The 72,089-nt window shown below is 39.9% G+C and overlaps 1 protein-coding gene and 1 non-coding gene across 2 annotated transcripts; one reads left to right on the forward strand and one right to left on the reverse strand.

Moving 5' to 3' along the window:
- Positions 1–3,456: 3,456 nt before the first annotated feature.
- LOC141603557 (small nucleolar RNA R71) lies at positions 3,457–3,563 on the reverse strand. Its single transcript, XR_012525424.1, has one exon. It is a non-coding gene; the product is annotated as a small nucleolar RNA R71 (small nucleolar RNA).
- An 8,407-nt stretch (positions 3,564–11,970) lies between these two features.
- LOC141601785 (protein FAR1-RELATED SEQUENCE 5-like) lies at positions 11,971–35,103 on the forward strand. The gene is made up of 7 exons (XM_074422087.1): positions 11,971–11,977; positions 12,650–12,836; positions 32,607–32,901; positions 32,998–33,192; positions 33,379–33,913; positions 34,340–34,863; positions 35,083–35,103. Exons 1-7 carry the CDS (start codon positions 11,971–11,973, stop codon positions 35,101–35,103), a joined length of 1,764 nt encoding a protein of 587 aa, XP_074278188.1.
- Positions 35,104–72,089: the final 36,986 nt, after the last annotated feature.

The raw sequence follows: 72,089 nt of genomic DNA on the forward strand, positions 1-72,089 counted from the left end.
GAAACCCTAATTGGGTATTTTGGGGGTTTTAGGAGTATTACGATTGTTAGATAGTAATTGTATGATTGTGTGATTATAGGAGGTGATTTCGTAGAAGAACGATTTTGATTAGCTGGTTGTGACGATCTTGGTGATTGCCTTTCCAGGTAGGATTTCCCTACTTGGCTATTGATTACATTATATTTGATGGTTGATTGTTGTTGGTTGAGTACTATTGTTGATCTTTATCATATTGGAATTGGTGATTGGTAATTGTTGGTGTATAGCTGGTTGATTGTGTTTGTCTGTGGTTCGTGAGGTGCGTCCTCGGATGAGTTGAGTCACTTGCGAGAGGGGATTAACGCTCTTGATTCTCCCCTTGTGGTTCCCGTCACAAGGGGGATGTGCACATTAAGTAACTTGGGTTTTCGCTCGGAGTTGATGAGCGGGGCTTAGGTGGGAACGGCTGCGGCCCCCCACTGGCTGTGTGGAATATCTGTTACGATGGATATTCTGGCAGGGCTACACACTTTAGTGTGTAGTTAGATGTGTGGAGGTGTGATGGAGTTGGGTGATCGTATATATTGTTATCTTGCTTATCTTGTTGTATGTAATCAGTAACTGACCCCGTTAATTGTTTTAAAAATTGTGGTGATCCATTGTGTCGTTGGACTTATATTTCTTTTTAGTTGGTTTTGATATTTTGGAACTGATGTATTTCACTTTACGGTTTTGAGATTTTGGTTATGTAATCAGTTAAACTCATTTATTTAAATATGTTCTTTTATGGTTAGTTTGTTATACATTGCCTTGTGTAACCGAGATGGTAGCACTTTCATGCATTAGGTGGTCTTGGTAAGGCACTTGTAAATAATGAACCTAATGAATCTAGGGAGTCAAAATCAAATGAACCCGGGTAGGAGTTGTTAGGAGCTAATGCAAAGACCTGGGAGACGTTCTAAAGTTGCAAACTGGCCCTACAACTTTTAACCGGTCACTATGGGGTGTCATGGGATCGCAATGTGTTTACTAATTGATGTGAACATAATTAGAGCATATTTAGTCCCCGAATTATCCTTGTTCCCATGCTTTTTAGTGCATATTTGGGTCATTTATTGTCTTTAGTTCTTTGTTTTGCATATTCTTTGAGGTTTTGTGTCCTTGGTAGGAAAGGAGTGCAAACCTTGCATTTTCATGGCAAAACGAGACTAAATTGATTGAATCCAATGACCAAGCATCAAGGAGAGACAAGATTAGATGGCCTTTGTACATACTATAGTAGATGGGCAATGATGAGGAAAGATCCTTGCATCCCCGAGGAAATCCCCAAGGATTTTATGAAGAAAAGGGAAGAAAAGAAGAAGAAAGCACGCTGCATGACAATCCGTGCGTCTTCCCAAGAAGACGCCCGTCCACCAAGCCACAATCCGTGCGTCTTCCTTACAAGACGCCCGGGCAGCAGCAACCAGAAGACGCCCGTCTTCTCCCAAAGACGCCCGAGCAGCAACTCACGAATCCGGCCGTCCCGAGCCTAAGACGCACGGATTCCAAGGTAGCACAACTTCGTTTCTTCAAGCTTCAAGAAAGATGCCCATCCTTCCAAAAATACCGGCGTTTCCCTAAGTAGGGACTTAATCGTCATTTAAGCCCTTAGTTAACCCTAATTCCTACACCTAATCCCCACTATAAATACCCCATTAGTCTAATTAGAAGAGCATGTTCTTCTTATCAATCTCTAGTGTAGTTAATATCAATCAAATATCTCTTTAGTTTTGTAATCAACAATTAATCAAGTTCTAATACAAGTTTTATTTCCTTAATCTCTCTTTTGTTCCTCCTTTATTTTGGGTAATTGAAGATTATTTGGGTTATTATTGGGAGATTGACAACCTCACAATCAAGCATCAAGTACTTCTTTTATTCTTTGCTTTATTATTGGAATCATTAGTAGGTATAATTCTCTTAATCCCTTTTTAATTATTGCTAATTACTTTCATTTGTTTATCATGTTTCACTTTGTTGGTATGATTGACAACCTTGCTAGCATGTTCAACATGATAATGAGTGAGTAGTTCCATAGCTAGGGTTAATGGGTAATTAGGGGAAACCAACATGGGAAATGATTCATGCTTAAATTAATATGCTTTCATGGTTTATTTGCTTGCTTGTTATGATCTCAACTCATGCACATGTTATGTTTGATGAAATGCGAGCCTATGAATCCTTGCATTTTTTACCCATCACCTATCTTTTCAATGAGACTTGTAAGACATAAACCAACTCGAGTCTCATAAGACCATGCATGTTGTTGAGTAGGGAAGATTAAGTCGACTTGTAGGTGTTGTAAAATCTAATCCATTCGGCTCCGGGACCCAAACTTTCCTAGGATTGTAAGATATAACCCAACTCAATCCATCACAACAATAATTGCTTGCTTATAATTTGAGAACATGTTTGTATGATCAATTCCCATGAATCCCCTATGACCCCATGATACCCTAGTGCTTTTTATCAATTGTTTACAACACTTTTTAATTCATCTTGCTTGTTTAATTTTATTGCTATTTAGTTTAGTGACCTTCTACATCAACCCAAATTGTGACACCCCTAAGACACCACTAGTTGTAATAGAAATCTCATCTCAATTCCCGTCCCTTGGGATCCGATCTTTACTTGCCTCTTTACTAATTTTAGAGTTGTTTGTGAAGCTATAAATTGTGTTTTGGTCTAGGTGCTCCTAACGACAAGTTACCGAAAAGATTTAGTCCGACCAAAAATGGCGCCGTTGCCGGGGACGGTGTTAACTTGATTTAGATTTTCTTATATTGTTATTAGTTGTGTCTTTCTTTGCCTTGGGGAAGTAAAACTCCTCAAGGTTTATTCTAATTGTTTTCGAGTTGTTTGATATTTTGCTTGTCTAGAAGGTCACAAGGTGACTTGTTACCCTTTGATCGTGGAATTGAAAGAAGTTTGACAACCAATAGAAGACTTGCTAAGAGAAATTTGAGAGGTATTGGTGAGGTTGTAGATATTAAACCAACTATTGAGTTCATCAACCCTTTTGCAAGAGAAGGTGAGGAGAACACAACACAAAATACAACACAAAATCAACCCACAATGCCTAAGTTTTCATCACATTCCGTACCCACCGAGGAGAACCTACCCAATGGTACTCCCACACCACAACATCTAACCGGAAATTTCATTGCCAAATCCGCATTTCAACAATTCTGTACCCACCGAGGAGAACCTACCCAATGGTACTCTCATATGGAGGCTTTTTGTGACTATTGTGATGCGATTTCTCAAACCGGTGTAACTCAAGACCAAATTCGATGGGTCTTATTTCCTTTTTCTCTAATTGGCACCGCGAAACAATGGTTGAAGAGCCTTGATAAGGCCACTCTCGGAATTGATTCTTGGAAGAAATTGGCTCTAGCTTTCTACAAAAAGTTCTACCCACCGGAAAAGACTAACATGCTAAGAGCTCAAATTACGGGTTTTAAGGAAAGGGATGAGGAATCTTTGTATGAAGCTTGGGAGCGGTGCAAAGGAATTTGTCGCTCGTGTCCTCACCATGAACTTAGCGAGTGGTTCTTGGTACAACAATTTCGGAATGGACTATATGAAGATTCAAGGAACATTCTCAACATGGGATCAAATGGAATGTTCACCGAAGTTGATGACAATCAAACTTGGAACAAAATTGAGGAAATGGCGGTCCATAACTCACAATATAGTAGACCTAGCAAGGCTACTAGAGGAGGAAAGCATGAAGTGGACTCCGTTACTCAATTGGGTGCTCAACTTAGTGCTCACATTGATACCATCAATTTGAAGTTTGAAAAGGCTATGGCTAGACTTGAAGAAGTCTCAAAATCACCAAAGCACTTGAGAAGTGGTACAAGGTATGAAGCACCGAAGAAGCAATTTGAGGATAAGGTTGTGGAAGCTAGTGACAAGGAAGAAATTGTGCAAAACTCCAAAGATGGAGAATCATCAAAAGAAGAAATCTCAAAGAAAAATGAAGACAAGGTCAAGGAGAAGGAGCCCATTGTGATTAGACTTTCTTTTCCAAGTCGGCAAGCCAAGCCCAAATTTGATGTCCAACTTGGAAAATTTATGGAAATTGTGAAGAATTTGGAAGTCTCAATTCCTTTCACGGAATTAATCAATCACGTGCCGGCCTACGCGAAATACATGAAAGACATCCTCATAAAGAAGAAGTCGATCCGGAAGCTTGAGACTATCGCCTTCACTAAGGTGAGTAGTGCAATACTTCAAGGGAGTTCACCTCCAAAACTCAAGGATCCGGGAAGCTTCTCAATACCGTGTACCATTGGCGACACCATGATCAACAAAGCCTTATGTGATCTAGGGGCTAGTGTTATTGTTATGCCGTACTCGGTGAGTAAAAGGTTGGGAATGGGAGAGCTTAAATGCACCAATATCACACTCCAAATGGCCGATAGATCGACGAAGACACCATTAGGAATATGGGAAGATGTTCCCGTACGAATTGGGAAATTTTTCATCCCGGTGGACTTTGTCATTGTTGTAATGGAAGAAGATTCCAACATTCCAATCATTCTAGGAAGACCTTTCTTACACACCGCGGGTGCGGTGATTGATGTGAAACATGGAGAGCTTACTCTAGAAGTGGGAGATGAGAGTATAACTTTCAATCTTGACAAGACTATGAGAGCTCCCCGTTTGCATGAACCATGTTTTATGATTGATCATTATAGCCGGAAGGATGATAGGAAGAAGTCGAACTCCAATGGAAGAAGAAAATTGAAGATGCTCCATTCAAAGAGCAAGTGAATTATAACAAAGAGAGCATGAAAAGCTCACCAAAGTCAAGCAATGAAGAAGATGGCCTCATTGGCCAAGACAAGATAATGGGAGAATTGTCTCTATCAACTCAAGAGATCTTTAGTGATCAAGTAGATGAAGTGTGTGGTCTTTGGGACGATGAATTTGAAGGGATTTTCAATCCCTATATTGGTAATGCTATCGATCAAGACCGATAACAAGGGCAAAGATCTATTAAAGATCTTTATCACGACAATGAACAAGCTTTTGATTACTTCTTCAAGGTGTTGAGCAACATAAACAACACCTTGGACATGCCCCCATGACATCTCACTAAGGATGAGAGTTTGGTGGAGTCCTCCCTAAACCACCATTTGTAAATATTTCTAACTCCCTAACTCGCATTTTAATTCTCATATTGCATTTTTTGTCATTTTTGGATTTTTATGCCTTGATCAAGATAATTATCATGTTTGAGAGAAGTGAGGGAGGGACTAATGATTCAATTGATGTGTAGTGCTTTAGCTTAGTGTGGGGATAGCAATTGCCTAGGCTATTCATGCCTTAGTAGTGCCCCCTCAATGAAGAACACGAGATTTTGAAGAATGAAAAAATTACAAGGGATATGCTAATACACGGATGGAACTGAATCCGGGTAAAAGGGGAAGAATCCGAGCGTTTTCAAGGGAAGACGCCCGTCTTCAGGCAACCCGGGCGTCTTGGTCCCAATCCGCCCGTCCTTCATGAGCTGAATTTTTGAAATTTTGGGACTGTTAGCAAATCCGGGCGTCCTACAAATAATCCGCCCGTCCTCAGAAAGACGCCCGTCCTGCAAGAGAAGACGCCCGTCTTTTTGGCTGAGAAGAACAAGAAAAATCCCTGGAAAGGAATCCGCCCGTCCCGCAGTTACAAATCCATGCGTCTTTGCTATAATCCGCCCGTCTTTAGGCGAGAATTTCCCAACCCAGAACAGACAGAATCCGGGCGTCCCGAAGGAAATCCGCCCGTCTTCCCCCTGTATTTCAAATTTTTCGGGTCTTTTATAAACCTCCTCCCACATTCATTTCTTCATTCCTTTATTCATAACACTACCCATAAACCCCAAAACTCAAAACCCCCATCCTCTCCATCACAAAAACAAGATTTCCTCAACCACATTCATCAAAATCAAATCAAAACATCCTTCTAACAAAAATTAATCACTCCTCTTTCAACAAAAATCAAACCAAGCAACAAAATCTTCAACCTTTGAGTCGATTTTTGAATTTATAAAGGCAAAGCCTTTCATCTTTAAATCGATTTGGGTATACTTAGAAATTGAAGATTTTCACTCTTTTCTTGGTTCAAGCATCAATGGCAAGGACAAAAGGAGCAACAAAGGCACCAAAGGCAAAGGCACTCTCAACAAGACAAAAGAGTCTTCAAGCAAAGAAAGCCTCATTGGCTATGGTGGTAGCTAGCTCAAACTTGGAAGTACAACAAGAACAACCTCCCTTGGAAGCAACAACTTCAACTACTCCGGAATTTGCTCAACTTTCGAACTATCCGGAGGTAATTTTCATTTCCAAAACCCATAGGGACACTTTTGCCAAGTATGCTAGAAAATCATTTCTATCCACCAAGTTTATTTGTGAAGATGCCTTAGATAAGTTGGGTGTCCTTGAGCAAACTAGAGCCTTCTTTAAAGCCATGGGGTTAGAAAAATTGTTTACAACAAAAGCATTGACATACCCCTCCCTTACCTTAGAATTCTTGAGTTCTTTGAAAATCAATAAGGTAGAGACCATGGAAGACATCGAGTTCCGCCTAGCTAATGTTAGTAGGCGCATCTCCTTTGAGGAAATGGGTAAACCATTGGGTCTTGATGATTCACATAGTTATTTCAAGAATGTTGGCAAGTATAACCCTGCTCCTCTTTGGGAGGCGATTTCCGGAAGGAAATTTGAGAACTATCATGCTAGTCGCGCTCTATTAGTCCACCATCCGGGCATTAGAGTGTGGTACAAGGTCATAGGGAACACCATCATTGCAAGAAAAGACACCAACCACTTTACCAAGCTCGATTTTGTTCTTCTTGAGTCGGCCTTGAACACTGGAAGGGAATTCACCAAGCCTTTCAACTCTCTAAGGCTTTTGGTGGATAGATGGCTAAATGTTGATTGTGGGAATCAAGGCACTACCGTTATTGTGAATGGAGGTCTAGTCACTCTTTTGGCTAAATACTTTGATCCGAACTTCAACAAGGATAGCAAGTATGTGGCGAAAAAGGGTGGTCATCTCATTGATATTGATACTATGATAAACAAGTACAAGTGGGTCTCTCATAACCCTCTTGACACCAAGTATGGGTGGCTCACTAGTGAGGCTAGATCTTTTACTTTGCCTTCGAAGATTTGTCGTTTAAGTGTCCACCGGACCAACTATCTCCTTCCCCTTTCAAAAGAGGCCGAGTACATCATCAAACAACAAAAGGGTGAAATTGAAATGCCCGCCTCTTCCATTGTCACACCACCCTATCCTTTCAAGTACCAAGAGTTCAAATCGGAAGGTGTTGAAGCAAGCAAAGATTATATGACTCTTCTTATGCAAGAGATGCACAAGCAAGCCTTCAAGGATCGGGAAGATGCTTACTTAGCCCAATATCCACCCCTCCTTCATTTAGCTAGGCAAGGACTACTTGATCCTTCATGTCCTTTGCCTAGTTGGGCGGATAGGAAAGTCTTCTTTCCGAGTGCATCTAGGGATGCGAGTCCGGGTGACGATGAGGTTGTTGGTGATGCGGTTGATGAGGATGATGATGATGAAGAGGCTAGTGAAGAAGAAGAAGAGGATGATGAACAAAGTGAACAACAAAGTGAAGAAGGAAGTGGTGATGAGTCCCCTTCTATTGAGGAAGATGATGATAGTGATGATATGATGGAGGATTAGTAAGCTTTGGAGGCTCCTACCCTCTTGAGGTTTGTCTATCTCTCTCTTTGTTTTATTTATTTAATCTTGATCATGATTGGAGTAGTCGTAGCAACATAGAGGACTAACACCTCGGCCCTATTGAGGTGTTCTTATTTTATTGTTCCCACTTTTGAAAATCCATAATGACATATTTAGTTTCATGGACATTAGAAATAATGTCTAACTCGGTTTGGGGAAGTACATACATACACAACGGGAGGTAATCTAAATTATCCTCTCCTTCATAAACAAAAACCCGTGCATCATGTAGTGTAAATTAGTGTAGCTTGCATTTAGTGTAGAATTCATGCATCATGCTTGCATGATTTCCCATCATTTTGGCCATTGAGGACAATGCCCATATTAGTGTGGGGATGGGGAATTCTAACTTAACTTCTATTCAAAAATCTAAAAAAATTGAAAATTTCAAAAAACCATAAAAATGTGAAAAATTGAAAAACCAAAAACAAGTTCATTTCCTTTGTAGTGTAGTCATGTATATATTATTGTATATATTGTGTTTGTTTTACCCTTGTTCACATCAATCGACTACGCCACATCCGAGACATGAGGATATTGAAGACCGCATGGTATGATCTTTCCAATCTCCTTTTTCCTCTTTATGTTAATGACTATGTGTCTTTATTTTGATTGATGCGGTACAACAATGTGAACTTAGGACTTGCATTTAGTTTATATGGCATATTAGTTGGTAGAATCATTTGCATTAGGATGTTTATATGTTAGTTGCATCATGGCATGTAGTTGCATGTTAGAAAATTTTTGCAAAACCGTCTACTTGGGAAGCTTGACAAGTTTATATAGGCCCTAGTAGATGCTTTTTCTTCTTAAGACTTTGCTTGTTAGAATACTTGTAAAACACCCTAGGATGTGTCATGCTAGTATCCTTTGACCCATGGATTAAGGCCTAGTCAAGAGTACCTTGTGGTGTGATAACTCCTTGGCTACCGTTTATTCCAAGGTGACCCTTGAAACCATGCATCCATCCATCCATCATCCATGTTCTACCATATTTTTGTCATCAAAGGGAGTGGGCACAAAAAGAAATCAATTTGAGTTCAATGAAATGAAAAGTGAAAGAAAGTTTGCAAAAAAATGCATCAAATGAAAAGAGGAGCAAAAATAGAACTCCTAAAGCTTCAAATATAAGCCACCCTCACTACATATGGGGTGACTTTGAAAATTTTCAAATGAAATGCAAAGAAAGTTGTCAAGTGTTGAAATGCCAAAAATCAAAAAGAAATGGTAAGAAAGTGTTCTCAAATGTTATATGCCACATGAAATTGGGGGGAAAAACAAAAATGAAAGCAAACTCCCAAAGTGAAACTCAAATATCTATTGATCCCTTTATCCATCTTATCCATTTTTGTGCATGGTAGAGAGGGGACGACCCTTCTTCTTGTCTAGGCAAGAGGGGGAATTCCGCGATCCTCCAGTGTTTCTAACACCATAGGGAGTCTACTCTTGACAAAAGCATTTAACGATTGAGGACAAAGGTACCCTAGCTTGACACAACTTGGAGGTGATTTATTGGTATCCTTCTAGGCTTTGTAGTTTGAACAAATTGCATCTATGAAGGAGTGCGTACCCTTGAATTGCTTCCCTTGTAGATAATTTCCGCCACTTAGATGAGGAAAGTGGCTATTCGTTTGTAGATGCATCCATAATTTATTTTTGTGTGCTTAATGTTTGGATGTGTCGTTATTTTGGCAAGACCCGCCTTGCCTTGCAAGAAGGCATCCTACCCGCTAATTGTCTCATATCGGCTATGTTATTAGGTTAGGTTTAAATAATGGTTCTAGTCTTTGTCACCTCTTTACTCGGGACGAGCAAAGGTTCGGTTTGGGGATATTTGATGTGACCATAATTAGAGCATATTTAGTCCCTAAATTAGCCTTGTTCCCATGCTTTTTAGTGCATATTTGGGTCATTTATTGTCTTTAGTTCTTTATTTTGCATATTCTTTGAGGTTTTGTGTCCTTGGTAGGAAAGGAGTGCAAACCTTGCATTTTCATGGCAAAACGAGACTAAATTGATTGAATCCAATGACCAAGCATCAAGGAGAGACAAGATTATAAGGCCTTTGTACATACTATAGTATATGGGCAATGATGAGGAAAGATCCTTGCATCCCTGAGGAAATCCCCAAGGATTTTATGAAGAAAAGGGAAGAAAAGAAGAATAAAGCACGCTGCATGACAATCCGTGCGTCTTCCCAAGAAGACGCCCGTCCACCAAGCCACAATCCGTGCGTCTTCCTTACAAGACGCCCGGGCAGCAGCAACCAGAAGATGCCCGTCTTCTCCCAATGATGCTCAGGCAGCAACTCACGAATCCGGCCGTCCCGAGCCTAAGACGCACGGATTCCAAGGCAGCACAACTTCGTTTCTTCAAGCTTCAAGAAAGATGCCCATCCTTCCAAAAATACCGGCGTTTCACTAAGTAGGGACTTAATCGTCATTTAAGCCCTTAGTTAACCCTAATTCCTACACCTAATCCCCAATATAAATACCCCATTAGTCTAATTAGAAGAGCATGTTATTCTTATCAATCTCTAGTGTAGTTAATATCAATCAAATCTCTCTTTAGTTTTGTAATCAACAATTAATCAACTTCTAATACAAGTTTTATTTCCTTAATCTCTCTTTTGTTCATCCTTTATTTTGGGTAATTGAAGATTATTTGGGTTATTATTGGGAGATTGACAACCTCTCAATCAAGCATCAAGTACTTCTTTTATTCTTTGCTTTATTATTGGAATCATTATTAGGTATAATTCTCTTAATCCCTTTCTAATTATTGCTAATTACTTTCATTTGTTCATCATGTTTCACTTTGTTGGTATGATTGACAACCTTGCTAGCATGTTCAACATGATAATGAGTGAGTAGTTTCATAGCTAGGGTTAATGGGTAATTAGGGGAAACCAACATGGGGAATGATTCATGCTTAAATTAATATGCTTTCATGGTTTATTTGCTTGCTGGTTATGATCTCAACTCATGCACATGTTATGTTTGATGAAATGCGAGCCTATGAATTCTTGCATTTTTTACCCATCACCTATCTTTTCAATGAGACTTGTAAGACATAAACCAACTCGAGTCTCATTAGACCATGCATGTTGTTGAGTAGGGAAGACTAAGTCGACTTGTAGGTGTTGTACAATCTAATCGATTCGGCTCCGGGACCCAAACTTTCCTAGGATCGTAAGATATAACCCAACTCAATCCATAACAACAATAATTGCTTGCTTATAATTTGAGAACATGTTTGTATGATCAATTCCCATGAATCCCCTATGACCCCATGATACCATAGTGCTTTTTATCAATTGTTTACAACACTTTTTAATTCATCTTGCTTGTTTACTTCTATTGCTATTTAGTTTAGTGACCTTCTACATCAACCCAAATTATGACACCCCTAAGACACCACTAGTTTCAATAGAAATCTCATCTCAATTCCCGTCCCTTGGGATCCGACCTTTACTTGCCTCTTTACTAATTGTAGAGTTGTTTGTGAAGATATAAATTGTGTTTTGCTCTAGGTGCTCCTAACGACAAGTTACCGAAAAGATTTAGTCCGACCACTAATGTTCTATTGCAAATGTTGGATGATACGTTGTATGGAATTGTTGGATAAATGATTGTGGAGGGATGGAGGATGTGGTGGAAAAAGGTAAAGTAGTTCATATGATAATATGTTGCGAATAATGATGTTGCATGATGGATGATTTATAATGTGGCATTATAGTAACATGTGAATAGGGTGTTGCGTTTTATGTATATATATATATATATATATATATATATATATATATATATATATATATATATAGAGAGAGAGAGAGAGAGAGAGAGAGAGAGAGAGAGAATTAGGATCATATGAGTATAAATCATATATTTAGGGATTGAGGATCAATCTAAGCCATATAAAGTAATAGATCCTACGTCTTATATTTAACACGTAGAATTAAGGGTAGTTTGGTAATTTTGTTTCTTTGTATATATACCCCTGCTTCCCTAATTTTACTCAGCTTTTTCAGTTGCCTAAATTTAATCATCAATTTCTTTCTCTCTCTAAATTCATCTTCCTCGACCTAGCTTTATCCATGGATTCCTTCTTTCTGCTGCTTATTTCTTGCGCGATTTGTTGATTACTATTTCTTATCAAGGATTACACTTGTCTTCAATCTAAATCGCTATGTCAGGTACATCTTCTTTCTGCTGCTGCTGATTTTTCCTTGATTTGTTAATTTCCAGCTTTATTTTGCTGTTGTTGTTGTTTTTTTCCACATATTCGCTACGTTTATTATGAATTCATGTTTAGATTTATAATTTTCAGCTTTATTTTTATGTAATTGTTGTTTTTGTTACACATATTTGAATTACTCTTCTTCTTACTGCTTTGTTTCGATTTTATGTCTGTCTTCGTCATATGCAGCTTTATTTTTATTTACTTGTTGTTTTTGCTACATATATTTTCAATTGCTAGTGTTGTTACTTCGTTTCTTATGAATTTGTCTATATTTTAAATTTTCATACAGTTTTATTGGTGTACGAATGAAATTTCAAGTTTCATACTGTTTTTGCTACCTATATTTTCAATTTTCTCTTGATTTTGCCGTCATTGTAACTTATTGTTGACTTTACATCTGTTATCAGCTGTTGTAATGCATTCTCGTACTATATTCGTTTGCAGACCTTGAAACTGCTTTCACAATATTACAATAATAACAGATGTCCAATATAATATCACACCATATTCAATACAATATCACAACTATTACAATACCAAATTTTGTCATTAGTCTTGTCCCCCCTACTGTTTGCTTAATACCTGTTATGTTTTTAATTGCTTCTTATATTGCATTCTTTTCCAGATGCTGATAGTTGTGTACCTTTTTCTGGATTCATCTCTCACGATACTAGTGTGTCTCAAATTACTTCTATTCCACGCATTGAAATTCCTTCCCCACCTACGTCTAATGATAAACATTTTACTGAAATTACTTCTACTTCCTGCATTGAACAACCTCCTGTTTCTTATGTGGACATGGGCCCACCTGCGTATGCCCAGCCGATCTGTGGACAATGGCAGCGGTCTTCTTGAAAGCCACGCTCGGCGGCGTAAAGGTGCTTTCGACCGGATCGTTTTAGATCGGTCGGTTTCGTCTCGGTAAGGGTCTCGAAACGATTAGAGATGTTCGGAGTCGCCACCAAGCATTTGTGGGATGCGTGGAACCCGTTCAAATTCCACTTTATACCTCGGTCAAATCGAAGCACAAAGCATCGTTTTGAAATAGGTACTAAAGATAAGGAAATCGTCCCTCTTTAGCATCCTATCTCTAGAATGACTCTCGTACGCCCTGGATAAGGTCGTCCACTATCCAAAGTTTCTGAGTAAGAGGTGAAGGTACGTATTGGGAAGCCCTTTAATCAGACACCCAATCCCGTCCGCGTTTAGCGGCCTCTACCGATCGATCTTGGTTGGTTGAATGCAAAAGTTGATAAAACGGTTTAAATGCATGAATGCGCATCCAATGATTTAAACCTAACATGTGAGAGCTTTTTAAGTCGGTTTGATTTAATCCAAGTATCAAGTATAAGATGTCGAGTTGGATTAATGATTGATTTGCATGCAAGACGGAAATTAAACATCCATTTACCGTATTAGGTTTAGGGTGCATAACATGATCCATTTGTCTTAGTAAGGCATTTGGCAAATATGGTTTGAATAGTCATCTGATCCGTCCTATATCCGGGTTGACCGGAGTCGGGATTGTCCTAGACTAATGCTGGAAGGGAACAGGCCCTGTACCAGACGGCTATAAGAGGCGCGAGCCAGCCGGCGGTGTAAGGGGCCTCCCTCTGGTTTTGAAAATGAGAAAGAAAAGGCCTGCTTGAGGCGCGGGTTAGCCAACGGCTGTATGCCGTGTTCTGATTGTTTAGAAAACGTTGTAAAACGTGTTAAAAGTGGGTATTTGAACCCGGTTTGATTTTGAAAGGGTCGTTTAGACCGCATTTGTTGATTTGAAGAACTAGACTCGAATAATCATCATTGTTTGATAATATTCGGTGTCGGGTTCGGTTTTGACAAGATTAACATGAATAGTTTTGAAAAATGGTTATGGACTAATTGTTTTAAGTCCATTTTAAATGTGATTAGTCGGTACTCATCATCGTACCCGGGTTAAAATCCGGCATGGTATATAGAACCAAGGATGATTTCGTGTTGGTGACTAATATGTTTGTTTTGAAAATGTGAAGAAATGAAATAAAAGGCTTTAAAATACCTTTTAAATGTCATTAACCAAATATTATCACCGAAACACGGATTTAACCGTCATGGTATAAAGAACCAAGGGTGAAGAATGCTTTATAGTTAAAACATGTAAAATGAAACAAAAAGGTTTCGAAAATACTTGAAATGGTAAAAACAGATTAAAAATATGAAAAATGGATTAAGGGAAATGACGAGAACAAACACGGTTGATCTCTGGTCTGAGTACCCCATTTAGGCGCGAGCCAGATGGCGGCCTAAGGGGCTTATGGCTCAGACCAAAAATCAGTTTTGGCTCGTTTATTCCATGTTTTGGTTCATGTTATGCATGTTTTAGCATGTTAAAGTCATGAAACAAATGAAAACATAATAAAAGAGGATTTTTACACCCTCATACTTACATGTTTGGTTATGGCGAGTGACCGACGTAAGTGGAACAACTTGTTTGATCGGAGAAAACTCGGTTTAAAACCGTTTTGGTAAGTAAAAGAGTGTTTTAAAAGTTTAGTGATGGTGTAGTGGTCAAAGTGGTCGGACAAGTGGTTTAATGCACGATGATGGTACCAAACAATGTGTAAGGCTCGTGTTTACGATCGGTAGGTCGTAAACACGCGTCGGATTGTGACTTTAGAAGTCGAGTCGAGAATTTTAAGGGAGAAAAGAGGGGGCGGACACTCGCGTAAATCTCAAATGGGCGACATTTGAGGGGTATTTATAGGAGAATGAGTGGTTGTGTGAGTTTTGAGCAACGTGGCCACCTGGGCTGCTCAAAGAGGCGCGAGCCACGTCGCGGCACTTCGTGTTGTGTTGTCACTATCACAACAAACGCAATCATGATTTGTTCTATCCTAGGTTTTGTAGGCACATGTTTGGTACTTGACCATTCATGAATCCGGGAAAACTTAGTATAGAAGGCTTGAGATATTTTGTTTTTGTGGTTGACTCGGTTTGACTCGTTGTTGGAGTCGGGATTTTGAATTTTCGAGTCGGTTTTTGGCTCGGTGTCGGTTTTGACTCTAGTTAGTGTCATCGCGACCCCGTCGTTGTGCATTAAACACTCCAGGAATTTTTGAAATGTTTTGAAATGTTTTGTTTTCGAAATCGTTTTAATTTTTCCGACGTAAAGTTGTACACAAACTGTCGATCAAACGCTGCGATCCCAAAACATGTTGTAGTCCGATAATCATCGGGTGTTTGTTGGAGTCTCAGCAGATACTGGGTATCTACAGAGCCCCCACTTTGACTGAGGCTTGGACAGGGCGAAAGTCAAAGTAGAGTCCCCAGGTCAATCGAAGATTACAACCTAAAGACCCAAGCGACGTCGAGGTGGCTCGAAAAGATTCGGGCCAAGGACCTGCCGTCGGGAAGGGCGACGCCGAGGCGACTCGAGGGTACGAGTCCAGGACCTGTCATCGGGAATAGTTTAGAGTCTGTCGACTGTCCGTGCGGGTCGTTTAAAGTCCGTTAGACTACGTACAAAGGCTCGCCAGCCATAAGAAGGAGTCATACCTGAGGCATCTTCGGATATGTCCTTGCATGGTTGCGGATAAATGCTCGCCAGCTGTGGTGCGTATATAAGGAGGGCTCGCCAGCCGCGGTGCGTTGTAAGGCTCGCCAGCCGCGGTGCGTTGTAAGGCTCGCCAGCCGCGGTGCATTGTAAGGCTCGCCAGCCGCGGTGCGTTGTAAGGCGCGCCAGCCGCGGTGCGTTGTAAGGCTCGCCAGCCATGGTGCGTATGTGAGGAGGGCTCGCCAGCAGCGGTGCGTTGTAAAGCTCGCCAGCCGCAGTGCGTTGTAAGGCTCGCCAGCCGCGGTGCGTTGTAAGGCTCGCCAGCCGTGGTGCGTTGTAAGGCTCGCCAGCCGCGGTGCGTTGTAAGGCTCGCCAGCCGAGATAAGGAAATGTACCCGAGGCATCTTCGGGATGTGTCCTTGAAAAGGCAAGGAAATGTACCCGAGGCATCTTCGGGATGTGTCCTTGAAAAGGTAAGGAAATGTATCCGAGGCATCTTCGGGATGTATCCCTGAAAAGGTTGCGGACAAATGCTCGCCAGCTGCGGTGCGTTGTAAGGCCCGCTAGCCGAGACAAGGAAATGTACCCGAGGCATCTTCGGGATGTATCCTTGAAAAGGTTGCGGACAAATGCTCGCTAGCTGTGGTAGAGGTTGGTTAATAGACCCTGGGAATAGCCGCGTCGAGTGGGCTTGCTTTGAAAGTAGCGAACTCATGATGTCGCTGCGGAAATAGTGAGTATGGATTCTCACCATTACTGTTTTTGGAATGAGCGGGTTCCGCGAGGAAGCCCCCTGCTGGCATTCGAAGGGATAGTGAATTTGGAATTTTCACTATTCGATTTGAATTTGCAGTGGCGGTTTTGATCGCCGTTTGTTCTAATTTTGAAGGAAAATAGCAAATTTGAGTTTGCTATAGCGTTTGAAGTGACGGTTTATGTGCCGCCGTTGACATTTGATGGAAATAGTGAATTTGGAATCTTCACTATCGATTGAAGTGACGGTTTATGTGCCGCCGTTGACATGTTGAAAGAAATAGTGAATTTGGAATCTTCACTATCGATTGAAGTGACGGTTTATTTGCCGCCGTTGACATTTGAAAGAAATAGTGAATTTGGAATCTTCACTATTGATTGAAGTGACGGTTTATGTGCCGCCGTTGACATTTGAAAGAAATAGTGAATTTGGAATTTTCACTGTTGATTGAAGTGACGGTTTATGTGCCGTCGTTGCTTGAAATAGCGATTTTGAATTTTCGCCATTATTTTGAAATTGGCGGTTTTGATCGCCGTTTGCTTGAAAATTGCGAGTTTAAAATTTTCACTATTTGTTTTTGTTTGTTTTCGAAGAAATGAAAATATTTAATATTGTCAACGAAAATTTTGAAGTCTGTTGTGGGAAATTGGGCCAAAGCCGAAATTTCGCTGAAAAAGAAAGGGGAGGCCTGGTTTAGGCGCGAGCCACCTGGCGATACAAGCCGGCTTCCCTATTCTTTGTTAAAAAGACGCGAGGTGGAGTTGCGGATGAACATTCATCTTCAACCTCGAAAATTCGCCCAAAATCGCCATTGACGAACCTTCAAGCTTGCTTTCATCCGTGCCATTGTCAACAAATGTCATCTCAAGGTAAGTATTTCCTCTTGAATCCTTTCAAATTTTTCCATTGTTAGCTAGATTGAATTAGGGCGGATTTTGCCCTAAAAATCGAATTGGGCGTTTTTGCTTGAGCCAATTTCGAGTAAAATTTATGTTTGCATTAGGTTAGAAACCTGTTTAGGAGTATAGGGGTGCTTTTAGTTTGCATTTTGGTCCCCGTTCCCGCTCCCTAGGCTCGAAAAACGTGATTGAGGCGAGAAACCGTATCATTTCACAATGCAAAGTTTATTTGTTTGGCTAGTGGGTCCCACTAGGTTGCATTGTAGTTGGGAAAACCCGTGTTTGCCATTTAAGGACCTTCATTGGATGTTTGTGGGCAAAATTGGATTTTTGCCTTTTGCGACGGTCTTACGTCTGACAAAATAAGCGCTTGTTTGGGCTTGAATTGAGTCAGTCTGCCTTGAAATGGACCTTATTGGTATTTTTAGGTCACCTTGAGGCGTGATGAAATCACGTTTGACTTTTTGCGGTCGTTTTTGAATTTTTGACCGGCCTGGGCTCAAATTAGCGTATGAATTGCCTTTTTGAACCGTAGAAAAATCCCCATTGTGTCGGGAGTGTGTTTTGGGTTGTTGGCAGACCTTGTATGGGTCTTGAAATGCCGTTTTTGTGGTTTTGACTCGTCTTTTGCTTGAAAAGAGGGGCGAGTCGTTTTTGTGTTGTTTTTTTTTTGTGAATGGTTTTTGGCGGGATTGCTCCTTGTTTTTTCTATTGCAGGTTGTTTTTTGTTGTTTTTTTTTTTGATTCGTCCATTTCATGTCGTCGTAATGCCGAAATTTCGGCTGACGTTTTTTTGTTGTTTTGTTGTTTTTTTTATTGCAGGATATCATTTGGGACCGATGGGGTCCGTTGTTGAGGCTTTGGAGGAGGAAGTCGATCCCGGAGGGGAAGAGTCGATCGTTTTTATTACTGAGCTTGGTTGTGTTTCTCCCTGGCGGCCTTTGTCCGGCCAACGATCGGGTATCGATCGTTGGTCGTTGTCTGTAGAGGTTCGGATAGGCGGCCAATATGGCTGGTTTGTCCTTTTCGTCGTGGCTCATGGATAGGATGACTGATGATTGGGGGTCAGTACGAGTGTGTTATCCCTTGTTGTTGACCTTGATCGCAGTTAAGTTCAGCTGAGTGGGGTCCAACATCGGGTAGCATGCTAAGTTACGGTCCCCGGTTGTCGTGTCGTCCGAAATCTGCAAGACATTGTCTTCCTTTTTGTCATGGAGCAGGAGTGAGGGGTTATCGCCATGGTAACCTCCTCTTCTTTCACTATTGCTCCTCTGTTTCCCGTTGCTCCCTTTCTTTTCTGATCAGAAGGGTAGGGAGTGCTTAGTTCGGTAGGTGGCGGATAGCCCCCAGTTCGTTGTCTTAGGCCAGTGTCTGTATGATAGACGCTTGTTTTAGGCCAGTGACTGTATGATAGACGCTTGTTTTAGGCCAGTGTCTGTATGATAGACATTTGTTTTAGGCCAGTGTCTGTATGATAGACGTTTGTTGATGTATTTTGCGTAAGGCGGTTTGTATATATGTGTTTTTGGACTGTGGTTTATTTTGTGATTTTGGCTTTTTTGTGTTATGTTTCGGAGGAGCGTTGTTGGCTGTTGACTCTCCTTTTGCTTTGCACCAGTTCCTGCATCGTTAGTGTAGAAAACAGGCAACAGATAGCATGTAAACACGTAGAAGCATTTGATCACGTAAAGCATTTGTTTGAAAAATCAAAATTAACCAAGATGACTTGAAGTTAAAATTGAAATTTTGAAAATGAATTTTTGAAAATTCCGTGGCAAAATCGCCACGTTTGGAATTCAAAAGGAATTGTTGAAAATTTGAGCAATTAACTCGTGTCGTGAATTAAATTGCATCGAAAATTCGAAAATGACTCGAAAAATTCAAACTCAGACCGTCAGGAAAGAATTTTTAGAAAAGGATTTTTGCGAGTGTATTTGGCTTTTGAGGCCAAGACTCGGATTTGTGAGTGCTTGAATTTTGAGGAAAATTGATGTCGTGTTATCAATTTTTGATTTTGATATTTGTTTTGCGAAAAAGCGAAAAATTTTCGGAATTTCGACTGACATGGAAACGATCCGTCGCGGATCGGGGCGACTAGCCCTCCCCCCCTTAAAAAAAGAAAGAAAAATCCGTATGTTTAAAGCTGCGCCATGGAAACCGTGTCAGATTTCGTAAAACGCGAAAACAAGGAAATGTGAGTGTGAAGAAACACAAAATTTCCCGGATCATCCCGAAGAGGCGCGAGGTTCCTGGCGGGAGGTTTGAGGTGTCAGGAGAAAACACATGTTGAAAGAGACAAGTCAACAGCGGGAATCCTGGGGAAGCCTCAAAGAGGCGCGAGCGTCTTGGCGATGGAAGCCGGCTCTCCCCTTTTTCTGAAAAGTGCGCTGATCATTTTGTATAAATAGGGACGTTTGCGCTTCATTGTTTTAGCATCCGAAACACGAAAACATCTCTACAAAACCTCTTCTTCTTCCACAAAAATATTTCATGGATGCTTTTGAGAATGCATTGCGACAATGGTGCCGGGATTTGTCGCCTCCCGAGAAGTATCAACTCGATTTCATGAGAGTTGGTCAATTGTTGGTGCTTCGTCAAGTCAAGGTTCAACCTTCATTTCTCGAAGCATGTTCTCGGTTTTGGGATTCGAAACATCATGTTTTCGTTTTCCCGAAGGGCGAGATTTGTCCTCTTGCCGAAGAAGTTGGAGCCATTGGTGGGTGACCGGGTTGTACTCCGGTGCTTCCTCTGACTCGGTTGTGCTACAAGGAGAAATTCCGTTCCATGTTGGGCTTATCAACAAGCCAAGTCAACTTTCTTCTTGCTCCACATGATGTGGATATGTTGGCTCTTATTAACATCTTCTCGAATCGGTTAGATGTTAATGTCTCGGAGGTGGCTAGGAGAAGGGCTCTTGCATTTTGCCTTGTCTATGTGAACCTCTTTGTTGATGTCTTGAAGAAGGAGGGGCCGAGATGCCATGGTAGCATGACCCTTATCCATGTGATTGAGCAAATGGAGCATGTTAGAGATCCATCATGGTTGGTGCTTGGAGAGATTATCCAAGCTTTGGACAAGGAAGGCTCTTGTGGAGAAGCTCCCTCTTTTGGATCGCCGAGGATCCTCCAAGTGTGGCTATTAGAGAGGCTAAGGTATGTAGAGCCTCCGGTTAATCCTTCTTCTTACTCCTTCCGTCATCTTACCATGAGGAAGAAGTTGTACCCGGATAGTTTTGCTTCCACCGAGGCCTATTGGGCCGCAAGGTTGGCGGAGGAGGGTGATCCTCATATCCGTTGGGTGGTGCCGTGGTGGCACTTGAGGTCCTTCACGGGGTTGCCCGCTTCGGGTGTTAGTCCTCGTTCTTTGATGGTGGTGGGTTTGAAGGTTGTTTCCTTCATTTATCCCGAAAGGCTCATGAGGCAAATGGGGCGTCAACAAAAGGTGCCCGCTCAAGATACTCTTGTCCAAGAGAATGTTTTCCGAAACTCCGAGCTTGTGGAATTCTTTGAAAGGTGGTGGGCCACTCGGCCGCTTTGGGAGGTACCAAAGCCCGTTGCCGCGACATGGGTGACTACCGCTTATGTGAAGTGGTCACGTGCTCCGTCCTTGTAAGAGAGATCCAAATTCCGTAAGGACGAGGTTGTCGACTTGAAGTACCGAGAGGTTGGCAAGGCCAACCGTGCCTTCTTTGAGGAGTATGTTGAGGGAGCTACTCCCGATGTGATGAGACCACCGAAGAGGAGAAGTTCCGGCCCCAAGAGTATGGTGAGCCGTGCATTGGCTCGTCTTGGGTCAAACATGGGGTCTTGTGCTAGACCGGAGGCCGTCGCCGTCTTAGATCCGTTTAGGATCCGTTCCAAGGAGGAAGTCCATGCTAGGCGGGCCAACAAGAAGAACAAGGGGAAGATATACCCCGAGGGAAAAGGCAAGGGTAGAATGGAAGAGTGAAGACCTCCATTACCTGCTTTATTATTATGTTGTATTATTGTTGTGAGTTTGTATTATGTTGTACTAGCTAGTTGTTGTGTGTTTTGTGCTAGTTTTACTATGTGAGGTGTGTTAGTTGACACCTTAGCTTTGACAAGTTGTAGACTCGTCGAGCTCTATTTGTTGTTGAGATTGTAATCCCTCCCATTATTAATTAAATAAGAGGATTGCTCGTGTCGAAAGTTGTGAACGCTTGTTTCTTCCATCCATTTGTAAAGGCAATTCGATTTGAATCGTCCTAAACGTTTGCACTTGGGAAAGTGGTATTTTGTGGAAAGGGAGCAAGGCTCATTTTGTATTTTTGTGGGGAAAGGGAATGGTTTTCCCTTTTCTCCTTGTTTGATGGGGATGTTTTTTTTTGATTGTGGGAATGGTTGTATCCTTCTTGAATAAGAAAGGACTGCCTACGTATTCACCTGAAGAGGTGAAATCAAACCATGATCGTAGTTCGAAATGTTTTGTGAATTTGAATTGGGTTTTGTGATTGTATCCCTCAAGCGTAAGAGGGACTGCCTACGTATTCACCTGAAGAGGTGAAATCAAACCATGCTCGTAGTTCAGGGGTTTGGTTTTTGTAGTGCAAATGGACGTTGCCTTTAACGGATCAAAGGACATGCGAAACAGGCAAGGTGCCTCATCTTAGACTCGATAAAACATGCAATTTCAAATCAGAACGTATTGAGGAACTTGACTTGAAAAGGGTTGAGGTTGGTGCTAGTTGCGAAACTAGGCTAGGTTGTTCGTTGATAGGGTTCAAGGGTAGTATTTCTTGAGTTGGTCTAGGTTGGTCGGGTTTGTAAAGTCCTCCCCATCTAGGTCACTCAGTCTCACTGCGCCCCCCGAAAGTATTTTCTTGACCAGGTATGGCCCGGCCCAGTTGGGTTTGAATTTTCCCCTCGGATCGACGGGTAATGGTGCTCGAACTGACTTGAGGACCAAGTCGCCCTCCCGGATGTTTCTGGGTTTGACCTTCTTGTTAAATGCCCGTTGTATACGTCGTTGGTATAGCTGGACGTTGTGCAAGGCGTTGAGTCGCCGTTCATCTAGAAGAGTGAGTTGTTCGTACCTCCGACGGGTCCATTCCGCCTCAGGGACTTGACTTTCTAGCAGGATGCGTAGAGAAGGGACCTCTAACTCTACCGGTTGAACCGACTCCATACCGTATGCTAGGTAGAAGGGTGTGGCGCCTGTCGGTGTTCGAATGGAGGTTCGGTATCCCCAGAGTGCGAATGGGAGTTTGTTCGGCCAATCGAGGTAGTTGTCTTGCATTTTCTTGATGATGGTAACAAGAGTTTTGTTCGCTGCCTCCACCGCTCCGTTGGTTTTGGGACGGTAGGGGGATAATCGATGTCGTTTGATCTTTTATTTGTCCAGCAAAGCTTGAGTTTCCGCCCGGAAGTGAGAGCCTTGATCGCTGATGATTTCATGGGGTACCCCATATCGGCAGATGAGGTTGTTTTGGATGAACTTGGCCACTTGCTTGGCGGTCAAGACTGCAAATGACTGCGCTTCCACCCATTTGGTGAAGTAGTCGATGGCGATGAGGACGAAGCAATGCCCCTTGGTACCTATCGGGCTGACTTTCCCGATGATGGTGTATAAAAGGGATGGTGGTATATGTTGTATGTTGGCGAAGATTTGGCAATTGTGGCAATGTTTGACGTAGTTACGGCAATCGGCTTCCATGGTTGTCCAGTAGTAACCTAGCCGCATGATTTTCCGTGTAAGCATCATTGCACTCATGTGAGGGCCACATTCTCCGTCGTGAACTTCTCCCATGACTTTCTTGGCCTTGTGATGGTCAATGCAAAGGAGGAGAATTCCTTGGGGTGTTCTTTTGTAGAGTTGATTTTGGTTTATCACGAATTGTGATGCAAGTAAACGGATGGCTCTTTGTCCTCTTTGATCAGAGTTGGGAGGGAATTCGTTTTTGGTTTTGTAATTGAGGATGGCTTGGTACCAAGGTTCATCATGGCTTTCCTCGTCGTCGATAATAGCACAAATGTGAGCTGGCCCGCTCCGTCTTTCGACACATAGGGGCATCGATGTCATGTCGTCAGGTATGTTGACGAGCGCGGCAAGTTTTGCTAGGGCATCAGCAAATTGATTTTCCTCTCGCGGCAAGTGGAAGTAGTCGATTTGGTCGAAGAACTCGGCCTCTTGATTGATCTTTGCTCGGTAGGGAGCTAAGCTGTCAGATCGGATTTTCCATGATCCGGATACCTGATTGATCATGAGTGAGGAATCGCCATGGACCCTCAGTCTCTTGATGCCAAGTGTGATGGCCGCTTGCAGGCCGATGAGACATGCTTCATATTCAGCGGCGTTTTTCGTGACGGCGAAGTTTAGCTTGACCGAGATCGGAACATGTTCTCCTTCCGGTGATATTAGAAGGATTCCTACCCCGAAACCTCTCAGATTAGATGCGCCATCAAAGTATAGGTCCCATGCGTCGGAGTCGGCACAAAGGATGTCTTCGTCAGGAAGTGACCATGTGTCGGTCATTGGATCCTCGTTCACGGGATTTTCTGCTAGGAAATCAGCAACTGCTCTTCCCTTGATAACCTTGAGGGGTACAAACTTGAGATCAAACTCGGACAGCATGAGTGTCCACCTACACAGCCTTCCGTTTAGTACGGGTTTTTCGAAGATGTATTTGACTGGGTCCATCTTGGAGTAGATGTGGACCGAGTAGCTGAGCATGTAATTCCGCAGCTTCTTTGTTGACCATACTAGGGCAAGGCATGTCTTTTGCGATTGGGTATACCTCGTCTCGTACTCAATGAACTTTTTCTTTGATGTAGTAGATGGCTCGCTCCTCGTTGCCAACTGTTTGTGCTAGCATTGCTCCCATGGCCGTGTCGATGAACGGTCGACAGGGGACAGAGAGAATCCCGGTTGAGGTGGCATGAGAACAGGAGGTTTGGATAGGATTTCCTTTATCCTGTCGAACGCCTTCTGACAGTCGTCGTCCCAATCGGTGTGATCGGTGGCGCGAAGCTTCTTGAATATCGGTTCACAAATCATAGTGAGCTTGGCGATGAACCGGTTGATGTACTGGACCTGACCGAGAAATCCCCGAATCTTCTTCTCGTTCTTAGGCCGAGGCATTTGTTGAAGGGCTTTGATTTTGGTTGGATCAATCTCAATACCTCTTTTGCTGACGACATGTCCCAAGAGTTTTCCGGAGGTGACCCCGAATGCACACTTCTGAGGATTTAGTCTCATGTTATATTTCCGCAGACGAGCGAAGAATTTCCGGAGGGCATTGATGTGGTCGTCCCATTCTTTTGATTTGATGATCATGTCATCGACATATATCTCTACCTCCTTGTGCATCATATCATGTAGGAGAGTGGTAGCGGTTCTTTGATAGGTCGCCCCGGTGTTGATGAGGCCGAAAGGCATGACCGTGTAGCAATATGTACGCCACTGTGTAGTGAACGCAGTCTTGTGCATGTCTTCCTCAGCCATTTTAATCTCGTTGTACCCGGCATACCCGTCCATGAATGATAGGAGAGCCTGTTCGACGGTGTTGTCTACCATAATGTCAACATGTGGCAAAGGGAAGTCGTCCTTTGGACTTGCCTTGTTCAGATCCCTGAAGTCGACGCAAACTCAAATTCGTCCGTCTTTCTTTGGTACCGGCACAATGTTGGCCACCCAATCCGAGTATTCAGATACTTTGATGAACCCAGCCTTGAACTGTTTGTCCACCTCTTCTTTGATTTTTAAGGCCCACTCAAAACGCATCCGGCGTAGCTTCTGTTTCACAGGTTGAACCCCGGGTTTGATGGGTATCCGGTGCTCTGCAATTTCTCTGTCAATCCCAGGCATGTCTCTGTAAGACCAGGCGAACACGTCCTTGTATTCGTGGAGGAGGTCGATGAACTGTTGTCTTTCCGAGGGGTTCAGGGTTGTCCCTATCCTAAGTTCTTGAGGTGTATTGTCGGTTCCTACGTTAATAGGCTTGGTTTCCTCAATGATGGGGGTTCTGGTTTCCCGTTTGTCGAGTTCTTTGGCTAAGTGAGGTGGGTAGTTACTCAAGTCAAATTCCTCATGATCATTCAGAATTGCATTGCAGTTAAAATGAGATGAGGCATAAGCAAACTTAGCGTTCATTAAGTTGACACGAGCGAAAAGCTCGGAAAGGACAGACATCTCGTTGTCAGTCAGAGGTGACACGACAGAGGAAGTGGCCCCTGGAACAGGCTCCAGGTTGTCACCTTTCATTGGAGTGGGGGTGACCTTAGCAGACTCAGCCTCTGAATCAGCCACAACTTTGTGATAAAATAGTGGGAAGGGACCTTGACTGGGACTTCCGGAGTGTTAGGAGCTATAACGACTCGACTCCGACTCCGACTCGGACTCGAGATCCTTCTTCACTTTCCTTCTTGAACATAGGGCCTTCTCCGATTGCGATCTTGAGAATGCGGCCTTGCGATCGGTCCACTTGATGGTTTTCCTCCACCACAGGTGGCTTTCTCCGGTCGATATCGGAGATCAAGGCGATTGGATCAAACGATTGTCTTTCGGGCGATGTTGATGATGTCCTCATAGTCGAGGCGTTTGATTTTATCTTCCCCAAAGAGTAGTGTGACAGCTTGTCCGTCGAGGCATGGTGACGGTTTGGACTCAGTTGATGCAGCTTCGGTGTTGTCGGGAATAAAGTAGCAGTCCTGGAAGACTTCCACTCCAGGGTATCTAGCCTTCGCCACAGAGTCATAGATAGGCTCCGGAAAGCCGTGGTGGAGTTCAGACTCTCCCTCGGGGATAAAGTATCCGTTGAGAGTCAGGTGGTAGGGACGGAGTATGACTTCGTGCTTCTTGCGTTTTCGGATTAGGAGGTTCATCTCCTGGATGTCTTTGTCAGTAGGCTCGTATCCCAGTCCAAAGGAAATGTTGGGGACCTTGGTCTTCTTCAAGGGAGGCAATGGGTCCTTTAGCGGATTGAGCGGCAAACCCGGGAACTAACCCTGACGCATCATGATACGGTTGATCGTGAGGCTGGCGAACGGGTCACATTCAGAGGTTATTAGTTCATCAGTTATGGCGTTCACGGCTTGGAAACCCCACATTTCATTGTCGTCCTCCTCAATGGCTTGGGAGGCTACCCCTCTTCTCATGACTGCTTTGATTGGGGAAGCGGGGATCATGATCGTTTTCCCGTTGAAGGGGACCCTGATCTTTTGGTGAAGCGTTGAGGTGACCGCCTTGACGGCGTGAATCCAGGAACGTCCCAGGAGCATGTTGAAGGATGCGTCGATGTCGACCACTTGGAAACTGGTTTGTCTTTCTAGTGGCCTGGTTGCGACGGCTAGAGTGATAAGCCCTTTGACCTTACGACGAGTGCCGTCGTAGGCGCGTACTCCTTGATTTGTTGGGATTAAATCAGATTCCTTAATACCCAGCCTGTGGGCAGTTTTGAGAGGAATGACATTCACGGCGGAACCATCATCCACGAGGACCATTGGTGTGTTCTTTTGGAGGCATTGCACAGTGATGTATAGGGCCAGGTTATGGTTGGCTCTGAACAGGGGGATATCCTCGTTAGAGAAGATGACCAGATTGTTCAGATTAGGGGCGTCTTTTGTCATATGTGCCACTATTTCTTCTGGGGAAGAGGTGGAGGGCACGGTTAATTTTCCCAAGGCCTGCAAAAAGGCCTGTCGATGCTCAAAAGACGTTGCGATCAGTTGCCAGATAGAGATCTCGGCCTTTGCTTTCTGGAGCTGTTTCAGGATTGAGTTCTCGGGAGCCTTTAGTTGAGTGTCCACCTCTGGGACGACTTGGTCATTCGTCGTTGGAACGACCAGTGGGTTGCTCGGATTCTGATAGGGACGTCCGGACCGGGTGAGATGTCCGATTTCCTTCGTCCGCTTCTCCTTTCCTGGGACGACATAGACATCCTCAACATCATCCCGCCATATGCCGTTAATTTCAGGGTCTCGAGGATACCTTGGAGGGGTATTCCTCGGTGGGTAGTTCTTGTGGGGAATATTTTTGTGAGGGCGATTTTTGTGGGGGTAGTTATTTTGAGGGTAATTCTCATGAAGGTGGTTATTTTGAAGGTGATTTTCGTGGGGTCTATGCCAGAATGGTCGCGGGAACAATCCATCCTGGGGTGGGTAGTTTTGAATGCTAGGGGAATTCTCCCGCGGACGTGGTGACGGGGGGTTGAAGATGAGTCGACGGTAGGCGTCGTCGAGTCGGGTGATTCTCTCAGAAAGGCTGGCAATGGCCTCCTCAACTTGCTGAAACATAGTGAGCATAGTGGCAGCACTGAATACGAACACTCTATCTGAAGGATTCTTTTCCAGAACATTCACCTCGTCGTTAATTGGCAGGATTAGATGAGAGCAGTCTAGGGTCGGCTCATCGTCAGAGATGGCGTGAATTCCCAGAGGATTCGTCTTGTTGTTTGGCTTAGTTGGTGGGGGTATAGGCAAATCTCCCTTCTCAATTAGTCTTGAATGAGGTGCTTGAGTTTGAAGCAATTTTCGGTATCATGCCCTTTCCCTCGATGATACTGGCGGTAGGCATTGGGGTTCCAAAATCGGGATTTCTTGGCGTCGGCCGGGTCCGGGGTGGGCCCGATCGGTTGTAGCTTCCCTTGGTCCATGAGCCTTTTCAGGGCACTTGCATAAGTTGACCCTATGTTGGTAAACACTCTATGGGGGCGTTAAATTTTCTTGGCAGATGGTTCGACGAGGATGACCTCATCAATCTTGTTTCTCTGACCGTAAGGGCGAGATCCGGTTGAGGTGGATCCTTGATAACCCCTGCCTGTGGTCTTTGCTAAGACACCCTTTCGAAGATCGTCTTCAATACGTGTCCCCAGAATTTGCAGATCTTGAAAAGTTTTGATATTCTGATACCTCAGCTGGTTGGCATAAACCGGGCGGAGATTGTTTACAAATGTTTCAACCAGAGTTGATTCACTCAGCTTACTAACCAAGTGAGTACTCACCCTCCTCCAACGGGTTAGAAACTCAGTGAATCCTTCCTTGTCGTTTTGGGTTAACACCTCGAGAGTACGGGTGTTGGCCTGGATCTCGACATTGTCGGCATTTTGTATGGCAAACTCAAGTGCGATCTCATCCCAGGTGGTAAGGTTTTTCGGGTCCAAGGAGTAATACCATTGGCGAGGAATTGGCTCCAAAGAGGATGGGAAGATCCTGGTAAAAAGTTCCTGTTTGACCCCCTTAATGGCCATGTAGTCTTTGCAAGCACGGATGTGGTTGAGTGGGTCCTCCACTCCCTTGAACTTGGGCACATCATTCAGGGTGAAGTTGTCGATGCTTGGTCCCCAACGAGTTCGAACCTTCGGTTATTTTCAAGGTGGATGTTGTTACCCCGGGCTAGGAGTTGTTCTTCCAAGAGTTTCACCTCTTCTCGGTCTCGATCGAGGTGGGGTATTATGTTCCCCAACTTCCTTGTTTTCCAGGGCGTCGATACGGGTCTCGACGCGATCTAGGGTGACCTTAAGAGCGGTAAGTAGGCTGGCTAGCTGATCAGTTGTGACATCTCTGTTGTTATCATTGTTGTTGTTGGACGAAGCTGAAGACGGGGCCATGGCTCTGAGGCAGAAAAACGGCTCACATTACAACTCAATACGACACGGTTCTAAGACTGAACGCAGACAACACAGAGGACGAGACCAAGATCGACTCAACAAGACGGGGTGACCGTTTGTGGTCCCTCGGTGCTGACTCGATTTATAACGTGACAGTGTTTGACCGAACTTTTGACATGAGTCCAACATAACGGCGTGACGCCATTGGACGGGTCTCGTGGCGAGACGACTCATAAGTAAAGACCCATAAGTATGTTTGCTTTGACTCGATAGACACGAGGCGGAATTGGAATGGTGGACTGAAGTTTTTGAAAATAGGAATTTTCAAAAGATTCATTTGTCGCTTTAATGGGCGGCTTCCGAAGATAGAAATCTCCGCAAGTCGATCAGTTAAAAAGGGTTGTCTTAAGTTTATTTGCAAAAGACGGTTTGAGTTTGAGTCGGCTCGGAAAACGGTGTGCTGCTTCCCAAGACGGTTTTGAAATTCAAAATTGCACGTTTTGAAAATTGAGTTTGAAATGTTTGAAGAGGTCTCGGGGACGGTGCATGGTCCTCGGGATCCCGGAAGTGTCTCGAGAAAAGAGTGTGTGCTTTTCTCGGGTTTTGAAAGAGCCATTGTCGGCGCGAAACGGGTTAAAATCCGTGTCTAGACGCGGCGATTATAACGGCGTAAAAAAAGAGTGATTTGAAATGGTTATACAAAACCGAGTTTGAAAATCCCCATTACGACGGCCGAGAAAGGCGTGTTGAAATGGTTATACAAAACCGAGTTTGAAAATCATCATTACGACGGCCTAGAAAGGCGTGATGAAATGGTTATATAAAACCGGGTTTGAAAATCGTTATTACGATGGCCTAGAAAGGCGTGCAACAGTCGGCGAAAGACCGAGGTTTGAAATGGCCATTATAACGGCGCAAAAGGTGATTTTGAAAGTTTGCAAAATGACACGGAAGGACTTATGATCAAGTAGCACATAAGCACTCACAGTTTCATAATATTATGCATCATGCTGACACGAGTTTTGGCTTAAAAGGGTGGGTTACACACCAAGCAATCAAACCCCGATTTGCGAGAGGGATACCAATCCAAACAAAATGTGTAAGGAGGGTGCCCTAGCCTCGTGCTCGAAAGTGATGAAAGCTCTTTGACGAAACAGAAATGTGTAACGTCAATGGTATGCTTGACTCAATCAGGATTCGAACCGCAGGGATGAGAAAACTCACGCCGACGAGACGAGCCAATTGGTCGATAAAGGTTAGGTTGTGGGCCCGGACAAGGAACCCGACCGTGACCGTAATACCAATTAATGCATTCCAACCAAGACCTCGTTCGAGTCTCACCATCTAGGGACCACAAAGACGTAAGTGTCCTAGTATTCCCCAGCGGAGTCGCCAATCTGTGGACATGGGCCCACCTGCGTATGCCCAGCCGATATGTGAACAATGGCAGCGGTCTTCTTGAAAGCCACGCTCGGCGGCGTAAAGGTGCTTTCGACCGGATCGTTTTAGATCGGTCGGTTTCGTCTCGGTAAGGGTCTCGAAACGATTAGAGATGTTCGGAGTCGCCACCAAGCATTTGTGGGATGCCTGGAACCCGTTCGAATTTCACTTTATACCTCGATCAAATTGAAGCACAAAGCAGCGTTTTGACATAGGTACGAAAGATAAGGAAATCGTCCCTCTTTAGCATCCTATCTCTAAAATGACTCTCGTACGCCCTGGATAAGGTCGTCCACTATCCAAAGTTTCTGAGTAAGTGGTGAAGGTACGTATTGGGAAGCCCTTTAATCAGACACCCAATCCCGCCCGCGTTTAGCGGCCTCTACTGATCGATCTTGGTTGGTTGAATGCAAAAGTTGATAAAACGGTTTAAATTCATGAATGCGCATCCAATGATTTAAACCTAACATGTGAGAGCTTTCTAAGCCGGTTTGATTTAATCCAAGTATCAAGTATAAGATGTCGAGTTGGATTAATGATTGATTTGCATGCAAGACGGAAATTAAACATCCATTTACCGTATTAGGTTTAGGGTGCATAACATGATCCATTTGTCTTAGTAAGGCATTTGGCAAATATGGTTTGAATAGTCATCTTATCCGTCCTATATCCGGGTTGACCAGAGTCGGGATCGTCCTAGACTAATGCTGGAAGGGAACAAGCCCTGTACCAGACGGCTATAAGAGGCGCGAGCCAGCCGGCGGTGTAAGGGGCCTCCCTCTGGTTTTGAAAATGAGAAAGAAAAGGCCTGCTTGAGGCGCGGGTTAGCCAACGGCTGTATGCCGTGTTCTGGTTGTTTAGAAAATGTTGTAAAACGTGTTAAAAGTGGGTATTTGAACCCGGTTTGATTTTGAAAGGGTCGTTTAACCCGCATTTGTTGATTTGAAGAACTAGACTCGAATAATCATCATTGTTTGATAATATTCGGTGTCGGGTTCGGTTTTGACAAGCTTGACATTAATAGTTTTGAAAAATGGTTATGGACTAATTGTTTTATGTCCATTTTGAATGTGATTAGTCGGTTCTCATCATCGTACCCGAGTTAAAATCCGGCATGGTATATAGAACCAAGGATGATTTCGTGTTGGTGACTAATATGTTTGTTTTGAAAATGTGAAGAAATGAAATAAAAGGCTTTAAAATACCTTTTAAATGTCATTAACCAAATATTATCACCGAAACACGGATTTAACCGTCATGGTATAAAGAACCAAGGGTGAAGAATGCTTTATGGTTAAAACATGTAAAATGAAACAAAAAGGTTTCGAAAATACTTGAAATGGTAAAAACCGATTACAAATATGAAAAATAGATTAAGGGAAATGACGAGAACAAACACGGTTGATCTCTGGTCTGAGCACCGCATTTAGGCGCGAACCAGTTGGCGGCCTAAGGGGCTTCTGCCTCAGACCAAAAATCAGTTTTGGCTCGTTTATTCCATGTTTTGGTTCATGTTATGCATGTTTTAGCATGTTAAAGTCATGAAACAAATGAAAACATAATAAAAGAGGATTTTTACACCCTCATACTTACATGTTTGGTTATGGCGAGTGACCGACGTAAGTGTAACAACTTGTTTGATCGGAGAAAACTCGGTTTAAAACCGTTTTGGTAAGTAAAAGAGTGTTTTAAAAGTTTTGTGATGGTGTAGTGGTAAAAGTGGTCGGACAAGTGGTTTAATGCACGATGACGGTACCAAACAATGTGTAAGGCTCGTGTTTACGATCGGTAGGTCATAAACACGCGTCGGATTGTGACTTTAGAAGTCGAGTCGAGAATTTTAAGGGAGAAAAGTGGGGGCGGACACTCGCGTAAATCTCAAATGGGCGACATTTGAGGGGTATTTATAGGAGAATGAGTGGTTGTGTGAGTTTTGAGCGACGTGGCCATCTGGGCTGCTCAAAGAGGCGCGAGCCACGTCGCGGCACTTCGAGTTGTGTTGTCACTATCACAACAAACGCAATCATGATTTGTTCTATCCTAGGTTTTGTAGTCACATGTTTGGTACTTGTCCATTCATGAATCCGGGAAAACTTAGTATAGAAGGCTTGAGATATTTTGTTTTTGTGGTTGACTCGGTTTGACTCGTTGTTGGAGTCGGGATTTTGAATTTTCGAGTCGGTTTTTGGCTCGGTCTCGGTTTTGACTCTAGTTAGTGTCATCGCGACCCCGTCGTTGTGCATTAAACACTCCAGGTATTTTTGAAATGTTTTGTTTTCGAAATCGTTTTAAGTTTTCCGACGTAAAGTTGTACACAAACTGTCGATCAAACGCTGCGATCCCAAAACATGTTGTAGTCCGATAATCATCGGGTGTTTGTTGGAGTCTCAGCAGATACTGGGTATCTACATCTTATCATGAACATCAACTGTTTTTGGAATCCACACCTGGTGGTACTGAATTGTGGACAAGAAATGTCGCAATTCAGTCTAAACCTCAACTTGGTCAGATTTTTGCAAAATTGGAAGGCGCTATCAGTTTTTATAATGTGTATGCAGAAGCATGTGGTTTTGAACCTAGGAAGTCCTCTAAAAAAAATGCTGATGGTGCTATCTTTTATAAACTTGTTGTCTGTAATCATGAAGGGTTTAGAGATGGTAAGAAAAGGAAATCTATTGTTCATGATAGTGTAGTGGAGTAGCCACTTATAAAGCCGTTTGATATTAAGAACAATAAACTAACTAGGATTGGTTGTGATGCTATGATTGAATTTCGCCTTATCAAGGATGTTTATGTTGTAACTCAGTTTCGTGAATGGTATAATCATCGTCTTTGTTCCCTCACAAATCAAGAATTTCAAAGAAAAAAGAGACACCTTCATCTTTTTCATAAAAAGGCAATTATTGATCATTCAAAAGTTAATTTAGGTCCTACATCGGCATATAGATATTCTAAGGAACATGCAGGTGGTTATGAGAATGTTGGTGCTCAATTGATTGATTTTAAGAACTTTGGAAGGGATATCAAATGTTTCATATGAGATAAAGATGCTCAATTGTTTATCAATCATTTCGAGGACCTCCGTGAAAACAATGCAGGTTTCTACTTTGCTTATGAAGTGGATTCTTTCAAATGTTTTGTTCGTGTGTTTTGGTGTGACGCATAGGCACGTCGAAATTACTCTTCCTTTGGTGATTTGGTCACTTTTGATCCAACTTACGGTACAAATAAATATTCTATGATTTTCACTCCTTTTATTGGGGTAGACCACCACAAAAGATCTGTGACTTTTGCTGCTGCATTGTTGTTTCATGAGGATGAAGATTCATTTAAGTGGGTTTTTGAGAAGTTCTTAGACGCTATGGGTCAGCGAGAGCCGCAATGTATAATCACTGACCAATGTGCGGGAATAAAGATGGTTGTACCCAAAGTTTTCAAGAAGGCTAAGCATAGATATTGCATGTGGTATATTATGCAAAAGGTCCCTGACAAGATTGAAATTACAATATCCAAGGAGACTGATTTTGTGAGTCGTTTGAATTCTGTTGTTTGGGACTCTGACTTGGAACTTGTAGAATTTGAACGGAAGTGGTCTGACTTAATTGCTGAACATAACTTGCAAGCAAATTCATGGTTGTCAAACATGTATAAAAAAAGAAGGAGATGGATTACGGCTTATTATCGTGATATTCCTATGGGATGTATTCTCCGAACAACTCAACGATCGGAGAGCCAGAATAGCTTTTCAAGCGTTTTGAAAATACACATGATACACTTGTTGAGTTTTGGATGCGTTTTCAAAGCGCCATGGATCAACAACGCCATACTCAAAAGCAACATGATCGAGACAGTGATTATACGTTACCCCAATTAGCTACGTCTCTACACTTGGAAGCTCATGCATCCAAGGTTTATACCCATGCTATTTTTAAATATTTTCAACAAGAGGCTACTGCCTCCATGTGTTCTCTTAGTGTTGGTGGCTTCACACCACCTGTCGACAGTACAGAGGTCATTGTTGTTACTGACGCTAGAATGCAGAAGACTTATCAAGTAGTGTTCAATTCTACAAGCACCGATACAGAATGTTCTTGTAAGTTGTTTAATAGGAAGGGTATTATTTGCAGACACATTATTTGGGTTTTCTCTCGGGAAACAAGTTAGGACTTTGCACGATAAGTACATACTTATGCGCTGGACAAAGAATGCACAAAAGATCCCTCTGTATGGTTCACATGGTGAGTTACTTGACGACTTTGATGCCACTGATGCAAGGAAGCTGGAGATGTGCAAATTATGGTCAGAGTTCTACTCAACTATCAGTTTGCTGAGAACTATGCGTAACAATCAGATCACTGATCTTGCTGACACATTGAAGCAATTTCGGGTCAAACTCAATCCACAAGCACAGTCAATGACAAAAGAGCAGGAGTTGGAAATGCTTCTTGGATGTAGTTCCTCAACTGAGGTGAGGATTCTACCGCCTCGTCAGGCAAAGAACAAGGGTAGTGGGAAGAGAATGATATCGACAAAGCAACAATGCATTGCCAAAGCAGAGAAGCCAAAAAAGCTTTGCAAAAATTGCAAAAAATTGGCTCACCATGATAAGCGTAACTGCCCTCATCCTTTTGTACCTGACATCGAGAATCAGGTATGCTACCTAAATAAATATATTCCATTACATTCTTTCTATAAGTAAGATGCCATACGATTCTGTTTATGAGTTTAATTTTTGGAATTGTATACACTTTTGATATTGAGCGCTGACGACTACTCGCTGTGCTGTTTATGATCTTAATTTCAAAAACTGTATCAACTGTGCTTGTTCATTTGCTGACAACTACTTGTTGTGCTGTTTTGTATTTTTCAGGGGAGTTTAGATGATGATTGACTGCTATACTGATTCATGTCCATCAAGGCCATCCAAAACATTTTTTTTGTCGTCGTCTCTTGGTTGGAGGATTCTTTGTTGATGAAGCTCAATATATATAGGATATACATCTCATAGTTTCATTACTATTATAGCAATTACACTCCATGCGTTAGGATTTACGTAGTGATATAAGTGTGATATTTCATAGTTAGACGTCTGATATTTCATAGTTAGACGTGTGATATTTCTTCCATAGTGTTTTAAAATAGTATTATCAGATGTCTGATATTTTACAGTACATGTCGTGATATTGCATTGTTAGACGTGTGGTATTTCTTAAATAAAGATTCCAAAAAGTATTATCAGAAGTCTGATATTTCAATGTACATGTTCTGAAATTGCAGATTAAAATGGATGTGGTGGAATATTGATGACGATGTGTTTTTTAATGTACATATTGTGATATTTCATAGTTAGAACTATGATATTGCATTTGAAGTATAATGTGATATCACATTATACCGAATACAATATCACACTTGTATCAAATAAACACCACACGTACCACAATAATTTCAGTATTCTTTACAGTATCACAGTCTGTTCAATACAATACCACGCAATATTCAATTCAAAATTTTACTGTTTGGGGAATAATTATTATCCTCGCAGTTTTTACAATATCACATGATATCGAATACAATATCATACATGTCTTAAATAAATATCACAAGTGGGAATAATTATTATCCTCACAGTTTTTTGCCATACAATTTCACAAGATAGCGAATACAATATCATACTTGTCTTAAATAAATACCACAACTGTCACATTAATTACAGTATTCTTTACAATATCACAACGTATTCAATACAATACCACATAACTAGACGTGTCATGTGATACAATATCACAACTTATTCAATACAATATCAGCTGTTCTTCTATACAATATCACGGTTTCTAATAAAGAGATTTCTCAGTCAAGTGTGAACAATGTTTGTTTAATAAGAGTTACTATATCACATGTTTTGCCTTTTCCAAATAATATATGTCATTTTGAATGCTGTTAAAGTACCAATTTCACCTAATGTTCGATTTAAAGTTTAAATACCATGAATTGCATAATACAATCTCACAATGCATTCATTCCAATATCACACCTGTAAGATAAACTAATTGCTCAACAAATAGATGCATGAACCCTTTTAAAATAGCACATTAACACTAATTTGATATATCTTCATTACAAAACCTTATCAAACGATCTAGATTGTACCATTTTTGTCTACCTATTACAAATCAAACTTCAAACCCATTTTCCTAAGTCAGATTACACACTTTCTATTTTCCTACATTGCTGCCTCTACCTCGACCTTTATCTCGACCTCTTGCTCTTGCATATTGTGCAACTGTTTTGATCCTCTGACCACCACTTGTGTTTTGCCCATTGACAATACCACTGCAATCCCAAATATGTGCACCGATTAATATATCTCCATAGTCAAATAAAACAAAAACGAATATCTTTACAAAGTAATGACATTACTATATCCGATTAGCCATTTTTTTATTTTTTTTATTTACCTTTTATGAGAACTACGAAGAACAGGCATTTCAGTATTCACCGGCTTTTGCACATCTTCACCCTTGCCTCCATTTACAGGTTTTTTGTTCATTGATGCATCTCTTTTCAGTTTCAGTTGAGGCCAGACTTCTTCCTTTATTGCTGTGAACTCTGCTACTCTTTGAATGAGTTGATCCCGAATTCCATTTCTGTCAGCCAAGAGTAATGCTGCTGCCATTTCTGCCCAATAGTATATGCGGCCAACCTTTCCATCAAGATCTACTTCAAATACTTCTCGCTCATACCTTATCATGTGCAGCATTAGAAAAGTTCCGGATTCATTGTTCTTTAGTTCCGGTTTTTGCCATTTTAAGCATACGTTAACAACGTTAAAACCTATTATTTCTTCAGCTTTCGGCCTTTTCTTTGCTTCCAGATAGTCACTCATGCATGAAGCGTGACACATTTCAAGAAAACCATCGGAATAAAACACACATATATTATCCAACAATTTCTCAGATTTCCATTATCAACTAAAGCATTTAACTTACCACAATATCTGCCAGTTTGTAAACACTTGTATTTTCCCATTTATCATAGGATGTATTGTCTAGCACTTCAACCTTTTCTTTGTTAAAGTTTATACAACCACAAAAGTAATGGTCTTCAAATACCATTGGTACGAAAACAATCTCAGCTGTCAAGTTGCATATACCGTTCTTTGCGGTAATAAAAGTATCCCAAGCTTCAAAAATCCTCAATTTATGAGTTTCATCCTGACTTTCATCACCTCCTTGTTGATATAATGCGTGAACAGCATCCTGTTTGCAAAATAGTTGTTTATCAATAACAACACATATTCATTGTAATAATATTAAATTTACAATATTTACAATATTTACAATCAAATATCTAAACTACTTGTAAATAATATTGCATACCATGTGGCGAAGTCCGAGAAACAGTAAAGTTGTTGTGCTGTGGTCCTTGTACTCAATGTCATTCAGTAGGTGTGCCCAACATTCAATCATTTTGCTCGTGACATACACGGTCTGTTGTATTGATAGTATATCTTCTCTGAGGAGTTTTGCTTCTTCGCCATAGGCAGCAACACATTCACTACAAGCAATTATATATGATGGGCATTAGTTGAAATATTCTTTTTATATGCTACTAAATAAATGATGGACATCAGTTAAAATATTTGAGGATATCATAATAGTTTTCAATCTTACTCTATAGAGAATGTGTGGTCGTCCAATAAGCAGTAGTCAAGTACTTCTTTTCTTACTTCAACAAGCTTGCTAAAAGTGCTTGATTGTTCCTCATAAATTTGGATACAACCAGCATATAACCAGCTTTGCCACAGTTGTATGTGCACCCAAGACCATCTGAATTTCCTTTTCGACGGCTACCCAAGACACTAGTATTGCAATCATTGTCGTCTAGTCTTTTCAACACTAAAGAACAGTTCAGGTGATGCAGCTATTTTAGTACCAAATACAACTATGTTGTTTAAGAAAAAAATGAGCGCTTAAGTAAAAGTAATTAACCTTTGATTTTTGACTTTGGTGTACAAACTTTCTTAAGACTGTCTGCTTTTGCTTTTTCTTCCTCTTCTCTTTTCAGCCTCCTTTTTTCCAACAGGATTGATTCCAACGATTCCTTTACTGTGTTGAAGTTTGCAACACTATCCATTGTTTCAGTCCTGGTATGGTTATAATCACTGAAAACCAATGCTGTTGTTATCTCAGCTCGATGTAATTTCCTCTTCATTTCATCATTCAAATCACAATCAAATATTTCCCCATTGTAAAACATCATGTGCAGCATCATAAATACCCCACAGTCTAAGTTAAAATCCTTTGATTGCCACATGAATTTCTTATTAACTAAGGGAAACATTTGCACTTTTTCTCCTTGCTTTAAACCTTTGCTGCACATGTAACTCCCAAATGTCTTTGCCTATAGATTTTTGACAATAATTAAGAATCTCATTAATGTAAAGAAAATTCCTCCAATTTAATAAAACACATCAATTGTGGTTTTGCAGTAAAGTTTGAGTTTAAGACTTACAGCCAACTCAGCGAGGTAAAAAAACTCTGATTCTTCGAAGTTGTCATAGAGCCTATTGTCTAAGTAGCCCACTGTCTCGTTTTCAAAGTTGATGCATATGCAGAAATAATGTTCGCTTATCAGCAAAGGCAGAAACACTTAATAAAGTTTGCATGAAAAAATTTATCAGTTTAGTCAGTAAAAAAATTGGCATAACACAAATAATTTTGACAATGCTAGTGTCTTACCAGATCTGAATTTAAGTTTAGTGGCTGGCTGCATACATTTTGCCACGTATCCCATGCTCCAGCTATTTCTTCAGTAAGTGTTTCCGTCTTCTCAAAGTCTTCTCCATTTAGCATTAATATTTGTTCTAGACGTGTCTGTAACATTACAATAACACAATAGGTTCCTTTCAATATAATCAATATTACAATAATAACTGTCTTACACTACAATAACACAAACTCTTCAATAAAATATCATACTAATTGAAATTGTTTTCCATGAATACAAATACAATATCACAATATATCCAATACAATATCACAACATATCCATGTTCACAACTAGTTTTATATTTCAGCCAATACATTATACAATATCACAATGTAATACAATATCACAGCTACTTGTAATATCACAACATTTACAATACAATATCACACTAATTGAAATAACACAAACTCTTCAATACAATATTAATCAATATTACAATAACAACTGTCATACAGTACAATAACACAAACTCTTCAATACAATATCATACTAATTGAAGAAAAAATTGACTTAAATTACAATAACACAAACATTGCATTACAATATCACATATTTTTGAAACAATTTTATCAGTCATGGTTTAAATTTCTTTTGCAGTCCTGAATTAATTTTTTTTACAATGATACACACTTTTCAATAAAATATCACACTTTTAAGAATTAGAACTTACTGCATGTGCAAGCCCAAAAAAAATCCTTTTTGGTACTGGTGCTTCTTGTTCCTTTTTTGACAACTCATTCATCAAAATTGACCACGATTCAATCACAAACGACTCAATCTTCACATTAGGCAATAATGATTCTATATCTGATCTTGAAAATAGATGGTAAGTCCCATATGTTGCAAGTTTTTCTCTGTCGTACATTATCAACCAAATTAAAAATCAGTTTACTAATATGCTTAATATAGCAGTAAGCCTTTTAAATTTTTTAATGTTTGAAATGGACTTACGTTTTCTCAATTGTATGATCGTGAATGAAACAATAATCCATGACCTCTTTCCGTTTCTTCAAAACCGGTTCAAACAACTGTCTATTTCCCACCAAGAATTCTGATAGTAGCCTCATTTGCTTATCTGGTTGTCCACATTGTACGGTACAACCTAAGTTCTGAGATACCAAGAATGCACATTCTGGTATAGTCTTTGAGTGGAGCAAATACTCACTAAGTAAACTCCTTGATTCACTTGTTCCTCCTTTTTGAACAGTTGTTGTTTTGCTTTTTTCATTGTTTTCACTTGCATGTGCATCTCTTCTACGGGAATATACGACTTCCTCACTAATTTCTTCATTTTGTACATTCACATCAGCTAATATCTCATCCAAATTAGGGCACTGTTTCATATCCCCATAAATCATGTCATCAATGATTACTTGAGAATCCGTTTGGAGTTCTTTATCAGTACAACCACCGTAGGACTTGTCCAATTCTTTATACTGAGCTTTCAACATATCAGTCCATACGTCGAATAATGGTATCCCTTGTGAATAATCATACATTTCTTTTTCCCTCAGTACCAAACCGTCAATAAAGCTATGGTAGAATGGATCTTTCATAAAATGTAGTGTTTGAGGAATTTGGCTGCCAAATTGACCTTTTTCAGTTGTATTTTCTTCTACCTTATCATCATTGCCATCAACAGTTTTTTCACCAGTCTCTTCTACATTATCTTCCTTGGGAGGACATTCAGCTGCTTCGGTTTTATCACTACTCAGTTCATCTGATTTTGTATCATTTCCAACAGGTTCAGCTATCTTTGAGTTGAACTCTTTCATATTATCAGTGTATCTTTTGTAAAACAATGCTGAATCCCTAGTCATTCTCAAAAAAAATTCATGAATTTCCTAGCATTTTTAAAAAATCATAATGCAATATCAAGGTCACATCTATAAATTAATATTGTAATACTAGTAATACTAATAAGGTTTAAGAATATCATAAAATTATCTGAAAAGGTAACACAGTTATAAAGTTTGTCTTACATCTAATGCGCTTCCTCTTATTTCTTCGTCACTTTTTATCCCAGGAGGCAATTTGATCGACATGTATCCCTTTGGTATTTCAGTTTCAGTCTGAGGTTGAGTTTGAGGTCGCTGATCTTCTTGATAACCTGGCTGCTCACAGATAGGGTAAACAATTTTAGACGGGACAACATTCCCCAATGCACCTGTCGCCAACTCGCTTTTAGCTCTTTTTGTCAACTCTTTATGATACCGGTGTCGAATAAGCGGTAGGTTGTGGGCTAACACATTCCCTTTAAAATTCACCCTATGGAAATATCATATCATTAACACAAGTATGCATCCAGTAATATTACTTGTCTTTTTGGTCCCCTCCTTAAAATTACCAACAGCCTCTACCAACTGCTCAAAAACATACAAACTCCAGTCACTATTTTTTATGTTTGGCACATCTTCAACAGCCCTAAGCAGTTTGAAATCCAGTGTGTAATTTTTTGTAGGTGCCAAGAAAATAGACATGCTATATAAAACAAACAACTTCTTGAAATCATCACCCAACTCATTGCAACTCATTAATCTATCATGCACAATGTTAAACTTAAAAGGGTCTGCCTTACTCTCTAATCCAAATTTTCTTCGCCACTCAACTTTCAGTTCATCATCAGCAGTAACTTTGCAATTACAAGTCATAGTTTTCTGCACCCTAGCACCAACCCTAGGAAGCAGGAATACATCATGCACATCATCTTTCCTTAACAAAAACTCGAACTTTTTCGCCCTAAACATGTATCTGGTATGCTTGAAAGATTTTATAAGCAATTCCACAATCCCTCTAGGAATATCCTTAATAAGTTTTAAATGTAACAAGCCTCCAACCAATTTCTTCCACTGCCTTCTTTTGCTCATCATTAAGCTCACAAATAAGCTCAAACAGCTTCTTTGGCCTAAACTTTGTTACAAATTTGTGCTCACTTTCATGTCGACCAGTTCCTTTTTTCCTTTGCTCAATCACGTCCATAATTTCTAAACCATCCTCATTTTCATTTTGCACAATCATTTTGTTATGATCAGAGGTATCTCCTGTCACCACATTTGGAGCTCCCTTTGTTGGTTTGTTTTTTTTTTGTGGAGTTTTTTTTGGGACTTATTATCATTTATAGCTTTTCTCTTTTTGCAAGGTTTTTCTGTTGGAGTTTCTGTGAGTGCCAGCGTGTTCATGACTGTATTTGTTCAAAAACCTGAGACAAATTACATCAGTAGAAATATCACAGTACTACTGTTAGGGAAGCTAGGTAGAACAATTTTTGCATAACACAAATAATTCAATACAACATGAATTTTTTTTCCATGTCTACAAATACAATATCACAATATATCCAATACAATATCACAACATATCCATTACAATTTCACAACTAGTTTTATATTTCATCCAATACATTATACAATATCAGAATGTGATACAATATCACAGCTAGTTGCAATATCACAACATTTACAATACAATATCACAACTAGTTATAGTATTAGACAGTATACATATAAAATCTCACAACATTTACAATACAATAATATCACAAGATTTACAATACATTATACAATATCAGAATATAATACAATACGTTTTTCTCGTGTTCTTCATCTATTATCTGTGATTTACATATAAACGCAAATTAAATGAATTAGAGAAATTTTGCGAAGCAGTAAGACACACAAACACGATCAATAATATGAAAGTAGATGAAAAATAATCGATTTTATCAATTAGTTCATGCGAATATTTTTGCATGAAAATGTTAAAATAATTGCACAACATTTCTGAAACCCTAGAATGAACATTTTTCGGATTTTACCCAAATTATATGCATGTCTATGTTATGAAAACATCCGACCAAAGATTCAGAGCAAATATATTGAATACTTAAACCAATTGATCAATTATTTCTGTAAAATATACCTAAAATGGAAAATCGGAAGAATTTAGATCAAAAATTGTACCTGAATTCAAAGAAAAATGCGATGATATGCAGCAATGATTCGTATTCCTTCGTAATCTTGATTGATTCAACAATTTATCAGTATTTTCTTCGATTTTTTCCAATTTTTAGAGAGAGAAAGTTGTAGTAGAATATGAAATATCAATCGACTAATTTTATGTTTGATTTTTTTTTCGCGTTTTTGTGTTTTGTGGTTTGATTTTTTGCGCGTGGTATTGTATTGAATAAAGTGTGTTATTTCATACCGTCCTCAATCCTCAAATATTTAACCGTCCTCACCGGATCTCGCCTATATATATATATATATATATATATATATATATATATATATATATATATATATATATATATATATTTTGTTGCGAAAAGTTGTTAAGTTAAAGTATGCGGGTAGCTAGAGAGTCAGCATGACTCGATCAAGTGGGGGATACTCGATTGAGTAGGTTGGACTCGATCGAGTGGGCTGAGCTCGGTCGAGTGGGTATATGACAATGTTGGGCAGTAGCTGCTGTTTTGGGGAACTCGATCGAGTAAGTGGAGTACTCGATCGAGTGAGGGCTACTCGTTCGAGTACGTTTGGGGCTCGATCGAGTGTGTTTTGTTGTACGTTCTGGTCAGGTTCTGAAGTCGAGGTAATCGATCGAGTAAGTGGGAAACTCGATCGAGTGGCATTACTCGATCGAGTGGGTGTAGTTACCCGATCGAGTGTGGACTGTGCATGTGGTACATGCTTTGAGCCGTAGGCTATGTGCTTACGTTTGTCTCTCCTCTTATTACTCAAAGATATGCCGCCAAAGAGATCTGCTTTATACACTAGGGCGCAGAAGATGAGTGTAGATGATATAGCCAAGATGCTTGAGCATTAAGATACGCTTACCGAGGCCCTAAAGAAGTTTTGTTAAGACAAAGATGCCGGGGTGGACTTTGCCAAGATGAGCACTATGATAGCCCGCTTCAACCCAAAAGAGTATATGGGTACCGGTGCGCCAATTTTGCTCGACAATTGGCATAGGGAGATGGAGAACATCTTAAATGTGGTTCATTGTCCCGAGGACTTCAAAGTGGAAGAAGTCGCGTTCTACTTGAGAGATGCTGCGGGAGAGTGGTGGGACAAGGTAAGGGAGAGTGCCCTAGATTTGTATCTGAAGCCGGGGAAGTCAGTTATACCATGGAGTGACTTTAAGAGAGCTATGCGTCGGGAGTTTATACCTGAACATGTTTGTAGTAAGCTGAGGGAGGAGTTTGATGCTTTCAAGATGACTCCGGATATGACTGTGGCCGATTACTATCATAAGTTTAATGAGAAGTCAAGATATACAGAGGACATAGGGCTGAATCAGGAGAACTTGGCACTGAGGTTTGAGAAGGGCTTGACTTACCAGATAATGGAGAAGCTACCAGTTGGGGTCCTCACAAATGTTAAGGAAGTTTATGAGCCAGCAGGGAGAGCTGAGAGATTGGTCGAGATGTCCAAAGAGAACAAGAAGAGGGGTCCTGAGGAGAGAAAGGCTGAGAGTGAGGGTGGTGGTCAGTCTAGTTACAAGAGGGGTAACCATAACTAAGCGAGGGCTTACTCATCGGGATCGGGTTTTAGTAGTGGAGCTTCGTATAGGCGTGGTCGTTGTGGTAGTGGTAGTAGCTGGAATATCTCTTGTTACAACTGTGGCGGTATGGGCCACAAGAGATATGAGTGTACCATTGCCGTGGGGAGATCATTTCAGAGGCCATCACTGGGGAGCTTTTTGCAGGGTCCGTCTCAGAGTTATGCTAGCAACCGACCGACAGGGTCATGGAATAACCAAGGAGGTAAGAGTAACAACAACGGTGGATCTAATTGCAATGTCGGTAACTCTTATCAGAAGCCGACAGCTAACAACAATCAGGGGTAGGCTGTGAAGCCATGTACTTCAGCTAGTACAGTCCAGGGAGGTGGACAAAAGACCAGTGGCAAGTTATTCATGATGGACAAGAAAGCTACTGAGGTAGGTGACCTCGACCTCTCCAATAAACGCCCCCTCATAGTATGGCTTCAATCTTTGACCATTGACCTTGAATTTGCTCCCATCTTCCGCCTTGATTTCAAAATCCCCGTATTTTCCAGCTTCGGTGATCACATAGGGACCCATCCATCTAGAGTTCAACTTTCCCGGAAAAAGTCGATAGCAGGAATTGAATAGGAGGACTTTATCCCCTTTGTGCAAGGCTCTTTGCTTAATCCCTTTGTCATGGAGCAATCTTGTCCTTTCCTTGTAGATCTTGGCATTCTCATATGATTGTAGTCGGAATTCCTCCAACTCTTGAATTTGAATCATCCTCTTTTGACCACTTAATTTGAGATCAAGGTTAAGGGCTCAGATTGGCCAAAAAGCTTTGTACTCCAATTCGATTGGAAAGTGGAATGCTTTTCCATAAACAAGCTTGTAAGGGGAGGCTCCTATGGGAGTCTTATAGGCCGTCCTATAAGCCCAAAGAGCGTCATCAAGCTTTGTGCTCTAATCTTTTCGGGTTTTGTTCACAACTTTCTCAAGGATTTGCTTGATCTCTTTATTCGAAACTTCAACTTGACCGGTTGTTTGAGGATGGTATCCCAAGCCGGTTCTATGTTGAACACCATACTTGGTCAAAAGAGATGCGAGCTTCTTCTATGCGTTCCTCCATCACTTATGATTGCTCTAGGAACTCCAAATCTTGGGAAGATTATTTTCTTGAAGAGCTTGGTGACCGTTTTTGCATCATCGTTTGGAGTGGCAATTGCCTCCACCCACTTTGAGACGTAGTCTACGGCCACAAGGATATACTTATTTCCATTGGATGTCACAAACGGACCTTGTTAGTCGATCCCCCAAACATCGAAGATCTCCACCTCTAGTATGCCCCTTTGTGGCATTTCGTTTCTCCAAGAGATATTCCCCGTTCTTTGAGAAGCATCACAATGAATGATGAATTCCCTCGTGTCTTGAATTATTATAGGCCAATAGAAGCCCGATTGAAGAATTTTTGCAATGGTCCTCCTTGCTCCATGGTGCCCACCGTAGGGTGATGAGTGGCATCCTTCCAAGATTCCTTGGACTTCCCATTGAGGGATGCATCTCCGGTAGAGCCCATCACTACACTCTTTGTAGAGGTTTGGGTCATCCCAAAAGTACCTCTTTACTTCGAATAAGAACCTCTTCCTTTGGTTGTAGTTCAAATTTGGAGGGAGTACTCTTCCAACAATATAGTTGGAATAATCGGCAAACTATGGGGTGATGTGCCTTTCAAGTTGTGTTTGAATGGCCATCAAAATATCGTCGGGAAATGAGTCATTGATCGGTGTTTCTCCTTGTTCATCATGAAACTGGATCCTTGACAATTGATCCGCCGCTACATTTTCGGCTCCTTTCTTTTCTCTTATTTCCAAGTCAAATTCTTGAAGAAGCAAAATCCATCTCAACAACCTCGGTTTTGCCTCCTTCTTTATCAAGAGATGTCGGAGAGCATGGTGATCCGAAAAGACAATCAACTTGGATCCAAGTAAGTAGGAACGGAATTTGTCCAAAGCATAGACAATGGCAAGAAGCTCTTTCTCGGTGGTATCGTAATGCACTTGGGAGGGATCAAGAGTCTTGCTTATATAATAGATGGCATGAAGAGCTCTTCCTACCCGTTGGCCAAGAACCGCTCCAACGGCGTAGTTACTAGCATCACACATAATCTCGAACGGTAGTTCCCAATTTCGAGGTTGAATGATCGGTGCCGAGATTAGTGTTTCCTTGATTCTATTAAAGGCTTCAACACACTCATCAGTGAAATGGAATTGGGCATATTTAAGTAAGAGTTGAGTGAGGGGTTTCGCTATTTTTGAAAAATCTTTTATGAAACGGCGATAGAAACCCGCGTGACCGAGAAAACTTCTCACCCCTCTAACATTCACGGGAGGTGGGAGTTTCTCTATCACCTCAACCTTAGCCTTATCAACCTCGATGCCCTTTTTCGAAATTAAATGACCCAAAACAATTCCATCATTGACCATGAAGTGACACTTTTCCCAATTTAAAACAAGACTAACATCTTCATATTTTTGCAATACAAGAGAAAGATTATGCAAACATGAGTCAAAGTCCTTTCTATAAACGCTAAAATCATCCATAAAAACTTCCATTATGGTCTCTAGGTAGTCGGAGAAGACACTCATCATGCATCTTTGGAAAGTGGCGGGGGCATTATATAAACCGAAAGGCATCCTCCTATATGCAAAAGTACCATAAGGGCATGTGAAGGTGGTCTTATGTTGGTCATCCGGGTGTATAGGGATTTGGAAGAATCCCGAATACCCGTCAAGGTAACAAAAGAATTTGTTGGAGGCTAACCTCTCAAGCATTTGGTCAATGAATGGTAGGGGGAAATGATCATTTCTTGTTGCGGAATTCAATTTTCGATAGTCAATACACATATGCCAACCGGTGATCTTCCTTGTGGGTATTAACTCATTCTTTTCGTTTGTCACCACCGTGGTACCTCCTTTCTTAGGTACCACTTGAACGGGGCTAACCCACAAAGAGTCCGATATGGGATATATGATTCCCGCATCAAGCAATATCATAACCTCTCCCTTGACAACTTCTTGCATGTGGAGGTTTAATCTTCTTTGGGGTTGAATGGTAGGTCTATGGTCCTCCTCTAGATGAATTCTATGCATGCAAAAGTTGGGACTTATCCCCTTAAGGTCATCTAGACTACAACATATAGCCTTCTCATGTTGTTTCAACACATCAAGCAATTTTCCCAATTGGTTCTCATCAAGTCTATCATTAACAATCACGGGTTTGGTCTTTGATTAATCAAGGTAAGCATATTTCAAATTTGGGGGAAGGGATTTTAAAGTAGGGGTTTGTACCTCATTTTCCTCCTTTGAAGGTTCATTGAGAATTTGCTCCATCTCCATTAGACATTCCATTCTCATGGCATATTCAACTTGTTCTTCATTCTCATCAACCTCATCACATTCGAATTCCATGACGAATTCCCCTTGCTCTTGAGCTTGTAGGATGTCTTCTAGGATGGATTTCTCATCTTCTATAGGTTGACATGCTTCCACAAGGATGTTATGTACTAATTCGGATTGTGCATGAGTAAGTTCTTTGTTAGCTAGAGCGGCCTCAAAAAGATCTACCTCCAATTCCCAATATATATTTTTAGACTCACTTGCTTCCAAGGCCTCCAATGCTTGCATGGGATCTTTGAAGAAAGGTATACTTAAGTGGTCCTCTACAAAACAATCTATAAGCTCGAACTTGCAAAATATCAAACAACTTGAAAATAGTTAAAACAAACCTTGAGGAGTTTTACTTCCCCAAGGCAAAGAAAGACACAACTAATAACAATACAAGAAAATCTAAATCAAGTTAACACCGTCCCCGGCAACGGCACCATTTTTGGCCGTGATCCCTCGTGAGGGTTTAGTTTTCAGTACTTGTCATTAGAAGAACCTAGACAAAAACACAATTTATAACTTCACAAACAACTCTAGAATTAGTAAAGAGGCAAGTAAAGGTCGGATCCCAAGGGACGGGAATTGAGATGAGATTTTCTATTGCAACTAGTGGTGTCTAAGGGTGTCACAATTGGGGTTTGAAGTAGAAGATCACTAAACTAAATAGCAATAAAAGTAAACAAGCAAGATGAATTAAAAGGGGTGTAAACAATTCATAAAAGGCACTAGGGTGTAATGGGGTCTTAGGGGATTCATGGGAATTGATCATACAAACATAGTCTCAAATTATAAGCAAGCAATTATTGTTGTGATGGATCGAGTTGTTTTATATCTTACAATCCTAGGAATGTTTGGGTCCCGGAGCCGAATCGATTAGATTGTACAACACCTACAAGTCGACTTAATCTTCCCTACTCAACTATATGCATGGTCTAATGAGACTCGAGTTGGTTTATGTCTTACAAGTCTCATTAAAAAGATAGGTGATGGGTAAAAAATGCAAGGATTCATAGGCTCGCATTTCATCAAACATAACATGCGCATAGGTTGAGATCACAACAAGCAAGCAAATAAACTATGAAAGCATATTAATTTAAGCATGAATCATTCCCCATGTTGGGTTCCCCTAATTACCCATTAACCCTAGCTAAGGAAACTACTCACTCATTATCATGTTGAACATGCTAGCAAAATTGTCAATCATACCAACAAAGTAAAACATGATGAATATATGAAGATAATTAACAATAATTAAAAAGGGATTAAGAGAATTATACCTACTAATGATTCCAATAATAATGCAAAGAATAAAAGAAGTGCTTGATGCTTGATTGGAAGGTTGTCAATTTCCCAATAATAACCCAAATAATCTTCAATTACCCAAAATAAAGGATGAACAAGAGAGAGATTAAGGAAATAAAACTTGTATTAAAATTGGATTAAATGTTGATTACAAGATTAAAGAGAGATTTGATTGATATTAACTACACTAAAGATTACTAAGAAGAACATGCTCTTCTAATTAGACTAATGGGGTATTTATAGTGGGGATTAGTTACATAAATTAGGGTTTACTAAGGGCTTAAATGACGATTAAGTCCTTGAGGAATCGCCGGTCTCTAGGGAGACTCCGGTCTCTTTTTCGCCGGTCTTAGAAAAAGGTGTGCATCCTTCCTTGAAGCTTGTAGAAGACGAAAAGACTGTCTGGGAATTCGGGCGTTTTCGACACGGGACGGGCGGATTTGGGTGCTTCTGGACGGGCGTCCAGAGGGGGAAGACAGGCGGATTTGTGGCGTTTTGGACGGGCGTCTTGTGGAGGAGGACGCTCGGATTATAGGCCTTGGACGGGCGTCTTCAGGGCAATCTGCACGAATTTTCAAACAGTTTCGTTCCTTCTTCTTTTCTTCCTTTTTCTTCATAAAATCCTTGAGGATTTTCTCGGGGATGCAAGGATCTTTTCTCATCATTGCCCATCTACTATAATATGTACAAAGGCCTTCTAATCTTGTCTCTCCTTGATGTTTGGTCATTGAATTCAATCAATTTAGCCTCATTTTGCCATGAAAATGCAAGGTTTGCACTCCTTTCCTACCAAGGACACAAAACCTCAAAGAATATCCAAAACAAAGGACTAAAGACAATAAATGACCCAATATGCACTAAAAAGCATGGGAACAAGGCTAATTCGGGGACTAAATATGCTCTAATTATGGTCACATCAACAGGTTTATTACATTATATAAGTGTCGATTTATGTGAATGATTGGTAGATTGCGTGGATTATTGGAGGTTTAAGAGAAGAAATTATCATTTTATAACTTTGCTTGTATTTTGGGAATTTATTGGTGAAATTATGGATTTGGTTAGTAATTTTGGGTCAATTAGTCAATATAGTACAAGCTTTGATTCTTTGGGCTCAACAAGGACGAAATAACGAGATGATAAAAGATTAGAGATTCGATTCTAACTTGGACTTGTGAATTGATTAATGGGCTAAAGAAATCAAAAGAAATAAGCAACCAACATGTGCACATGGGTTTGTCCCCACTTGGACCAACAGACAAATTGTTGGAATACAAAGATCAAAGACGAGAAGTACGGAGTAATTTTGAGCAGCAACTCACGTGAGTCGCGGGTGGATATGCGCGGGCCGCCCGTGTTGCTTTTGTACCTTGTTTACGTGGTTTCCAAATTTCAGTTATTTCCTTTTTATTATTATTATTATTATTATTAAGTTAAGTATTAAGTTGATATTATCATGCATATTATTATTCATTCAAGTTGTAATTTTGGGGAGAACTCAAGAACCCTATTATTATTCGTCTTACGCAAATTATGAGGAACTAATCCTCCCTTCTCGATTCAAGGTACTTTGAAGCTACGAGTTTATCAATTGTGAGACCGTCTTAATCCTTTACTTTATACTTGAGTATTATTTATTCTCCGTTCTTAATATATGATGTATGTTTAATTTATTTGGCCAATTAATTATTTCCTCCTTCAATCTATTGCAATTCTATATATTTGAATCCGTAATTGTTCAATCGTTAGATAAAGTTGCAACCTTTAATCCAATTATTTGTATGCGTCTCATCGTAGTTGGGTAGAAGGGGGAATAAATATATAATTCGAACCGATAACCGCGTGTGTTAAAGGTCATTTCTTCCATTGATTGTTATATTCATTCATGCTGTTAATGAATTAAGTCTAGACGCTTGGATTAGATTGTTCATTAATTAGGTTGCTTAGTCTCGCGTTTCGAACTGAGTAATATTATATAAGGAGCATTTAAAACTCTTGTATGTTTTACAACGGGATACTCAAGTGATAAATTAGGATTAGCGGTCGACGATCAATTGTTAACTAGTAGTGGATAAAGCTTGACTCGGGACCGTTTAGCCATCTGAATTCATCTCATTTACTTATTGCCTTTTCTTATTAGTTCATTAGTTATAATAAATCTAAAAACCCCCTATATTATTGTTACTTGTACTCTTTACTTTTTACACATTAATTACATCGCTTTCCCTGTGGTTCGACACCCGACTTATCTCTACTATATAGTTAAGGTAATATGACTTTATTAATTATTTTTGGGAGCATATGACTTCGGCTCACCACATATACCATGAAGGAAAAGCAAACGTTATGGATGATGCGTTGAGCAGGAAGAGTGTGCATTCCTTATGCACAACTATGTCTTTGATGAGGTTGAGAGATGAGGTGGGAAAGATGGGGATACATGTGATGCAAAAAGGGGATACTAGAGGGGACCTGACAGTGGAGCCGGATCTTTATTATGATATTCGCCAGAAGCAGGCTCTTGATTCTAAGATTCCGGAGTGGAGGGCTGGAGTAGAGAAAGGAACAATGTCTCGGTTCTCTATTCATTTTGATGGGTGTGTACGGTTTGATGGGAGATGATGTGTGCCTGGAGATGAGGAGTTGAAAAAGGTGATCATGACAGAGGCTCATTGCACACCGTATTCAGTACATCCAGGTGGTGACAAGCTGTATAGAGATTTGAAGAAGACTTTCTGGTGGCCTGGGATGAAAAGGGAAACAACTGAGTTCATGGCTCAATGTTTGACATGTCAGAGGGTTAAGGGAGAGCAGCGAAGACCACAAGGTAAGATTCAGTCTCTTGAGGTAGCTGAGTGAAAATGTGAATCTATCTCCATGGAATTTATAGTGGGTTTACCGAGAAGCCAGCAAGGTAATAACATGATATGAGTAATAGTTGATCGTCTTAGTAAGTCAGCTTACTTTATTCCAATAAAAGATACAAGGATTAAGGTTTAGTTGGATAATGGGTACATGAAACATGTGGTGTTGTTATATGGAGTCCCTAAGGATATTGTGTCAGATCGAGATGCGAGGTTTATTTCTCGGTTTTGGCAAGAGTTGTAGGAGATGATGGGAACTACCTTGAAGATGAGTAATTCATTTCATCCTGCAACAGATGGACATACATATAGAAATATCAAGACTCTGGAATATATGTTACGAGCTTGTGTGATGGAGTTTGGTGGTAACTGGGAAGATAGGTGCCAAAACAGATTCTTGATCGCAAGGTTCGAAAAACTAGGTCCGGGGAAACAGTGTTACTCAAGGTCCTAAGGTTTAATCATGAGGTTGAGGAAGCTGTTGGGAAATGTGTCCTCAACAATAGTGCGATCACATGATTTAAATATCATTATTAAATATCATTTTAAAGAATACAATTGGGAAGTATTTTTACTGTCAACTGGTCAACATATATCGGTAATGATTGGTCGACTAGAGTTTGACATTACTTGTGTGTGTGACGGTGGTGATCGATTGACCCCTAGGTCATACCTATAGGGCAACACTCTTAATTGATTATTTAATTGATCGTATAACGTTACGAGTTAATTAAATTACTTGAAAATTGACGGACGATTTTGGAAGTAAAATTTACGTATCATATTGAAATGTGATTAAATGAGATACGGTCTGAGTAATCGAATTGTATCATTACTCGGATGAAATTATTGTTTAAAGAAACAATCGAAATTGAATGAATTATTATAAATAAAATCTGTTGTGATTTATAAGTTGGTGAAATATTTTAGTACAAGTAATTATGAATTACTAAGTCAATTATTGTATATGACGTATTTTTATTAATACGTTGATTTTTAATATGTATTCTTCTTCCTCCTCTCCTCTAACCGGTTTTAGAGAGCCAAAATACCAAATTATTTTGGGTCATTTTTCTACAAAATTAATATTATCTAGTACCTATAATATTAATTTTAATTAAGAGAAAGCCTTGGGTATTATTCCTTGGGAGAGATCCTACACTTGGATCTTTTGTTCATCCAAACGGAAAGCTCAAGAACAAAAGAAAAGGAGATTTCTTTTGTGCCCATTTGAACCGAAAATACAATGTAAGAATAATAATTCTTCCTTATTTTGCTTTAATGTTTGCATGCATAAGACCTTTTACTAATTTTATGACAAATTAATTTATAACATATATATGAATATTTATGTATATAGATCTACTTTTCCATCAATCGGTATCTAGAGCCACGGTTGTTTGCATGCAAATCGGTTAAGAGTTTTTCCGAGTTATAAAGATTAACATATAAAACTTGTAAAATTTGTGTTATTATGATATATCACGAAATTAATTCATGCATGTTAATATTTCTGGTCCTAAAATGTTTTAGGATATTTTGGTTAATTTTGCGGATTTTTATTGTTCATATTATACAACAATGGCATTTAAATATGATTTTATGAGTAAAAATGTCATTTTCGGTCTAAAATTAGCTATGCTTCGAATTTTCCAGTGATTTTTGGATATGTTGTCACATATATTATTTTGAGATAACCTGTAAATGTTCATAATTTTTGGACTTGTTATGCTCGAAAAATGGATTTTTCATCATTAAATTCGGATTAAAGTGAAAAATAGGTTAATATGAGTTAAATTTCGAATCTGGTCATAGAAATTTAATATGTTGTCACATGCAATTTTACAAGATGTGTGTAAAATAATTGGCTATAAAGTAGTCTTTTTGCATGATTTATGGATTTTTGAAGAAAAATAGCATAAATAGTGACATTATTAGTGAAAAATTAATAAATCATAATCTATGACTAAGGAAAAACGTCTAATGTTGCATTTTATTATATTTTTCAGATCTAAAATTGAAAAGTTAATGAATATAATTGTTCCATGTTTTTATGATTATTTTATTAAAAATCGATAAACCGCAACATTGTTTTTCCGGAAAAATTTCGAAATTTTTTAACCTAAGATTTTGAACATTATGAGTGTCATGGTATTTTTCCAGAATGTTCATGAGTTGAAATTTCAAATTTCAAATTTATTTGAAATTTTGTGATTTATTTGAGGTTTATAGCTTATTTTTGTAATTTTTAGTCCATTAATGAACAATTTTATAAACATATGAGTTAATTATGGTCAAATTATTAGTGAAGACTAAATTTTGAGTCCTAAGAGGTTAGGGTAATTAACTTATGCATAAATATGAATTTATGTAATTTTTGTGATTGTAAAATGTTGAAATCACGCAAATTCGTAAAAACCGAGTAATATACGATATTGGCTAATTAAAAGCGATTTAGCATAAAATTAAGCATGTTCATACATATTATAATGCTGCATTTGCTTTATGATTGTCATAATTTTAATTTATGTAATTTTGAATTATGTAATTTTACTTAGTATGGCCTTAGATTTTAATTGGTATTTCCCGAAATGTATGGGAATATCGATTCGGTTGTAATTTTTATTGTGATCTCGTATCACCGTTTTGTAATTTAATAGATTTATCTTATTTTAGTTACAAATGTATAATAGGAAATTATGTAATTTATTATGTAATTTAATTTATTCTCGGAGTTCCCAAAGACGGATTACTTCAAGATGGCGATACATAAAGACGGTGTTACCTCGAGATGCGTGCCACAACCGAAGTTCAAGGGACCAATGGAGTTGGTTTCCGAATATGTAATAGTTAAATAGTTTTTCTATTTTAGGAAAGGCCATACTAGGATTTATTTATTTTATGCTTGCATTTTATTTTATGTCACATGCATCGCTAAATCGCCATAACTAAAACATGCATCCTCATTTTATCGAGTTTATCGACCGTGTCAATTAGAATTATCGTAGTTCACCGCTTTAGTTCACTTAAAACGTGATAAATAATAAATTGACATGACCTCTCGCTAAAACAATTAATTGAGACATAGCCTTACCAAATAGTATAAACCATGAAAACCTATTTCGCGAGGGAGTGCGCTCGGCCCCACCGGGGTACAAACCTTGTTACGTAGGGGAAGTGGGTGATAAATGTCTATCCACCGAATTCATGTTGATAAGGGATGTATCGGCCACACCGTGCCCAAATTAATATGGGTTTGGATCATGGACACATTTATTCGAAATTTGGATTGAACTCAACAAAAGTTTTTGATAAGGGATGTATCGGCCCCACCGCGCCCTTGTCGAATGTGTTTTGGGCTAAAGATAAATGTTAATGTAATATTATCGACCAAGAGTTCTATAAGTAGAATCGATTAAACGTTAATCCACCGAGTTATATTGATAAAGGATGTATCGGCCCCACCGTGCCTAAGTCAATATGAATTTGGGTCTTGGAATCATTTATAATAGTTGGGTAGAGGTCACTATATAAATGTATCATATCTTGTTAATTTGCAAGTATGATTTAAAAAGACAAATGTTAATATTTCCTTTGTCCTCCATATTTGTAGTTCTTTACAATGAATCCATCAAAAGCTACCGCACCGATAACCATTGAGTCTTACCACAATGTTTTTGACGACGTATGCTCCAACAATGATTTCGATACTACTAGAGAACTTCATTTTGGGATAGGTTCGGATGGAAACCTTAACTTCATCACTTCTTCTAAACCACCTACTACTACTAGACCTCGTGTGAGTCCGTCTCAAGAAGACTACCTCATACAATCTATAGGGTCTTTGTCTCTGGAAGATAAAGATGCCAAAGCTAGTGGGAGCTCAAGCAATCAAGTTCTTGCTTCAAAGGGCAAAATGTTCAAGAAGAAAGGAAAGAAAATCAAAAACTTCAAGCAAGTTAATGATGATTGCCATTATTGCTATGGCATGGGACATTGGCTTAGGAATTGTCCCGTGTATTTGCAAAATATAAGGGAAGGACTCATCACTCCAAAAGGTACAATTCCTAAAGAAATTTATGTTATTGATATAAATTATACTTCCACTACGACATGAGTACTAGATACCGGTTGTGGTTCTCACCTTTGTAATCATTTACAGGGTTTAAGAGATGTGGAGAGGCTTAGCAAGGGAGATGTGGATCTACGCCTTGGAAATGGAGCTCGGGTAGCGGCCGAATCCAAAGGAACTTATGTTTTAGCTTTGCCTAATGGATTTGAGTTGTATTTACATAATTGTTTTTATGTGCCTACACTCTCTAAAAACATTATTTCAATCGCCATGCTAGACATGGACGGTTTTTGTTTTGTCATTAAGAACAATCGTTGTACTATTTCTAGGAACGACTTGGTTATAGGCCAAGCTTCCTCTATCAATGGCATTTACATTTTAGAGACCTCAAATCCAACTAATGATATCTATAACATTCAATCAAAGAAACTCAAATCAAGTGACCCAAGTGAAGCGTTCATTTGGCATTGTCGATTAGGTCACATAAACGAGAATCACATCAAAAGATTAATTTCAACTAATGTGATTACACCATTTGATTATCAATCATATGGTACATGCGAATAGTGCCTACTTGGCAAAATGACTCGTAATCCTTTTAGTGGTAAAGGGACACGAGCTAGTGAGCTATTGGGACTCATACACACCGATGTATGTGGACCAATGAGTATCACCGCTCGTGGTAATTATGACTACTTTATAACCTTCACCGATGACTTGAGTAGATATGGGTATATCTATTTAATGAAACATAAGAGTGAAGCGTTTGAAAAATTCAAGGAATTTCAAAACGAAGTAGAGAACCAATTGAACAAAAAGATTAAGGCACTACGATCCGATCGTGGTGGTGAATACCTTAGCCTTGAATTTGATTCACACTTGAAAGGTCGTGGTATTATATCACAACTTACTCCACCCGGAACACCACAACTCAATGGTGTTGCTGAAAGGAGGAATCGAACCCTACTTAATATGGTTCGATCCATGATGAGTCAAACCGAGTTACCGAACTCGTTTTGGGGATTTGCGATTCAAACCGCAACTCGATCTTTGAACAATAGTCCAACAAAGTCCACCGAAAAGACTCCATGTGAAATGTGGACGGGAAAGATCCCAAATATATCCTATATGAAGATTTGGGGATGTGATGCTTATGTCAAAACTAAGAACGACAACAAGCTTGCCCCAAGATCCGAAAAATGCATCTTTGTAGGTTACCCCTCAACCTCTCGAGGATACTACTTCTACAAACCTCAAGATAACAAAGTGTTTGTGTCTTGCGAGGCTGTCTTCTTAGAAAGAGAATTTATTTCTAAGAGACAGAGTGGGAGAAATTTTGAACTTGACGAAGTTCAAGAGCCACAAACCGAGGTAGAGACGCAAGAAGAAGTTCCTTCGTCGTCTAACGCGGTTGTACCTCCTCCACTAAGAAGGACGGGTCGAGTAATTCGCCATCCCGATCGATATGTGGGACTTATCGAGGAAGATGAAACACTCGATGTGTTACTTATGGAAAGTGACGAGCCCGCCACCTACAAGGCCGCAATCTCTAGTCCAAATTCCTCCTTATGGCTTGAAGCCATGAAGTCCGAAATGGATTCTATGCATGAAAACCAAGTTTGGGACTTGGTAGATTTGCCTAAAGGGGCAAGACCCCTTCAATGCAAATGGATATTCAAAGTCAAAAATGGCATAGAAGGACATGATGATGTCTACAAAGCTAGGCTAGTGGCAAAAGGATTTACCCAAGTCCAAGGTCTCCATTATGATGAGACCTTCGCCCCCGTAGCCATGCTAAGATCCATACGGATTTTGTTAGCGATTGCCGCATTTCATGATTATGAAATATGGCAAATGGATGTCAAAACCGCTTTTCTAAATTGGCATTTAGAAGAGGAGGTGTACATGATACAACCCGAAGGTTTTGTTGATTCTAAAAATCCTAACAAAGTGTGCAAGCTTAAGAGATCCATTTATGGTCTTAAGCAAGCATCTAGAAGTTGGAATCATCGATTCAATCATGTTATAAAGGAAAATGGTTTCACTCGAAGTGTTGAGGAACCATGTTTATACATGAAATTCGATGGGGAGCAATGTTTGTGTTCCTAATCTTGTATGTCGATGACATACTACTCATTGGAAATGATATTCCAATGTTGTCTTCTGTTAAGAAGTGGTTAGGTAACCACTTCCAAATGAAGGATTTAGGAGAGGCACAACGCATATTAAGTATCCGGATCCATAGAGATAGATCCAAGAGGATATTGGCACTAAGTCAAGAGTCTTATGTTGATAAGATTCTTCGACGGTTCAGCATGGACAAATCCAAAAGGGGTTTGGTACCTATGGTAACCGGGACGATTTTGAGCAAGACTCAATCTCCCTCCGAACCCCATGATGTTGAACGCATGAAGTTGATCCCCTATGCTTCCGTTGTTGGATCAATCATGTATGCCATGATATGCACACGTCCTGATGTCTCGTATGCCTTGAGCATGACGAGTAGATATCAAGGAAATCCAGGTGAGAGGCACTGGATTGTAGTCAAGAACATCCTTAAGTACTTGAGAAGAACTAAGGATTCTATCCTAGTGTTTGGAGGTGACACTGAGTTGCGTGTTAATGGATACACGGACTCAAGTTTTCAAACAGATAGAGATGACTTGAAATCACAAGCTGGTTTCGTTTTTATGCTCAATGGTGGTGCCGTAAGCTGGAGAAGCTTCAAGGAAGTCAGAATCATGCGGATTCTAGAACGGAGGCTGAGTACATCGCAAAGATCGGAAGGCGCTAAGGAAGCTGTTTGGATCAGGCAATTCACGGAAGGTCTAAAAGTAGTACCTACCGCCAATGATCTCATCACTCTCTATTGTGATAATAGTGGGACGATCTTCCAAGCTAAGGAGCCGAAGTCTAGTAATAGATCTAGACATGTACTTAGAAAATATCATGTAATAAGAGATTTCATTGAAAGAAAGGAAATTGCGATTTGTAAGGTTGGGACGGATGACAACATAGCCGATCCGCTCACCAAGCCTTTATCGCAGGCTAAGCATGATGGACATGTTACGTCCATGGGACTTAAACGTGTACCAAGTTTTTGTTAGATTTTGAAATGAAATAAAAGTGTTGTTTTTGTTCATGTTCATAATCACATTTGTCTTTTATCCTTAATTTATACATTGTTACATCCAAACGGGTTGTAGAGACAATTGAACCCCGTTAAAGTGAACACGGATTAACATTGTATTTGCCCATAGTTACTTGTATGAGGTGACGTCTCGAAGTGACTAGTGTGTGATGCGATTGATGGCAAGTTCAAGTGCCATAATGTCATGTGATATGACTAGTCGATCACATAGGCAGATTGTTAGGAACATTTTGTCGGGCCTAATGACCGCTTATAGAGTTCTGGCAAATTTATATAGCCTGGTCGTGGCGAGAGCTACTATAGTATTCAAATGAGTTGATTCTTTTGAGTAAAGACTATTCACCTAAGATGGCACAGTTTCAGATTAACTTTGATTTGTGTTACTACGACCATCGTAAATGGGGTCAAATGGGCATATTTTGGGTTATGATGGCTGTGGCTAGTCGAAGGGAATGAGTGAGATAGGAATTGTCCACCCCTAGTCAGGGTTATAACAATATCTCAGGGCCACTCGAGGAGTAATGAACTGGAAATGCGTGGCCACGCTCGGAAAGTATCTATGATAGATAAGTCCGGTCAATCAGTTATTCTCCAGATCGAGGAAACCACTCTCGATATGATCACTTGCAAGTACGACTTGAAAGACACCTTGCATTGAGTGGGAGATAGTAATAGGACAAGAGAATTGGTGACGCACACTTGTCGAGGACAAGTGGGAGATTGTTGGGAAATGTGTCCTCAACAATAGTGCGATCACATGATTTAAATATCATTATTAAATATCATTTTAAAGCATACAATTGGGAAGTATTTTTACTGTCAACTGGTCAACATATATCGGTAATGATTGGCTGACTAGAGTTTGACATTACTGTCGTGTGACGGTGGTGATCAGTTGACCCCCTAGGTCATACCTATAGGGCAACACTCTTAATTGATTATTTAATTGATCGTATAACGTTGCGAGTTAATTAAATTACTTGAAAATTGACGGACGATTTTGGAAGTAAAATTTACGTATCATATTGAAATGTGATTAAATGAGATACGGTCTGAGTAATCGAATTGTATCATTACTCGGATGAAATTATTGTTTAAAGAAACAATCGAAATTGAATGAATTATTATAAATAAAATCTGTTGTGATTTATAAGTTGGTGAAATATTTTAGTACAAGTAATTATGAATTACTAAGTCAATTATTGTATATGACGTATTTTTATTAATACGTTGATTTTTAATATGTTAAAAATACATAACAAATTTATGTTACATATGACATGTGACATATTGACAATTGACAAAAATAATATGGAATCCATATTATCATAAGTACCGAAAATTGGAGGTGGTTTAGGCTAATATTATGGTTGATTAAATAAGTGGAAAACACAATCATTCTTAATAGAGCCTAGCCATGCAACCCTAGTTTGCATTGTGAAGGCAAACAAGGGCATGCATTGGGTCTTTCTCTTCCCCCTTTCTTCCCTCCTACCCGGTTTCACCCTAGGAAAGACAAAAGGATTTTTGTCTTATATTTTGATATACTCTACATGCATAAGTGGGTATCATTCTAATTATTCATTCAACTCATCTAAACAAGTTTTAGAAACATAAAAAGTCTTCTTCTTCCTCCTCTCCTCTAACCGGTTTTAGAGAGCCAAAATACCAAATTATTTTGGGTCATTTTTCTACAAAATTAATATTATCTAGTACCTATAATATTAATTTTAATTAAGAGAAATCCTTGGGTATTATTCCTTGGGAGAGATCCTACACTTGGATCTTTTGTTCATCCAAAAGGAAAGCTCAAGAACAAAAGAAAAGGAGATTTCTTTTGTGCCCATTTGAACCGAAAATACAATGTAAGAATAATAATTCTTCCTTATTTTGCTTTGATGTTTGCATGCATAAGACCTTTTATTAATTTTATGACAAATTAATTTATAACATATATATGAATATGTATGTATATAGATCTACTTTTCCTTCAGAAGCTACTTGGGAGGCGGAAGAGGCTATGAGGGAGCGGTATCTGTCTCTATTTAATCAGGTATGTGTGGTTACGGGGACGAAACCATGTTTCTTTTAGGAGGGTAGGATATGATCGCATAAGGTTTTGGTGTGGTTTTATGTTAGTTTTGTACAGTTAGTAGTTGTCTTGAGTCGGTTTAAGTTGTGGTTGGGGTTTTGTTTTGAGTTCTTGATTTTGTTGTTGTGTCATGGTTGAGTTAGTATGTTTGCTTTTGATTATGGGTTTATGAAATTCGGGGACGAAGTTCATTTTTAAGGAGGGAAGACTGTTATACTATGGTTTTCTGTACTGTTGGGTACTCTATCGAGTAAGGCTTACTCTGTCGAGTAAGTGAGTTTTCATTACGAAACAGTGTACTGTCTTATGGGTACTCAATCGAGTAGGTGTCACTCGATCGAGTAGGGGGCACTCGATCGAGTAAGTCGGTTTTACGGGTTGTTTCGCCGGGTTTTGATAGCAACGTGAGAATGTTATATAAAGTTACTTTATCAATTCCTTTTTACTTTTTCATTGTTTCTAAACAATTTACACAAGAGAAAAGTTATGTAACTTCCCCTTCTCTCATTGCTATCAAATCCTAAGGGCTAGATTCGTCGGATCGTTGAGTTCTTTACGCCGTCGAGATCGTCCTTTCGTGGGTAATCTTCTAGTATGATTTTTATATCGTTTTATTGATTTTAGTTGAAACCCTAATTGGGTATTTTAGGGGTTTTGGGAGTATTGCGATTGTTTTTTTTTTTTTGTGAAAGGTTAGGAATTCTCATTAAGCTCAAACAAACAATTACAAACTATGACATACTTTGATTACAAAACAATTTAGATCAAAAAAACTTATGCAAAAACAGACTTGATCCAACAAATATCACTAGGTCGTCTGGCTCTATTTTGCCAGGGTACTGCACACAGTTTCAATAACTTGAGAGTAACTTGGGCAAAAACTTCAGGACGGTCAATAATAAAATCAATCCTCGCTTTATTACTCTGAATCTAGACAGCATAAAGTCCAGCTTGAACAAAGGAAGTCACCACATTTTTCTTAACAGCAGAGCAATGCTTACTCTGCACCCACAATAATGCATCAGAACCAGATCCTCTGATGTTCAGTAACCTCATGAGATTACAGAGTAGCATTTTAGTAAAACCACAGTGTTGAAAAAGGTGTTCATGTGTTTATGTATCAATGCCACACAGCAAACACTTATCATGAGTGGAGATGCCTAAGGATGATAATCTGTATTTGAGCATCAGGGCTTTCATAGCAATAAGCCAATTCACAAAAGTATGTTTAGGTAGACACCAAGTATTCCATACATAGGTGGCCCACAGCACTCGAGGTTGCTTCGTCCTTATCCATTCATAGCCATTAGAAATAGTATACCCTTTAGAGTGAGGGCCCCTAGTGTGGTTTAAACCTCGTCGTCAAAACCTACCAACCAAAACGATATTTATACCTTCACAAACTACTCTTAGTAAAGAGGTAAGTAAAGGTCAGATCCCAATGGACGGGTATTGATGTAGGATTTTCAATTGTAAGTAGCGATGTCTTAGGGTGTCACAAATTGGTTGAGATGAGATGTAGTCTAAACTAATCAACAAGATTAATGAAAATAAAGTAAAGCAAATAAAGGGTTTGTAAACAATCGATTAAAAGCACTAGGGTGTCATGGGTTCACAGGGGATTCATGGAAATATATTATACAAATATGTTCTCAAATAGATGCAAGCACTTATTGTTGTGATGGGATCGAGTTAGTGTATATCTTACAATCCCTAGGAGAATTTAGGTCCCGGAGCCGAGTCGTCTAGACTGTACAACACCTACAAGTCGACTTAGTCTCCCCCTATTCAACTCTATGCATGGTCTAATGAGGTTCAAGTTGGTTTATGTCTTACAAGCCTCATTGAAAAGATAAGAAATGGGTAAAAAATGCAAGGATTCATAGGCTCGCATTTCATCAAACATCACATGTGCATAAGTTGAAATCACAACAAGCAAGCAAATTAATTATGAAAACATATTAGATTAAGCATAGATCAATTCCCATGTTTGTTTCCCCTAATTCCCCATTAACCCTAGCTAGAGAACTACTCACTCATGACCAAGTTTAGCATGCTAATAAAGTTGTCAATCATACTAACAAAGCAAAACATGATGAATAAATGATGTAATTAATAATAATTAAACAAGGGTAAAAAGGAATTATACCTATGGAGATAATACAAATAATAAAGCAAAGAATAATAGAAGTACTTGATGATTGATGGAAGGTTGTCAATCCTCCAATAAACCCCAATAATCTTCTAATTACCCAAATAAAACTAAGAACAATTGAGAAATTAAGGAAAGATTAAGATGTGATTAATATTGAGAAATGTATTACAACTAGATTAAGACTAAATTAAAAGAGGATTAAGATGATATTAAAGCTTGATTAAGATGACATGTTAAACTAGGTAGTACAAAGGGGTATTTATACTAAAATTAAGTACAAGGATTAGGGTAACTAAGGGCTTAAATGACTATTAAGACCCTAAGAGAAGCTTGAGGAAATGAAACTCCCGAGGGACATGCGCTGATCATGCTTGCAACTCCCACCAGGATCCGCTCGTCCTCACCTGAAGCACGGGCTGTCCTATATGGAGATCCGCTTGGGCTGGCAGTCAGGACGCCCGGATTGAGCTTTGGTACGCTCGGATCATGCTCAAGGACGTTGGGATCATTGCTCTGATCTGCTCGTCCTGAGCTCGGGCCGCTCGGATCATTGGATAGGGTTCTTCTCTTGTTTGGCTCTTTATTAATCCGCGGGGATTGTGTTGGGGATGGAAGGATCTTTTCATCCTTGCCCATTTCACTTTATTTATTTGCTTAGGCCTCTAGTGTCGGTCTCCTCTTCGATGCTTGGTCAATAGATGCAATCCATTTAGCTCGGTTTCGCTCCATAAATGCAAGGTTAGCAATCCTCACCTACCAAGGACACAAAACCTCAAATAATATGCAAAATGGGAAACTAAAGATAAGAAATAGCCCTAATATATGCTAGAAACCATGGGAAAGAGGTTAATTCGGGGACTAATGTGCTCAAATATGAGTCACATCTAACATCCCCAAATCGAACCTTTGCTCGTCCTTAGTAAAAAGGTGACTAAAACTATGACCTTTATTTAAACTAACCTACTAATAAATCCGATATGAGACAATTAGCGGGTCTCACTCCGCTCCTTCAACTCACAACAAGACATCCATGAGGTAAGATGCCTTCTTGCAAGGCAAGGTGGGACTTGCCAAAATGGCGATACATCCAATCATTAAGCACACAAAAGAAGGAAATGGATGCATCTACAAAAGAATAGCCACTTGCCTCATCTAAGTGGCGGAAATTATCTAGAAGGAAAGCAATCTAAGGGTACACACTCCATTATAGATATGGTTTCTTCAAGTTACTAAGCCTAGAAGGATACCAATAAATCACCTCCAAGTTGTGTCAAGCTAGGGTACCTTCGTCCTCAATTGCTAAATGCTTTCATCAAGAGTAGACTCTCTATGATGTTAGAAACACTATAGGATCGCGGAATTCCCCCTCTTGCCTAGACAAGAGGAAGGGTCGTCCCCTCTCTACCATGCACAAAAGTGGATTCAATGGAAAAAGGGATCAATATGCTTTTGAGTTTCATAGCGGGAGTTTGCTTTTGGTTTTGTTATTCCCCCCAAATTCTTGTGGCATTTGACATTTTTTAGAACAATTTTCTTTGCCATTTGTTTGATGTTTGGCAATTTGATGCTTGACAATTTTCAACTTTTGCATTTTTTGAACATTTTTAAAGTCACCTCAATTTGTAACAAGGGTGCTTTTATTTGAAGCATAGGAGTTCTTGTTTTTTTACTCCTCTTTTCTTTGATGCAAATTTGTGCAAACTTCTTGTTTTTCATTTTGGTACTTGAACTCAAGTTGATAATTTTTGTGCCCATTCCCTTTTTGTTGACAAAAATGATGATATAAGTGGAAGATGGTTGCATGGTTTCAAGGGTCACCTTGGAATAAATGGTAGCCAAGGAGTCATCACATCACAAGGTACTCTTGACTAGGCCTTAGTCCATGGGTCAAAGGATACTAGCATGACACATCCTAGGGTGTTTTAGAGGTATTCTAATGAGAAAAGTCTCAAGAAGAAAAAGTATCTACAAGGGCCTTATATACACTTGTCAAGTTTCCCAAATAGATGTTTTCACAATTTTCTTTTCTAAAATGCAACTACATGCCATGATGCATCTAACATTTATACAACCTAATGCATATGCTTCTATTAACTAGTATGCCATATAAACTAGATACAACGGAATAAACATGTTTTTGGATTTTCAAATTTTTCAAATTTTTATGGTTTTTGTTTTTGTGAAATGAAAGAACATGTTTTTGTGTTTTTCAAAAATTTTCAATTTTTTTTATCATTTTTGATTTTAAAAGTTAAGTTAGAATTTCCCATCCCCACACTAGTACGGGCATTGTCCTCAATGACCAATACGATAGGAAATTATGCAATGCAAGCTAAATGAATATGCATGATTTCTACACTAATATGCAAACTATATGACATATATACATAAGTGATGCATTCTAATCTACTCTATATGATGCATGCTTTCTATTGTTCGGAGAGCTAATTTGAATTAACTCACATCCCTTGTGTTTGAACTTCCCCAAACCAAGTAAGACAATATTTCTAGTGTAAAAATAGGGGGAGTTCATGCACAAGGAAAGGATGCAATGCATGAATCCTAATTGTCATTTTGGATTTTCAAAGCGGGAACAATAAATAAGACACCTTAATGGAACCGAGGTGGGAGTCCTTTAAATGTTGCTAGACTCAAAACAAATACTCAAGATAAAGATTAGAAACATGATAAAGAGACAAAGCTAAAGGAGGTGTAGGAAACTCACAATGGAATAGGTTGAAGTCAAGTAATCAACCCCGCATGTGTGGTATCCTCCAAATAGCCTTGTCAACCCTCAATTGTCGCTCATGACAACATCCTCATCATCGGCATCATTTTTTTTTTGATGACGAGGGGTTGAATCCCCCCGGGCCCATGCCTTCCCGCACCACCATATGAACCATGTAAGCCACCCCCTTCAGAGCTGTAGTGGCCAAGTGATCATCGCCCCAGTTGGGAGTCAAACCCGGGATCTCTCAACTCCTATATTTTTGCAAGCTTCAAGGTTTAACCCAGCTACCACTGGACTAACACCACTTGGTTAATCACCGGCATCATTGACGTCATCATCATAGTTAGAATCATCAATTTCTTCATTATCATCTTCATCATCCTCCTCCATTGACTCGGAGGATTCACCATTTCCATCATCAACTTTGGAACTTGAATCTTGCTCTTCTTCTTCTTGGCATGAATCATTACCTTCCCCATATTCATAAACAACAACCTCTTTTCCATTAGCCACCCGACTATCCATTTTGGCATCTTGAGAAGCACTTAGGAAGAATACTTCCTTATCCGTCCAACTAGGCAAAGGACATGAAGGATCAAGAAGTCCTTGCCTAGCTAGATGTAGAAGGGGTGAATATTGGGCACGGTAGGCATTTACCCGATCTTCATAAGCTTCTTTATGCATTTGTTGCATTAGTTGGGTCAAATAGTCGTTGCCTACCATGACATTAGAGCCACTCGGTTTGAATTCTTGGTAGGCAAAGGGGTATGGTGGAGTCACAATGGTGGAGGAGGAGGGCTTTGCAATTGCCTCCCTATGTTGTTTGATTATCACTTCGGCTTCCTCGGAGACGGGTAATATGTAGTTTGGGCTATGGACGGAGATGCGGGAAATCTTGCTAGGCAAGATAAAGGACGTAGCTTCTTTGATTAGCCACTCATATTTGTTGTCAAGATTGTCATTCTTGACCCAATGGAATTTGTTGATCATAGTGCTCATATCACGGAGGTTGCTCCCTTTAACCGGTTTGTAGGTGTTATCTTTGTGGAAATTCGAGTTAAAGTGCTAAGCTAGCCTCGTTACCAAGCCGCCATTTACAATGAAGGCCGCTCCATCTTTCCCATTATCAATCTCAAGCCACCGATCAAGCAATAGTTGAAGAATGTTGTACTTTTTGGTGAACTTTCCATTGATATTCATGAAGGACTCAAGGTAGAGAAAATAAAGTTCGGTGAAGTGATTGGTGCCTTTTCTAGCAATCAAGGTATTGCCCACAAACTTGTGTCATACTCATATGCCCGGATGATGAACATATAAAGCATGACACTTCCGGAAAGAGTCAAATTTTCGACCGGTAAAAGCTTTTCAAAGGGGTGCGGCATCATATTTTAAAGGCTTCTTCTCATAATGATGATATTGTAAAAGACCAAACACATTACCAAACTCACTCAAAGTCATTCTTCTACTCTTGTTCTCAAGACGGAATTCAACATAATGCCGAGTCTCTATCTTAGACATCTTCAAGGAGCTTATGAACTCCATGGTCAATGAAGGGTAGGCTAATTCTTCCCTTTCAAAGAGGGATAACAACCTCAATGACTCAAAAAATGCTCTAGTTCTCTCAAGCACACCCAATTTTTCCAAAGTGTCTTGACATATAAACTTGGTAGCCACAATAGTCTTTCTAGTAAGGGATAAAAATGCATTCCTATGTGCATCGGTTAAGAAAGTGTGAGCTCTCCATGTTTCACATCGATTAACACTCCGCCGGTATGAAAGAAAGGTCTTACTAAAATGATAGGAATGTTGGAGTCCTCCTCTATGTCTACAATGACAAAGTCTACCGGGATGAAGAATTTGCCAATTTGCACGGGCACATCCTCCCATACCCCTAAAGGTACCTTTGTTAATCGATCCGCCATTTGAAGAGTGATGTTGGTGTATTTGAGCTCTCCCATTCCTAGCCTCTTATATACCGAGTATGTCATGACACTTATACTTGCTCCAAGATCACATAACGCTTTGTTGATTGTAGTGTCGCCAATGGTACATGGAATAAAAAACTTCCCGGATCTTTGAGCTTTGGAGGGGAACTCCCTTGAAGAATAGCACTACTCACTTTGGTAAAGGCAATAGTCTCCAACTTTCGGATGGATTTCTTCTTGGTAAGAATATCTTTCATGTACTTTGCATAAGCCGGAACATGGTTGATCAATTCCGTGAACGGGATTGAGACTTCTATGTTCTTCACAATTTCCACGAACTTTCCATGTTTGTCATCAAGCTTAGGCTTAGCTTGGCGACTTGGGAATGGAAGTCTAATCACAATAGGCTTTTCTTCCTTAGCCTTCTCTTCATTCTTCTTCTTTGAAATTTCATTGGAAGTAGGATCTACCTCCTTAGAGTTCTCCACAACTTTTTGCTTGTCCTTAGAACATGGATGACGGATGCATGGTTTCAAGGGTCACCTTGGAATAAACGGTAGCCAAGGAGTTATCACACCACAAGGTACTCTTGACTAGGCCTTAATCCATGGGTCAAAGGATACTAGCATGACACATCCTAGTGTGTTTTACAAGTATTCTAACAAGCAAAGTCTTAAGAAGAAAAAGCATCTACTAGGGCCTATATACACTTGTCAAGCTTCCCAAGTAGACGGTTTCGCAAAATTTTCCTAACATGCAACTACATGCCATGATGCAATTAACATATAAACATCCTAATGCAAATGATTCTACCAACTAATATGCCATATAAACTAAATGCAAGTCCTAAATTCACATTGTTATACCGCATCAATCAAAATAAAGCCACATAGTCATTAACATGAAGAGGAAAAAGCAGATTGGAAAGATCATACCATGCAGTCTTCAATATCCTCATGTCTCGGATGTGGCGTAGTCATTCAATGTTAACAAGGATAGAACAAATACAATATATACAACAATATATACAAGTCTACACTACAAAGGAAATGAACTTATTTTTGGATTTTCAAATTTTTCAATATTTTTTGATTTTTCGAAACTTTTTGATTTTTTTGGGTTTTTGAATAAAAGTTAAGTTAAAATTCCCCATCCACACACTAATATGGGCATTGTCCTCAATGGCCAAAATGATGGGAAATTATGCAAACATGATGCATGAATTCTATACTAAATGCAAGCTACACTAATCTACACTACATGGTGCATGAGTTTTTGTTTATAACGGAGAGCGTAATTTAGATTATCTCCCGTTGCGTATGCATGTACTTCCCCAAACCGAGATAGACATTATTTCTAATGTCCTAAAGTATGGGGTAGTTCATGCACACAAGATGCAATGCATGAAACTAAATTGTCATTTTGGATTTTTTAAATGGGTCAATAAAATAAGAACACCTCAATGGGGCCGAGGTGTTAGTCCTCTATGTTGCTAGGACTCTCCAACTATGATCAAGATAAAAATAAATAAAACAAAGAAAGAAGTAGACAAACCTCAAGAGGGTAGGAGCCTCCAAAGCTTGCTAGTCCTCCACCATATCATCATTGTCATCATTTTCCTCCATAAAAGTGGACTCATCACCACTTCCCTCTTCACTTCCTTGCTCACTTCCTTCATCATCTTCATTAGCCTCGTCTTCTTCATCTTCTACCTCTTCATCAACACCCTCATCATCATCAACCTCATCATCGACATTCCCATCTTCACCCGGTCTTTCACCCCTAGATGTGCTTGGAAAAAAGACTTCCCTATCCGCCCAACTAGGCAAAGGACATGAATGATCAAGTAGTCCTTGACTAGCTAAATGAAGGAAGGGTGGATATTGGGCCAAGTATGCATCTACTCGATCATTGTAAGCTTGTTTATGTATCTCTTGCATAAGTAGAGTCATGTAGTCATTGCCCACTTCAACATCTTTGGGTTTGAACTCTTGATATTTAAATGGATAGGGTGGTGTGACAATGGAGGAGTAGGGCTCTTCAATTTCGCCCCTTTGTTGACGGATGATGTACTCGAAGCCTTTTGAGAGTGGAAGTAGGTAGTTTGTTCTATGAGCACTCAAGCGGCATATCTTGGAAGGCAAAGTGAAAGATCTAGCATCATTGGTGAGCCACCCATATTTGGTGTCAAGAGGATTATGCTTGACCCACATGTACTTGTTAATCATGGCATCCATGTCAATGAGATGACCCCCTCTTTTCGCCACATATGTGTTATCCTTGTTGAAATTTGGATCAAAGTACTTGGCCAAAAGAGTAACTAGACCTCCATTTACGATAAAAGTGGTGCCTTCCTTTCCACATACAACATTGATCCATCTTTCCACCAAAAACCTTAGAGCATTGTAAGGCTTGGTGAATTCCCTTCCAACATTTAAGGCCGACTCAAGTAGAACAAAATTGAGCTTTGTAAAGTGATTAGTGTCTTTTCTTGCAATTATTGTATTCCCGATGACCTTGTGCCACACTGTAATGCCCGGATGGTGGACTAATAGAACGCGACAAGCATGAAAGTTCTCAAATTTCTTCCCGGAAATCGCCTCCCAAATAGGAGCGGGGTCATATTTTTCGGGCTTCTTATAATAACGAGGTGTATCACTAAGACCTAATGCTTTACTCAAAACATCAAAGGTGATGCGCCTATTCACATTGGCAAGGCGAAACTCGATATATGTTCTAGTCTCTACCTTAGTCACTTTCAATGAACTCAAGAATTCCAAGGTAAGGGAGGGGTATGTCAATTCTCTTGTAGTGAACAATTTTCCCAACCCCATGGCTTCAAAGAAGGCTTTTGTTTGTTCAAGGACACCCAATTTATTCAAGGCATCTTCACATATGAATTTGGTGGGTAGAATGGATTTCTTAGCATACTTGGCAAATGTATCCCTATGGGAGTTAGAAATGAAAATTACCTCCGGATAGTTTGATAATTGAGCAATTTTCGGAGTTGTTGTTGTTGTTGCTTCCAAGGGAGGATTTTGTTGTTGTTGAACTTCCAAGTTTGCACTAGCAACCACCATAGCCATTGAAGCTTTCTTTGCTTGAAGGCATTGTTGCCTTTTTGAGTGTGCCTTTGCCTTGAGTGCCTTTGTTGATCCTTTTGTTCTTGCCATTGATGATTATACCAAGAAAAGATTGAAAATCTTCAATTTCCAATTATACCCAAATCGATTTTAAGATGAAAGGATTTGCCTTTGTATTTAAAAAATCGACTCAAAGGTTGAAGATTTTGGTGCTTGGATTGATTATGGTTGGAAAAGGAGTGATTAATTGTTGTTGTAAGGAAGTTTGGATTTGATTTTGTTGAATTTGGTTGAGGAAATCTTGTTTTTGTGATGGAGAGGATGAGGGTTTTGGGTTTTGGGGTTTATGGGTAGTGTTTTGAATGTATGAATGAATAAATGAATAGGGGAGGGGTATTTAAAAACACCCGAAATTTTCAAACTGTAGGGGGAAGACGAGCGGATTCCCTTCGGGACGCTCGAATTCTGCCTAATCTGGGTTCAGGAAATCTCGCCTAAAGACGGGCGTCTTTCAGTGAAGACGAGCGGATTCTTTAGTTGCAGGACGATCAGATTCCCTTAAAGACGGGCGGATTCTGTTACAGGAACTTTTCTTATTTTGCACTGGCAAAAAGACAAGCGTCTTCTTGCAATGACGAGCGGATTCTTTCAGACGAGCGTCTTCTCTGCTGGGACGCTCGGATTCTCTAACAGTCCCAAATTTTCAATTTTTCAGCTCATTTGGACGGACGGTTTCAGCCATAGATGCTCGGATTCCCTAAAGACGAGTGGATTCCCCTTAAGGACGCTCGGATTCC

Source organism: Silene latifolia, chromosome 9, assembly GCF_048544455.1.
Source record: "Silene latifolia isolate original U9 population chromosome 9, ASM4854445v1, whole genome shotgun sequence".
Taxonomy (NCBI): domain Eukaryota; kingdom Viridiplantae; phylum Streptophyta; class Magnoliopsida; order Caryophyllales; family Caryophyllaceae; genus Silene; species Silene latifolia.

Coding starts and splice junctions, on each gene's coding strand:
- LOC141601785 (XM_074422087.1), top strand. Junction 32,902..32,997: donor AATCTATTGTTCATGATAGT/GTAGTGGAGTAG, acceptor CGCCTTATCAAG/GATGTTTATGTTGTAACTCA. Junction 33,193..33,378: donor ATGCAGGTGGTTATGAGAAT/GTTGGTGCTCAA, acceptor TGTGACGCATAG/GCACGTCGAAATTACTCTTC.